This window comes from Aythya ferina (genome assembly GCF_964211825.1).
Source record: "Aythya ferina genome assembly, chromosome: 2".
Lineage (NCBI taxonomy): Eukaryota > Metazoa > Chordata > Aves > Anseriformes > Anatidae > Aythya > Aythya ferina.
Window position 1 is genome coordinate 56,680,078 of NC_140297.1, and position 72,089 is coordinate 56,752,166.

General features: G+C 35.9%; 1 long non-coding RNA gene across 1 annotated transcript; it reads right to left on the reverse strand.

The window, feature by feature from the left end:
* Positions 1-8,668: 8,668 nt before the first annotated feature.
* On the reverse strand, positions 8,669-32,804 carry LOC311432509. The gene is made up of 3 exons (XR_014690099.1): positions 32,765-32,804; positions 30,316-30,369; positions 8,669-8,751 (listed from the first exon to the last, which is right to left on the reverse strand). It is a non-coding gene; the product is annotated as an uncharacterized lncRNA (long non-coding RNA).
* Positions 32,805-72,089: the final 39,285 nt, after the last annotated feature.

Consider the following 72,089-nt stretch of genomic DNA (forward strand, 5'->3'; position numbering starts at 1 on the left):
TCCTCTCCTCTCCTCCCATTTGGTTGGTTGGTTTTGGTTGGTTAGTTGGTGTTTTTGTTGTTGTTGTTGTATTTTTTTTAACTACTTGAATGTGAAAAGAATTATACCCTGAATATACAAGAAAAATCTGACAATGTGATGCCACAAACAGGTAGGCTTCCATAAGCAACACATCTTATGGTCTAAATATGCAGTGAGTGGATAATTAGAGGTGCACCAATGACTGGCAGCTTGAAAAATCCAGTTATTTGTAATAAAAATGATTTTCAGACTCAATATATATAATTATACAGAAATGAAGGTATACTAATAATCAATTCCTTGGCTTGTATACTCTTGCTAGTAAACAGTATCTTTATTTAATCAAGTTTTGAATAAATAAGGAAATGCATTTAACTCCTTAAAATAACTTTAGGAAAGGTATATTCAAATATATCATGCATTAAACAAGAACTAGGTAGGTACATAGACCCTGCTTTATGGCTCCAATTCTGCTGTTGTCTACTAACCACTACACAACAGTTGCTACTGCAAGCCACAAGCAACTCTGGACCAGCTTTTTTCTAATTAATTAGGAAGAAAAGAAAAAAAAAAAAAAAAAGGATATTAAAATTAATAAAGCATACTTTAATGGTATTTGTGTGAGGCATATACAACCTGACAAATTGCCTTATTAGAAAACATTTACAGACTTCTTTTATAGTACTTGCAAGTGCATTTTAATCTCCACAACATATGGCTGTGTATACACACATGTGGTTTTGAGTCTGTTTCTGTTAAGTTCTCATAAGTTAAAGCAAATATCTACAGAGGGAACACAATAACCTACATTTCAATGCTTTGGGAAAAGGCATATTATGAGTATCTAGTAACAGTTAAAGATTTTTTTTTTTTTAAAGAAATTTTAATATACAAGACCAGAAGTCCAACTGAATTAAAAATGCTCTTTGAAGAACACCAGGATTATCACAGAAAATCTCACAAAAAAAAAAATTTCCATGAAAAACAGCATACTTGACAAGTCCTCCTATCTGTAGATTATAAAAGTACATATCATTCCTCCATTATAACTCAAGCAGAATTAAGGATATTAACTTAAAATATAGTTTGTGCTAGAGAAAACACAACCAAAGTAACAAAGCTTATGCAAAATTACAATAATAATAATAATAATAATAATAACAACAACAATAATTTCTTCATGACAGTTGATAGAAACAATCTCCCATTGATGAATTTTGTTCAAAGAAAAAGCATTCAGCCTGTCTAGTCTTAGATTTCTTATCTTCTGGCTTGTTTTAGTTTCTGGTGTTCTCAGAGAATATGGTTGACAACACTGTGAAATACTTCTTCCATCCTAACTATCTGCTACACATTTTTTCATCCCCTGAACAAAAACATATTGTGACCTGTACGTAAGTATTTGTAGAAAGGCTGAAATCTGCATATTTCATGTCATATATTCATGAGAATTTTATGATTTATACTACCACAGGTTTCCTAGCTTTACTGAGTTTCCAAGGTTATTTTTTTTTTCCTGAGGTTATTTTTTTTTCCTGTATCTAAACAGGAAAATTATGTGCATGTAAACTATCTCCCTTGAACTGTCTGGACCATTCCATTTTTATACCCTACATGACTCATGGAAAATAAGCCAAGAGTCTAATAGGGAGCAAGTCCCACATTAAACCTCACAAGAAATGGTGAGGATGCACCATTCCTTTAGCTAAATGCATGAAAAATATTCTTCTGTTTCAGGAATTCAGGAGTGTGTCACAATACCTTTACATTTTTACATGCCTTCTGCAATGAGGTGCATAACTAATCAACTTCATCTACTGGAATTAGAACTCACTGTTTGTGCAGCATAATTGCATAGTCAACAACACACAGTGCAGAAGGCAATCACATGCCACTGTAAACAGGAACTATAAAGAACTTCATCTGACATTTTTGTGTTTACCAATTCCACTTGCTTCTTTCTTCTTCTTTACTCTTATGGGAAATTTTGTCTTAATCTAATTTAAATGGGATTTAAATACCATTGGCTGTGAGTTTGCAGCAACATATGCTTATATTTTCATCCAACTCATTTATTTTTCCTCTGCCTAACAACCCTGCCAAAGTTGTTCTTTTTCAAACAAAAAATTAATGTTTAGAGTAAGATCTTCTGTTAATTCTGACATATGCCAAAAGGCCACAAATTGTGACTAAAAATTACATCAATATCAAAGATTTAATTAGTTCTATATTTATTGTATATTACCAAACAGAAGCGGGGTTAAAATTCAAATAAGAAAACAGATTATACGAACAGGGAAAAAGTGAAATTTTTTGAAATGAAGAGAGGGTCATGTCAACATTATTGGGTTTTGGGATGGATGGATGGATGGATGGATGGATGGATGGATGGATGGATGGATGGATGGATGGATGACTGATAGATAGATAGACAGATAAATATAGATAGATGGATCAATCTTCAGTCAGATCCTCACCTGTTATACAATGAAAAGTGTCATTTCTTTTTTGGTTCTTTTCAAGTCAACTACCACTACAGAATCGGCGCAGATTTATCTGAAAACAAGCCTAGGTTGCTAAGAAGGATAGACTTTCATTAAAATTGAGCTAAGCTATTGAGTTGTACAGAACCAGACCAGCTTCAATACTGATAACCCTTTTGTTTAGTGTATTGATTTCTACTCATGTTGACTTCTTGATGAGATTATATCAGTCCTAAGAATATCTAAAGCTTCCTGAAAAATGGCTCCTGATTGCAAGGGTTTATAATCAATAAGGTCAGCCCTAAAATGCCTAGTAAGTGTTCAGAAGTTTGCTAATGTAACCAAATGTTTTCAAAGTTAACAAGAGAAAGACCAGATCTAAAAGAAAAGGCAAGTAATTAGATTAGCAAGTAACTAGAATATTTAAAATATAAATCTGGATTCGGATGGGCATATATTACAGTGGTTGGGTTCCATTGACAGTTACAGTTTCCTTAACTAAAAAATGTGCTTAAGCTATGTCTACAGAATAAAACTCTATGTTAAACAATTTAGATTAGTTAAATTGCTTGGTTTTAGTCAATGTGAAATCCCTATATGTCAGTTATTTATACTTTGGTTCTTTTGAGTTAAAAAGGAAGAGATTATTGTGATATAGTCTCATTGTCTTAGTCACATGGTCTAAAATTTTGCGTAGACCTGTGTGGTGCCAGGAGTTGGACTTGATGATCCTTATGGGTCCCTTCCAGCTTGGGATATTCTATGATTTTATGATTGTCTATGAAACGTGAGCTCTTTAGTCAACTCATGTTTGATTGAAAGTTTGTTTTAGGCCAAAAAAAAAAAATCCAGACCACTTCAGTACCACTATCAGACCACTTCAGACCACTATCAGTAGAACTTCAAACACTGGTCCTAAAGAAAAGCTATTACACTACCAGCTAGACACATCCAACATATGGCTAATTGCTAGACCCAAGGAATACATTGCATGGCCTGGTTATTGAAAACTTGGAAGAGCTTTAAGTGAAATCATTGGTCATTGGTTGCTGGTAGTAATATTACAATATCACACATACAGTGCTTTATACAAAGATGCTGAAGATACAGTTTAACTTCAGAAATTTTTTTTTCCAACAGACTATTTTTATCTTTCAGTCAATATGTAAAGAAAGATATTTATCTACTCTGATGTGGATGAAGAAATCATGGAATTACTGACTATTAAGGGGTGCCATACCATGCATTCTTGCTTGCTTTTTAATGACAGCATTCCAGGATACCAGGTAATGCAGAGAGACTCTTCAGATGTAGTAGTGAGCAGATTTCATTTTTTATTTCCTGCTGTTGTAACTTTCTATTTAATAACAGAAATGAGTATACATATAGACATGTATGTTAACATGATTGTCCAAACAACTCTTTAGAAGAAGTATGATTTACTTTAGCAATAATTGCAGTAGTAGAGGAACACCTCAAGGGATTAAATGCTATTCTCCTCTAATAAAGGTGTTAAGTGTTAACTGTTTATATGAAATGTTGAAAACATTATTCCACTTCTCAGAGACAGCACTTTACCTTATAAACTAACAAAGGCAATACTGAACTCACTTCAAAAAGGCAATAAGTTGATAGCAATAATAATAATTAAAGAGCTACTTCTTCATAAGATACAAATAATGTAGTGAGTTTTTTCAACTGAGCTTGCTTTCAGAACATGATCTGGATTGTTGGCATACAGCACTACTGTCTTGGAAAATTTTACATTATTTTATTCTCCTATTTAAGTATTTAGCCTGTCCTGCAGTGATTGCTTCCTGTTCAGCTTCTTGAGGAAGATAAAAAAAAAAAAAGAAAAAAGAAAAAAAAAATTCTTAGGGATAACAATATCCATTTCTAGGAGGACTCTTCAGTTTCTGTTTTTGTTTTTGTTTGTTTGTTTGTTTGTTTTTGTTTTTGTTTTTTTTTGTTTTGTTTTGTTTTGTTTTGTTTGTTTTGTTTTTGTGTCTGATTACAATGTCTGTGAATTGCTCCAAAAGTTATTTTACTGTTTTGTGATGGTTCCACTTAACCATTTGCTTCCCATTTGCCCATCATTCAAAGAAACGTGTTTGGGGAAAACAAAAGAAAAGAAAAACAAACAAACAAAACAACAACAAAAAAACTAGACCAGTCTAACTAAAAGCCATTTAACAACATGAACTTATCCTTTGTCATTTAAATAAAGAGCAAATGGAAAAAAAAAATAATAATAATAAATAAATAAATAAATAAATAAGAGGGACTATCAAGAGGTTAAGTTACTGAGATCAAGGTGTAACAGATAGCCCTAGTTCTGCCTTGGCCAAGTCAGTCAGAGTTTGTGCCTCAGAAGGCTTGACAATGAGGAATAATACTTTTCCATCACTGTAATCTCTTAAAAGTCTCTCTCCTCTGTCTGTATAATGCTTACACAATGGAGGCCATTAATAATGCTCTTTGTCATTAATGATGAACACTGGAAAAGTTAAAATCATGAACAACTTTTTAAAAAAATTAGATCTACTATTTTTTAAACTTTTTTTTTTTTTTTTTCTGAAACATAAATCTAATAATGAAATGGTGGTTTATGGACTTCAGGACTCCAAAGCTTTTCCTGTTCTCTATGGGTTACTCATAAGATTTTATTGCCTGTCTATCCAGAACTGAACATCTAAATAAAATAATGTTTTTCCTTGTCCTCTAAAGTGAATTTCCAATTAAAATTCAACAGTGCAATATCATTCAAAATGGCTCTAATACCATTTGAAGTACATTAATTTGACTTGGTTACCTGTTTGTTAATTAAACTGATGAGCCAATTTATTTGCTCATTCCAGGACTGACATTCAATGACATTTCATGTGACATCCGATATTTTTATGCTAATTGAATAACTTTTGATTTGTATATACCAAGTTGATTTGTGTAGTACATAAGTGTCAGGAAAAAAAAACTCATATCTGCAAATAATAAGTAATCTAAGTGATTTACAAGTAGAATTACTAACATTTTGAACACAGGTGGCTGCTTATTTTTAGATTTACTAAGGACTGTAGATGAACTGTCACTCCAAACTGCTATTTTTAATAACATTTTGGAAATTACAAATGCAGAATGTAATGCTGGGTATTTCTGTATTAATGAAGCACTTCTAAAAATAGTACCTCTTTCCATTCGTTGATCATGCAGAACTAGGCCAGTAGAACCAGTCCTTGAGACTGAAAGATAGCTGTTATTTTTTTGTTTCTATGAGTATTTATTTTTTTAAGAGAGAAAGACAGGCTTCAAGAGTTCACTTACATGAAGCAAAAAAAATTAAACCTTTTTGCATGGAGGATGTGTAAATTCCTGTAGTCCTTTGTATTTAAAACATTGCTACTAGCTGGAACAAACACAAATAGCATGATCTGTGTAGCTGATATTTTCTTCAGGATAAAATTTGGAATATCCATTATGATTAGGTAAGGTTTTATGGCATTATTATCCACTGAATAAGACAGATCAATAAGTCTTTTTGAAGAAAGAAACAAACAAACCTATCAAAACCAAAATTCAAAACCAATCTCTTTCTCTGCCCAACTGTCATAAGCATGCTTTTCATGTGTTTTTCAGTTGGAATCATAGAATCATTAGGGTTGGAAAAGACCTCCAATATCATCTAGTCCAACCATCACACTACTACCAACATCACCCATTAAATCACGTCCCTAAGCACCAAGTCCAACCTTTCCTTAAATACCCCTAGGGATGGTGACCCCACCACTTCACTGCGCAACCTGTTCCAATGCCTAACTACTCTTTCTGAGAATAAATATCTATAGTCTATTTTAACACTAAGTGTAAGTGTAAGTAAGACTTTTCTGATCTGAGTCACTCTAGGAATTACCTCTTATCAACTTGTTTGTTTTGTTAAAAACAAACAAACAAACAAACAAAACTTTTAGGCAAAAGTTACCTGTACCTAGATTTTCTTCCACATAAAATCAGCTGAAACTGCGTAGTTGTTAATAGGAACATACTGAAATCAATGTCCCCATTTCCACTCCTCATAAACTGTGCCATAACATTATGGGGTAGGGGGAGAACACTGGAAAAAGATATATATATATACTCTTTACAGATATACTCATATATATGATATATATACTTGTATGCATATATACATATAAAGTATAGCTCTGATGTCCTGGGAAGCTAAAGTAAGCAAATTAGTACATTATATTTATTATATTCTTTATCATGTATTAATCACCTCTTATAGTTCACCAGAGCTCACAACTTTAGTTTGGAGATAGACTTTGAAGAGAGTTAAAGAAACTTAAGCTGTCATTTCATTCCTTAAATAGCTGCACTGAAGAAAGCGTCATGACAGTTGGCTTTTATTCAAATTAGGAATTAAACATTTAAAAACGAAAGACTCCTCTCTAAAGTATTTAACATCCTCTAATCCATACTAATTTTTTGGAACTATCGTAGTATCTCTTAAGTCAGAAATCATTAAGTTCTATGCAAAGAGATCGTAGGGAATCAGATCATGTGATTTTTGACCAAACTGTACTGATTTTGCTGGCAGCTGGAGCTGAAAAACACAGACCAATGAGGCATGCCTGTCATTTTATTCCTTGCATTCTTCACTATGTGTTCCCAGTGTGGTGAACTACTTATTACTGGGGAAAATCATCTGCATCATAAAAGGGATTATAAGGAAGAAAATGGGTAAGTCTTTGGTTTCAAGATGATCAACAGATTAAAAAAAAAAAAAAAAAAAGGAAAAAAAGCTATCTTTCCTTCAACCAAACCAAACCAAAAAAAGAAAAGAAAAGAAAACAAAACAAAAAAAAAAAAAAAGAAAAAGAAAAAAGAGAGAGAGAGAGAAAGAGAGAGGGAGAACATGTACATTAGTGATTCTGGCTCGTTGGCCGAGTAAAAAATAGAGCAATTAATTCATCGCATTTCTGAACCTGCTGAACAGCCATCCAATGCTCCTAGTTTTAATAAGTGTTTGGTATCAAAATGGCAATAATACCAAAAAAATTTATGAGGATAGACTTAAAAAAATAGTTTTTGAATTAGACTTTTGGGGAATGATACAATGTCTCCTACAATTTAGCAAAGGCAAGATTCTGACATTGCATCAGATCTGAGTTGTCTTGGATTTTATGTAGAGTAAAAAGATGGGAAATAAAGCAAGGCATAAAGATGGTATGGAACAAAGCAGGTGAGAAAACCAAGTTTCTTCTTTATTCTGTCAGAATATGGTGTATTGCTAGCTAGTTACAAACCTAATTTCTCTGCAATCACTCCAAAAATTCTGTCTGTACTTCCTTTATTTATCAATACTTCAATGCAGCAGCTTTCAAGCCTGCCCAGATAATATTTTTCCTTCCCATGAAAAAAATACTAAAAAAGGTTGACATAAATCTCAGTACAACATAGACCAAATCATGCAAAGTTTGAGTTTTTTTTTTTTTTTTTTTTTTTTTTCTTGAAGGAAAAAAAGAGATGTTAGAGGTTCATGCAATGCAATTATTTATATATTTTTTATTTTTATTTTTTTCTGGTAAGGTTGTTCAATGTATCTTCAAAAATGTATTTAAACAACATGAGTTAGAATTACAAAAATATATATATACCTAACTATATATAATATATATATATATATAATTACATATTTACATAATTACCTAACTATACCTCGCTTTGATAAATGCAAAAAAAAAAAAAAAGAAAAAAAAAAGAAATAGAAAAATGAAGTAATGGAAGTGAGGGGATAGGGATAGAGTTGTGACTGGTTTGTCTTTCCAGTCACTTAAAAATTATGTAATCTGGTCTCTGTCAGGTGCAGCTTCCCTCATCCTTATTCTGCCTGATCAGTAGTCCTTCTTTCTAGATCTTACCTGGTCCAATAAATCTGGTCTTCACTGCCAGTACTTCAACTTTTCTATGACTTTCATATTTGGCCATAAATGGAAAGAACTCTATTTATTCTCAAAGTTTTCTTCCTGTTGCATTTGTGGAGTGAAATGTGAAATAACAGCAAACAGAAATCAGACAACTTTTTTTATTTTTTTTTAATTTTTTAATTTAATTTAATTTTATTTTATTTTATTTTTTCTTAAACTATTGGTAACACAAAAACTCAAGCACATGAATGAAGTCCTTTTGTGTCTCCTGGTCTGCTGCTGCTTAGAGATGACATGACTTCTTTCCACAAAAGCTTCATGCTCTGGTTATAGTAAAGAATGATAAATGAGTATTCATAGCATGGAACACTGTGGCATCTAATATATAAATAATATTTCCTTTTCCTTGAACTTCAACTGATACAGCTCTTGCTTGTCTCCATATTCTATTTAATTTCTCCATTAGACTTGTCTTTTTTTTTTGTTCTTACCCTTTTCCTTAACATCTTTTCTTGCTCTTTCTCTATGCAACACATATAAACCTTAGCAATAAACTTTCATTAAAACTTTTGCCTTAACTTATAAGAAGTATTTATTCTATTATGGTTAGTATGCTTACTGATCAGAGCACAGGCAAAAAAATATTCTTAGTATTCCCAGTTTGTTTCTTTACATCTTCACAGATTCATACTCAATTCCAGAGTCCTGAACCATCACTATTTCTCTGCTGTACTAATAAATATTATAATATATATATTTATATATATATAAATATTATATAAATATTTTTAAATGCCCAGACAGGTAACACATCATACAATTCCCAGCTCTTTAAAACAAACAAACAAAAACCACATTTCTTCCTTTCAATGTATCTAATCACTTTTCATTACTATAGTCCAACATGAGATTAAAGTAATTCAAGTAAAACTAAGGAAAAAAAAAAATCATTTAGTTTTGCAAAACATTACTGATTACTGGGATCAAAAGGGAATGGGAAAATAAATGCAAGAAGTATGCAGATCTGATATTTTCAGTTGCTGCCACTGTATAGCCAATTCAAGCTGACAGTTCTCGCAGCCCAAACTTACTACCATTTACTTTTTCACTTTCCTTACCCATAGATTTTTGTGCTATTTTAAAATCTTGTTTAGAAGAATAAATCAGAAATCAAGATGTAAATACTGAGAACTTTAGGATACATTTCTATCTTTACTAAGCTCAAGCATCCAGGGCACACAGCTGTGCCTACTTATCTTGATAAATCCCTCTGCACATGACACAGACCAACTTCAGCACTGTGCCCCATTTGAAAACATTAATTTCAGGTCCAACATCATATTTCAGATAGTCTTCTACATGATTAAAGTGCACAAGATCCATTGAAAGGTAATGGGAATTATGGTGCTTAAATCACAAATTATTTTGGAAAAAATAAAAATCCATCATACATAATAACATTATGAACAGCTGCAATTTCTAAGTATAAAATTTCACAGACAGCTGATTCAATCCACTGCTTCTCCAAAAGACAATAGTTTGTCTCTATCAATAACATCAACCAAGACCAATCATACAGTGACCAGGGATTTCCTCAGCATGCACACATAGCTTGGATAGCCCAGTCTTCATTTACTTTACTCTCAATTGTGTTTGGCAGTCTATTTAGGAAAAGATGGGAGGTGCAATAACAAGGAGTATCTCATTCTTTGGCACCAGATACAGTGAGCCACTAGAGACTGGACTAGGGAATCCAAAGTTATTGCTTTTGTTTATCAGTGCAAAATTTAAGGTCACATTCCTACTGATGCCTCTGAAGTAGAAGACTAATAAAACTGTTCTAGTTGATTGTGGATTTAATTTTACAGAAATTGTTGAAAGACCTCTACTCCCCTTCAATTTTCAAAGAATGGTCTTTTCCTTTACTTAAATATATCTGTCAACAACTTTTTTTTCCACTTTACCTAGTCACAGTCACAAGATTGTCTTGCATCTGTTGTAGCTTGCTACAGTGTAGGGGAAAATAAACACCTCCACCATCCTTGAAAAGACTGAAATCTGTAATATGTAACTTCCTGGACTGTCTTGAGAGTTGTATTTATAAACTCTATCACCTACTTGAAGATGAGAGTGTAGTGCAAAAATATTAAGCACAACACTCTCCTTGTAAATTTATCATTAGTGTTCTTGCTATCCAATCTTAAAACAAGAAGTTGAAATCTTTGTACAGAAAGAATTGTGTATAACAGACAAGCTAAATGACTTAAGCCTATTGAAAAATTAACCTTATTGATGTATGTACAAAATAAAACTCTCCCTTGATCACTTTAATAGTTTATATGCAGAAAGCAAGTGATTACAATACTTGGAGCTATTAAAAACTTTTCATGAAGATAATATTCTGACAAGGCCCTGAGCAAACTAATACAACTTCACCTGTATGGTGGATGAAGAGAAGGCAGTGGACATAATATTTTTGTGTTTCAATAAGGCATTTGATACTGTCCCTCTCAGTATCCATCTGGACAAAGTGTGCAACTGAGAGATAAAGTATGCAGTTCTGGTCTCCACAAATATTAAAAAGATGATAAGGTATTTGACGGCATCCAGAGGAGGGCAATAAAGCTGATAAAATGGCTGGAAGGCAGGTCCTATGAGGAGAGGCTGAGGACACTTGGGGTGTCTAGTTTGGATAGAAGGAAGCTGAGAGGGGAACCCATTGCTCTCTACAGTTTCCTGAAGACGGTAATTGGAGACGGCGGTGATGATCTCTTCATCTTGGTAACTGATGACAGGACACATGGCAATAGCACAGAGGTGTGCCAGGGGAGGTTTAGACTAGACATTAGGAAAAATTGCTTTACTGTGAGGTAACCAAACACTAGTACAGGCTTTCGAGAGAAGCGAAAGGCACTTGATGCCACATGCCTTTCAGTGTTCAAGAATGGAGTGTTTTTACCCAGCTGGGCAGCTGAGCTCCATCGCAACTGCTCCTTAAAGGGTAAGTGGGAGAAAATATGATAAGAAGGGCTCAAAGGTTGAAATAAGGACAGGGAGATTACTCAACAATTATTATCACAGGCAAAACAGACTCAGCATAGGGAGATTAATGTAATGTATTACCTAATTTATTACCTACTACTAACAAGCTAGAGCAGTAAGAAAATAAAAACAAAATAAAAACACCTTCCCTACATCCGCCCTCTTCTATGTTCCCCCTGAGCCACACTGAGGAATGGAGTATTCCCCAGGGGTTGCAGTCAGTCCATAACATTTTGTCTCCACTGCTCCTTCTCTGCCCCTGCTCCACATGACATCCATCCCACGGGATGCCATCCTTCCCAAACTGATCCTGTGGTGGCTGTCCACAGGCAGCAGCTCTTCAGAAACTTCTCCTACATGGCTTCATACCCAGGGTCCATCACCCAGGAGCAAACTGCCCCAGCACGGGTACCCCAGGGGCAGCAGCTCCTCCCACACTCCTCTTGTTCCTGCATGGGCTCCTCTCCCCGGGCTGCAGCTCCAGCCCAGGGTGTACTCCTGCGGGGGCTCTCCATGGGCCACAGCCTCCTCCAGGCCACATCCACCTGCTCCACTGGAGGCTCTTCCATGGGGGGGCTGCAGCGTGGAGATCTGCTCCATGTGAGATCCATGGGCTGCAGGGGGACAGCCTGCTCCACCAGGGGCCTCTCCACAGGCTGCAGGGGAACTGCTGCTGCATGCCTGGAGCACCTCTTGCCCTCCTTCTGTACTGACCTTGGTGTCTGCAGGGCTGTTTCTCACTCCTTTGTCTCCCAGCTGCTGTTGCATACGAGTTTTTTTCCTTTCTTAAATCTGCTCTCACAGAGGAAAAACCAGCTTCACTCACTGGCAGTGGTTCCTGCAGCCGGCTGGAGCTGTCCAGGTTCTGGACTCTTCTCACAGAGGCCCCCTCTGCAGCCACACACTACCAATACCTCTAGCCCACATAAACCCAATACAAAGAGGCATTTGGATAAATTATGTATAATATAATCAATAATGTGTTTTAACTTTTGGCTAACCCCGAAGTTGTCAGGCAGTTGAACTAGATGATTTTTGAAGGTTCCTTACAACTGAAGTACTCTATCTTCCCACCCACTTTTTGTATAGGGACAAGAAAGTCAAGTTATGTTTAATGAGAAAAAATACTCCATAATATTTCCAGAGCAATAAATCCCTTAAGAGACTTTGTCTTAAGTACAATTTTAACATTTCTTCTTTGTTCTAAGACTTCATGTTCTGTATGAAGAATTCAAATGGAATGAAAACACTAGTATGTTCTAAGTTCAGTGGCAACCCATTGTGTTTAAGGTAACAAAAACATCCACAGGGTCTTTCTTCTCTCTCTGGGGACAAGTCTTTAAATAGCATACTATATTCTAGCACTCAAGGCCATATTCTGGCATGCTCATAAGAAGTTCTCTTTGTACAAAATTATTAATCATCCATTTCTCTACGCTTTGCAAAAATGTTAATACACATTTATGAACTAGCACAAGTGACAAATAGCATGCTGTCCTCTATTCATTGCTTGTTGGTGGAATTTTTTTTGTTATTGTTTTTGGATTTAAGACAATTAATTGTTTATGAGAAATGTCAGATTGACAATCTTACAGACTGAAGTCTGTTTTCTATTCATAGAATCATAGAACAGCTTGGGTTGGAAGGGACCTCAAAGATCATCTAGTTTCAACCCCTGTGCCATAGGCCACCCACTAAATCAGGTAGCCCAGGGCCTCATCCAGCCTGGCCTTGAACACCTCCAGGGATGGGGCATCCACAACTTCACTGGGCAACTTGTTCCAGTGCCTCACCACTGAGTGAAGAATTTCCTCCTAACGCTAATCTAAATCTCCCCTCTTTTAGCCTAAAGCCATTCCCCCTTGTCCTGTCATTGTCTGCCTGAGCAAAGAGTTGCTCTCCATCTTTTTTATAAGCTCTCTTTAAGTACTGAAAAGTTTTGTCTTCTTCAAGCTGAGAGGCCCCAGCTCTCTCAGTCTTTCTTCATAGGAGAGGTGCTCTGATCAACTTCATAGCCCTCCTCTGGTCCCATTCTAACAGATCAAAATTCTTCCTGTGCTGAGGGCCCCAGACCTGGACACAGTACTCCAAGTACTCCAAGTGAGACCTCACAAGGTAAGAGTAAAGAGGGAGAATCACCTCTCTTGACCTGCTGATGACTCCTCTTTTGATGCAGCCCAGGATGCAGTCCGCCTTCTTGACTGCAAGGGTGCACTGCACTTAGCTCAAGTCAAGCTTTTTGTCCAATAGAACTCCCAAGTCTATTTCTGCAGGGCAGCTCTAAATGTGTTCTTCTTCCAGTCTGCATTCATGTCAGGATTGTCCTGACCCAGGTGCAGCACCTTGCACTTAGACCTGTTGAACCTCATTAAGTTCACATGGGTCTACATGTACTTCTCCAGCCTGTTCAGGTCCCTTTGTATGGCTTCCCTTCCTTCTGTTTCATCAGTTGCACCACTCAGCTTAGTGTCAACTGCAAACTTGCTGAGGGTGCACTCAATACTATCGTCTATGTCAGTGATGAAGACATTAAACAGTACCAGTCTTGAGACAGACCCCTGAGGTACACCACTCATCACAGACCTGTATCTGGACATAGAGCAATTGACTGCCACTCTCTGCCTGCAACCTTCAAGCCAATTCCTTACCCAATTAATGGTTCCCCCTTCAAATCCATCTCTCTCCAATTTGGAGATCAGGATGTCATATGGCGTCAAAGGCCTTAGAGAAATCCAGGTAGATGACATTGGTTGGTCTTTCCTTGTCAACTGTCACCCCATCATAGAAGGCCACCAGATTGGTCGGGCACAATTTGCCCTTGATAAAGCCATTCTGGCTGACTGGGATTACCTCCTTGCATATGCCTTGGAATTGCTTCTAGGAGGATCTGTTCCTTGATCTTGTCAGGCACAGAGATGAGGCTCACCAGTCTGTAGTTCCCCAGGTCATCCTTTTTACCCTTTTTAAAAATGAGAGTGATGTTTTCCTTTTTTCAGACACCAGGGATTTTGCCTGACTGCCAGGACTTTTCAAATGTGCCAAGTGTAAGCACTATAGCCAAGTGTTTGCAGGGCTGTGGCAATACAAATTTAGCTAGTCTTGTCCCCAAGTATGCTTCTGAGGTGCTTGCTTTACTGATCATAATCAGACTTCTTTTATGCCAACCTAAAGGAAATTTTTCTGTGATTGTGCCACACTGATCATAATATTAATCAGCAAACACTGGAATAAGAGTCTAGAAATGAATGAGGATGTCAAAATTTTACCCATTTAGTGACTCAGCTCTTTTGTCAAGCACAATGGCTTCATAAATTTTTTGATGGAGGTCACCATTTGCACCTTCTCTTTTTTTTTTTTTTTTTTCCTCTGGAAGCCATAAACTTTAGCATTTACTTTGCTGTTCATTTAATCACTTCTAACTTGATGAGAAGGCTGACAATACAAGTGATCCTAACCAAAGACTTCAGATGTTAGAGTTTGGGTAAGTAACTAATAATGTGTTAGTTACTACTATAAATTTCCCCACTTTCTACAACTAGTCTGCCTGTTCCCTTTTTCAAGTGCTCTTTTAGTACCTTCCAAAGTACTGCAAACCAGGCTTGCCTCAAATGTGCCAAATCCCAGTGAGATATCTGTATAGCAACTCTATAGGGCTATACCAACTTTTATGTATATCTATATGTAAAATGGAAGTTCTTTCCTCAGCCCTCTCCCTGCTTCTTCTTCCATAGCAATCAGAGTGTGCTGGACTATATACAAGTGATGGTTTCCACATAAATGTTAAACTTATTTTAACATATATGTTCTGGGAGAAACAGATCAGATTAGCAAGCAGGTGCTGACAATGCATATATTCAGACAGAAGTTAATATGACCTTCCCCATTATACACAGGTATTCATACATAGAATCACATTAACCTGTTATCACAAGGTTATCAGCAACTGCCTCATAGCAGAGATTGCATGCTCCATAGGGAACGCACTGGGAATACACTATATCATATTATTCAAGTTTTTTGATGCTTCTAACATCACCATATTAGGCTAACTCAGCACTTCCAAGAAACAATGGGAAACAATGACATAAGATAAAATCTTCCTCAACATATACTTTAGGTTTGTCACAGGACTACAGAAAGCCCTAGACTTTGAGGAAACTGGACCACATTTTCATCTATTTTGTATGTCCTCAATTTTCATTTGAAGATGTGACTTGGTAGGGTAACTTTGCTTATGCTGAATATTACTAGTGAACAGATTCTGCTGTCAGAGTTAGCATAGATCTCTCTCAGGAACAGGCAAGAATAGTTGTTGCCTCTCTCCATTTGAACACGCAGCCTTCTGATTTGGAGTCAGAAAGCTGCATGTTCGAATCATGTCGGGGTCACCAATAGTTAGCTGAACTAACTGAGAAACTTTGCTTCTCTCTGGATAACACATTAATAACTCTAATAGGAAGAAGGAAAATTGAGGAAAATACACATTTCTCCAGTTATTTTTTAGCACCAAATCAATTTACAACAGTGTGTAAATTTTCTGTACTAATCAATAGTGCGTTAAAATCTCAGCAGTTTTTAGTGCTTAAGTAATTCAAAAAATAGACATGTTGTAGAAGGATGAACTTGACAGTTACAGCTATCTAAACAAAAAAAAAATCATGCTTTGTTAGTTCCAAAGTATTGTATTTAAGAACTAACATGAGAAACAAAAGCTTTTGCTTTTTTTAAGAGCAACAAAAAATTAGAGTTCACATTATCCTTCATTACGTTTAATGACTAACCAAGGCATTCACTGCATTGGGCATTTAAATGGATGCACAATAATCATTTCATCGGGAAGTCCAGAAAAACAAAACAAACAATCAAACAAACAAACCACCAACAACTTAGAAATAGAAGACTCAGAGAAATAGCTTAATTATTTATTAGTATTCCAAATATATTCAAATGAGACTTACATCACAATGTCCAACTGCACAGGTCATATAAATTTGCCTCCATAACATTTAAATATAAATGTACACCAAGTCAATCCCTACACTATTTGAAATGTAAGAAAAACTGGTATGAATTCTCAGGGTTAAACAGCAACCATCAAGGACTACTTTTGTTCACTGTATATGTTCACTTACGTTTCCACCATGGCTTAAATACTGAACTGTATAGTACCTATTTCAGCCTGCTTAATAGTATTAATAAACCACAGTACTGTACTTAAACACTGCAAAATAATAGAACCATAGTATCATAAAATGGTTTGACTTGGAAGGGACCTTAAAAACCATCTAGTTCCAACACCGTTGCCATCCACAGACCAGGACACCTTCTAGGTCATTCTAGACCAGGTCATTCAAAGCCCCATCCAACCTGGCACTGAACACTTACAGGGAAGGGACATCCACAGCTTCTCTGGGCAGTGTGTTCCAGTGCCTCACCACCTTCAGAGTAAAGAATTTACTCCATATAACTAATATAAATCTACTCTCTGTTACAGTTAAGGTTGGGGTTAGGGTTTAGTTTTAGGGCTAGGGATGAATACGAATGAATTAATCTTCCTTCTGTATAAATAGTATGACAGTGGTTATCAGAAGACATCTCCTGCTCTGAAGTTTCAAGACTTGTGTGTACAATTTCTCACCTTCAAGATATCTTGAGTTAGATTTACTTCTTGATCTTGTTAGTACTTATGCAGACTTGCTCCCACAGAAAGACACATAATCATTGTTACAGGAAGACACATACTCGTCAGCCTGAGATCCACTACAGATCTTAGATACAGCACTATAGTATGAATTGCCAAATTCCAGTTAAAGCATATTTTATGAATAAAAGCTTCAGAGTACAATAATTGCTCACTGAACAGAGCTTTCAGTCTATAACAATAGAATTTTTGTCTATGAACTTCCTTCTCAGCCCTACGGGTGACATCATATTCTAGACACTTAGAAAGTACTTCTCAAAATATGCTTCCCATAAGTCACCATCTTATGCAATGCAAAATTTGACAAAAGAGGCCCTAGTATTTATTCTTGAGGATAAAGATAGAATGGTAAAATTTTGCTGGGAAAGTCCATTCAAGTGAAACAGTCAAATAATAGCAGGTTCTGCAATCAAAGAGAAGGGAATGTAGAAAAGTCTGTTTGATGTAAGAAATGAAGGCAGTTGTAGTCTCTGTATGCTCTCTTCTAATCATCACTGAATATTATTCTGATGTATGTAGGAGACTGATTATTTTAGTGAAGTAATTAATCAAGTAATGACTACACTTGTGTGTTCAATTATAGTCTTTATGGTTGATTAATCTTTATAATACATGTCATTACTGGCTGTATGTTTTTTCCACCCAGTGCAAAGACCAACGTACAAAATAAGAAGATAGATATAACAAACTTGTATACTTAGAAGGTATGGTAACAGACAATGTTAAGGACACATTTTTCAGTGTCAGAAATATTGGTTTGTTTACTGAAGCTGAAAAATGAAATGAACAATTGCTAAACATACAATTCCTATGCAATAGCATCAGCTTATTTGTTCTATGCTTTGTAATCATAAGAAAGCAGGCTCTAAGAGCCACAATGCCCCTAAGCTTTCTTGAAACCAAAGGGAAGGTAAGAAAGAACAAATTTTTATATTTATTATCTGAGTTTATATTATCCATTTAGTTTCAAGTGTTCTCATTAAGGTGAGTGAGGTAATCTTAAGTCACATCACCTCCAGCAGCAAGTATACTTGGCTGTTATTTATAAACAGAATTGGGCTGAATCTATACTGCTACAGGAAAAAAAAAATGCTTTCTTGAACTGACCAAACATGCCGTCATGTTTGGTCAGTTCATGAGGAAGCAAGGTGCCTTGCTATGAGAACAATACTTTTCCAGAAGAAATGCAAAATCCGAATCTAATATGCTCTCCTGGGAGTGGCATTAGCCCAAATTCTCTATATTTGAAAATATATTTGAATATATTATATTTGAAAAGCAATAACCATTTTTCAGAGAGACTAATTCAGCTTCATGGTCCCATGATTAATATCATACTTAAAAACTACTGTACCAAAAGACAATGACTGTATTAAAAGACTGTATAAAATACTCCAAGGAACCAAAGATCTACTGATGTAACTTCTGATGGGTGTATGTAACTGAACTAAACAATTTCAATCTTTGAGGGTTATATGCTACCTAAACTCCTCAAACATCATCAATTTGCAGCATATATCAAATGCTATCTGTATTACCATTTGGAGATCATCCTAATTATCTCAAAACCTACTAATTTCATGCTTAAAAAATATATGCTTAATTTTCACTCAGTATACATTGTTTAATTATAAAAGGTAACTAAACAGTCATACCTATTCCCAAAGAAGTTAAAAATCAGTTGTCAGAAAGACACACACTGATGCTTCTAAGGAGGAAACTTTGAATTAATTTTTTTTTCATTCATTCATTCATTTATTTATTTTGGGGGGGGGGGAGGGGGCAGTGGGAGGGCATGTATGTTTCATTGTTTGATAGTGATGTCCACATTTTTAAATGCTTTTTTCTTTTTCTTTTTCTTTTTTTTTTTTTTTTTTTGCATTACTATTTGCTTTTCAGTATATATTTCTTTTTCATTCAGTTCACCAACTAAAAGCTAAGAAGGATGAAAGAACACATAGTTTACATTAAACTGATTCGTTAATCTGCTGTTTTCTGAGTGTAAATCCCAGAAAATATCTTCAGAGATATGCAGTGAAGCTTCTTTTCTGAGACAATTCAAAAAATGTAGTGCTTAATGGTGGCAGAAATGAGAATTTTTTACCTAGAATTCTATCAAGGCTGTTTAGGGGTCAATAACACCATCTAAGACACAAATACAGAAAACACGGTAAAACTTGGATATTAAACATGCTCCAGTGACTCAGCATTTTTGATACAAGGATAAGAATGCATATACAAGCTGGTTTTGACTCAAGCATCTTATTTACATAGATTTGGTAAAGATTTTCTTTAATATGCACATTTAAGAGTTGGAAGTTACCACAAGAATTGATTTGGGCTAATTCCATTAGGGATACTTTAGGCAAACAAGTATAAATCCAAAGGAAAACATACCAAATTAACACAATCAAGAAGAGTGAAACAACATCAACATTATCTCCAGAGACAGGCTCCATGTATATCTGCACAAGGATTCATTGCTTTGGGAGCATGAAGTTTTAGCTATCGTGGGACTGATTTCCTCAGTCCTGTAAATCAGTAGACATGCATCTAGCATTACACACCTGTAATAATAAGTCTTTTAATAAGACTGAGGGTGACAAGCCACATGCTTATGAAATATTTACAAATCAAATGTCAAATGAAAATGTACTAGCAACCACTAAACCACAGTTTAGCATTTAATTACATTTTTAATAAGCTACATACTGAAATCTCAGCTGAACTTTCCAATTCAGCTCAGAAGATTTTAGATCAATCTTTATATTGCTTCTGATGGCTATACAAATTATGTGATCATGGAAATAGCTTTAGAAATAAGATGTTCACCTATTTCATATATATCAGTCTTGTCTGGAGGAAATTCTAACTGGCTGCTACCCAAGTTTCTTGCTTTTAGCGGAAGAGCAGTCAGTCAATAGTGCTGCAGTTCTGCACCTTTTCTTTATAAAGCACTTTTGTGTGGAGAAGAAAAGTAGCATGCAAGTATCATGTTATTCACAAGCATGAACAGAGAAAGGAGAAGAGAAGATACTCCTACCACAGAACCAAAGACAGAAAAAAGGGAAAGCTCAGGAAACTGTGATGCTATTGCCTTCTGCCACTGTCTTCTATCTGCTATTAAACAAGAAAGGAGCTAGCAGAGCTAGCAGAACTTTGTGCTGCTTTGGTTACCCCTTCTTTCCACTCATATATAACCCTACCAGTTCATGTAGAGTCTGCTTTCAGTAAATTAACTCAATTTTTAATTTGTCATATTCAAACCAGAATGCAATTCATGTGTATATATATATATAAAAATTATTAACTCAAGCAAGCTAATGACCTAGGGAATACAGGTTGAAATCTGTATAAGTACAACCCATCCAACACCATAACCCATCCATATTGTCTGGCCACAAATTTCACTGCCTTTCCAATATTTGCTTTTTCTCCTTTTAAGTCCCCAGGTCACTAATAGGGTTATATAAGATTTAGCTCTAGCATCTATTTTAAACAGTGGCAGGTAACTGAAAAATTTTCAAATTTTCCAGCAGCAATAAAATAACAAGTAGTTATACAGTAAGGGACAAAAGGCTGCTGCATTTTTTAAGCCAATGCTTGCCATACAACTTAAACCGTATTACCATGTGCCCTCACTTCTCACTATTAATTAGGTAAGAACAAAAAATGAAGAAATAGAAATAAAAATAATTCACAATTAAAATAACAATAAATAATTATTATTTGCAAGTGTTAATATTTATATATTTATTTATTTATAACTTCATTTATTATGATTCACCAGATCGCATTTCTCATATGAATGAAAACTCGTCTGGAGATTTCAAGAACTTGATTGTGATACTTTAAAATTTTACTAATAATATTGCAAAAATTCCAAATAATCTTTGCCATTCTACAGAGCATACTTGTGAGACATGAAGTAGAATAAAAGCAATGTATTATTTCATAGACCTTATGTAATGTGATGCTGTTAGAGAACATAGGTATGGTCAATCAATTCAAATACTCACATTTGTACATAAAAATCTTAACCAGTATTAGCTGTCTTAATATCCTACAACAATATAACCTGTGCTTTGTCTGATTCTAATAAGCAGACATGCCTGGTTTGCAAAACAAGGTAAAAAAAAAAATAATCTAGTTTATCTCACACTTTCTTGGGATAGCTTAGAGATGGCTGAGTGGACTTTCAACCTATGTTTTTATTTGTAGATGTATACTTGGAGCCTGCTCCACTTAGCAATAGACACAAGTAGTTGGGCCAAAAACTTTCTTCTACTTCCAAAGGTGAGTGATATGTTATCTTTCCTTTCCATACAGGAATTAATTCTCTGAAAATGTGCAGAACAGTTGACCAACCTTTGCATGGTCCTTTAGTCTAGTGCTTCACTCAAGTACAGGAATAGATCTACTATATGACACAAAATATGCCTAAAGCTTCCTGAAGCAATAGGGATACCATAGGCAGGGTGGTTTAGCCCTGCCAGGCAGGTAGGTGCCACATAGCTACTCGCTCACTCTCCCCAGGTGGGTTGGGAGAGAGAATTGGAAAGGTAAAAGTGCAAGAATTCATGAGCTGAGATAAAAGCAGTTAACCAGGTAAAGCAAAAGCCACATCTGCAAGCAATGCAAAATAGTGAATTAATTCACTATTTTCCATTATTAGGCAGGTGTTCAACCACTTCCAGGAAAGCAGAGCTCATCACACATAATGGTTTCTTGGGAAGACAAATGCCATAACTCTGAACATCCCTCCCTTCCTCCTTCTATATCCTAGCTTTTATTGCTGAAAAATGATATTGTATGGTGTGCAATATCTCTTTGTTCAGTCTGGGTGAGCTGTCTTGGTTGTGTCTTCTCCCAACTTCTTGTGCACCCCCATCCTCCTCACTGTCAGGACAGCATAAAAGCTAAAAAATAATAATAAATAAATCCTTGTCTCTGTATAAGCACTGCTCTGCAACTACTGAAAGCGACAGTGTGTTAATCACCACTATTTTCATCAAAAATCCAAACATGGCATTGTGAGAGCCTCTACAAAGAAAATTAACTCTTTCAAGCCCAAACTATGACATTATAGTGGCAGCACACCATCTTTTCCTGGGTTCTTCTTCCATCTCACTCCAAAATAATTTTTTTTATTATCTTCCCCAATGGGAAGAGAATTCTGCTCGACCACTCCAATCCACATACTCATAGAAAGGTCTGTTGAGGTTTGCCATCTGAGCACTATAAAGAGGTACTCAAGTATGTAGGTATGAGTACTACATTCTCAAGTATGTAAGAGATTTGAGCAATCTTTTAAGAAATCCAGAGAGCTTCAGACTTCAGGCTAAAGACTTGCAACCTGCTTCTAAGTCAAAGATTATTACTGATCCAGAATGAATGAGCATTTCACACCTCCTGGCAAAGCACTATGATCCCTCTCCTAGAAAGTTATGTTTTAGTGGCTGCCAGCTTCAAGACCGGGGGACTCTATCATCCCAAAATTGTAACTCCTCTTCTAGAACTGCTGTTTTGTCTGCCAAGTCAGCAGAGTAAATATATATATATATATATATGTACATATATATAAGTGGGCATTCATGGCCATTCACCAAAGCAGAATTACAGGCCTTAAAATTGAAGCATGTTCTTATCATAACCTGTAAATTCTAATGGCTAAACTTATCCTGAGATTGTATTGTATTTAGTATTGGAAAAAAAATACTACTTTAAAAGTGTTAGGTTAGAAAACTTACTTCTTGAAAATGACACTGGTGTTGATAAGTGTTCTCCACCTATGACTGCAAGACTGTGTTTTTTCAGCTTACCAGTCAATTTTAATATTGTTCTCAGACTTACAGGGACAGCAAAGCTTATGGGGAAACAACAAAACCAAAACAAGAGGAGAAACCCCTACCAAACAGTATTTGTCTGCTTCATAATTTATAAACAACAACAGCCTGATAATGGAAAACAGTATGATCATGGACTGATTTGTGTTGGCAATTTCAAAAAGACAATAGAGAGAGCCAAAAAGACAGTAGAGTTTGATTTTCATAAAGTAGCCTGACCCTCCAGGGCTAAGAATAGTAGAAAACAAATGAAAAATAATTTGTCATTTTCTTGGTAAACTAAGCATGACAAGGAAAATAGTATGGGATGAATGTAACCTCAAAATGTTACATCTATCTATACACCCATTTGAATGCATCATTTTCTACTATAAAGAAGAAAGTATTTGCTAGTATCTGTCTGGCAGATTAGACATTAAAATGCTGCAATTTTTAAGAACATTTCTTTCATACTCAGAATTTTCTCTGGTATGTAATAGTTTAGATTTAATTACAGGTTATGCCATTGTACACACACACAAAAAAATCTATTTACCAATATTTAAGTTGTTGAGGCTTCCTTTCAGCATAACAATGCAACATTATTTCACATGATCAGAATTTTTTAATGTTTGCTGAATATGTCCAGAAAAATCACAGTTGTTTCACTTCTCAAATACTAACATACTCTGAAAAGGAAACAAGCAAAAACCAAACCAAGAGACAAACAATATGCAGCACTTTTGCTATACTAGCCAGAAATATAGCTGCATTCACTAGCCAGAGGATACTGATTTCTTTGCTGGTGAAGGTGCATTAAAATATGAGCTTAATTATTTTTTCAGTGTGTAGATTAAGTGTACATTTGTATTGCTACTTAGGGTTAACTTGGAGGCCATCCTCAGCCAGCATTCTTTGTTTTTTTCTCCATCTTTACTGCGCACTTCAGAGCCTGTTCCTATGTATGTCATACAATCCTCTATTATTTCCCTAGTGTGACACACTAATGTGCAGATTCCTTGCATGCTGCAAAAGACAGCACTTCCAAAAAAGCCTGTTTGTTCTTTTGTATTTGCTTATACCTATGGGTAGCAGAGAGGAAAGGAGCTACAGAGGAGCAGAATACAAACTGGAGTTTGTATATAATACAAATCTGGAGTAATGGTGGAAAACATTTTATACTGAAGATTATGAAGACCACATTTCAAACAAGTGGACTGTGCAAGTAATGGGAGTTGAGCTCCTGAATTTCACATAAACTTCCAGGCCTGAGGTAGACAGCATGCATCAGCTTGCTTACCTCGGGAGGTGAGCATATAGTCTTTAAATGTAGAGATGTGCATATCCCTGTTCTGGAGGATGAGTTCTTGTCCCCTTCTAAAGTCAATAACAAAGCTGTTTTGACTTCATCAGAATGAATGACATGAATGATGGCATGAAAGACATTTGGCATAGGAGCAATAACTTGCATCTAAGCATGTGGCTGCTCATATTCCTAACTTCTGTGATTTTTACACCTGCTAGTTTCTTAAGTAAGCAGTATCGGCATTTAGTTAGCATCTGAATTTTATTTTGTTTGTTTTTCAATGCTTCTAGGTGTTCTAGCTAGAAAGACCACCCTAAAACCACCATGTCTGAGTATTCCTGTCAGTTTGACCTCAGTACCAGGGAAGCTCATGGAGCAGATCCTCCTGAGAGTCATCACGCAGCACTTGCAGGGCAAGCAGGTGATCAGGCCCAGTCAGCATGGGTTTATGAAAGGCAGATCCTGCTTGACGAACCTGATCTCCTTCTATGACAAAGTGACGCGCTGGGTGGACGAGGGAAAGGCTGTGGATGTGGTCTACCTTGACTTCAGCAAGGCTTTTGACACCGTCTCCCACAGCATTCTCCTCAAGAAACTGGCTGCTCTTGGCTTGGACTGGCGCACGCTTCGTTGGGTTAGAAACTGGCTGGATAGCCGGGCCCAAAGAGTCGTGGTGAATGGAGTCAAGTCCAGTTGGAGGCCAGTCACTAGTGGAATCCCCCAGGGCTCGGTGCTGGGGCCGGTCCTCTTTAATGTCTTCATCAGTGATCTGGATGAGGGCATTGAGTGCAACCTCAGTAAGTTTGCAGATGACACCAAGCTAGGTGCGTGTGTCGATCTGCTTGAGGGTAGGAAAGCTCTGCAGGAGGATCTGGATAGGCTGCACTGATGGGCTGAGGCCAACTGCATGAAGTTCAACAAGAACAAGTGCCGGGTCCTGCATCTGGGGCACAATAACCCCAAGCAGAGCTACAGGCTGGGAGATGAGTGGTTGGAGAGCTGCCAGGCAGAGAAGGACCTGGGAGTGATGGTGGATAGTCAGCTGAATATGAGCCAGCAGTGTGGTCAGGTGGCCAAGAAGGCCAACGGCATCCTGGCTTGTATCAGAAACAGTGTGACCAGCAGGGCTAGGGAGGTGATCGTCCCCCTGTACTCAGCTCTGGTGAGGCCGCACCTTGAGTACTGTGTTCAGTTTTGGGCCCCTCGCTACAAGAAGGACATCGAGGTGCTTGAGCGGGTGCAGAGAAGGGCGACGAAGCTGGTGAGGGGCCTGGAGAACAAGTCCTACGAGGAGCGGCTGAGGGAGCTGGGCTTGTTCAGCCTGGAGGAAAGGAGGCTCAGGGGCGACCTTATCGCTCTCTGTAGGTACCTCAAGGGAGGCTGTAGCGAGGTGGGGGTTGGTCTGTTCTCCCACGTGCCTGGTGACAGGACAAGGGGGAATGGGCTTAAGTTGCGCCAGGGGAGTTTTAGGTTAGATGTTAGGAAGAACTTCTTTACCGAAAGGGTTGTGAGGCATTGGAACAGGCTGCCCAGGGAAGTGGTGGAGTCACCATCCCTGGAAGTCTTCAAAAGACGTTTAGATGTAGAGCTTAGGGATATGGTTTAGTGGGGACTGCTAGCATTAGGTTAGAGGTTGGACTCGATGATCTTGAGGTCTCTTCCAACCTAGAAATTCTGTGATTCTGTGATTCTGTGATTCCAGCACTCTTTAAATATTCCAGCAAATAAAAAGCAAACTCAGTTTTACAAAATATGTTTGCCTTACCTTCCCTCAGACACCATGATGTTTTAAAAACAAAGCCTAGTAAATTGATATGCCACTGATGTGTACACATAGCTGTTAAATCTGTTGAGCGTTACTGTTAACTGTACATAGTAAAGTAAGCACACTGACATTTGATCAATGAAAAATCAATCAGTTGCAAATTCAATGATGACAACAAGAAATATTGTACATTGTCCAAAGATACACCCTGAAAAAGCACAGGATTATTCTTCAAGCCTGTCCACTGTTATCCCTTCTTTCACAGTTCCCTTATTCTTTCCTCTGTCATGCTGCAAAGCTTCATCACCTCACTTTATGTCTCTGTCATAGTGCCCATGATACATGATATAAAGTTCTTATACTACAGCTAAAATTAACGTACTTTGAATACTTACACCATTTATTTACTAAAGTGCATATACAAATGCATAGACATATATATCTTTTCTTCCCACTGACCAGATTAATCTCTTGAATGCATTTTACCAAATATGCATTTTAGCACCTTTTGAACGTAACAAAGAAGCTTCGGAGAATAAAAATAAAACAAAATCTAAGATACTAAAAGCTTCAAAAACATTCTAAAGATTTACTCAGACTAGAATAGGTGGTCATATCATACTGCAGTACATTTATGTAAACTGCTTGCTCCTTCAAATACTTGTCAATTCTATATGAGGTATGAGTATCTCGGTGTCAGTTGTATTCCTTAATATTGCTTTATATTTGCTATTGGAAATACCATGAATAATGCAAATAACAAGGTCATCTCACTGAAAATACCGACTTACTTAAGGTCTGCCATGGCAATCCTCTTCTTTCAGAAAGAAGATTTTGTCATTATTAGTGTCAACCATAGGTCACTTGAATATAAGCCTTCATCAATATCAATTAAACTCTATGACCCTCAGTAAATCACTAGAATCAAAGTTAATTCAAATGTTAACAAATATGATTCCATTCATAATTTAAACACTACTTTTATCTAAAATTATTTTTTCAGACAATAAATGTAACAATCATTCTTATCGGAAAATTTCCTGAAGTATTAATATATTAGACTGAAAATCACTGTATTTATTGCAATTTTCGAATAAACAAAGATTAAACAGGTACCAGTCCAATTAAGCTCTAAATGATTACTTGAATGCATAATAGTAAAATATTTGATAATAATATAATTCTTTATTGAGATAATTAAATGTTTTTTTCAGAATTTAAAATCATTTGGGGTTATATGGGCATTGTAGCTTAAGTCATACACAATTTCAGGATTCTCTGTGTAAGAATTCTGTATTATCTACACATACAACACAGATTTGTGAACAACAAATAATGTCTTGAGTTTTCAAGACCTCAGCATTCCCAGAAACATAACTAACATAAAAATACATTGGCTGTATTAATGGAAATACTTAGCAATGGCATATTTTCTTACATGCAATTACATGTTTTGGTTGGTGCCAAAAAATAACCTATAGCTATAATACTGAAAAACTTAGACTAAAAGTTTTCTTGCATTTAGTAAATTTAATATTACAGTGCCATATGCATATAAGGTATATGAATTCTACGGGAATATATGGGACTTATCTGGGAACTGTGTTTAATTGCATGGGAATAAGCATTTATTGACATTTCAGTAGACAAGTAACAACTTGTGTCTTAATATTTTACTGTTCTTAATAGCTGTTTTGGATTTCCAATTTGCAGAATATCAACAGTGTTGTCGAATAAATATTTTGAAATGTAAGTGCCCAGAGGAGATGCTCAAACCCTACCAGCATCTAGTACTCAAAAAAACATTTCACTGATCTTTAGGGTCCACAAATACTTAGGTCCTTTCAATTTTCCCTTTTGAACTAGACTTCTTATCTTCAGGAACATACGATAATCTTCCCTCTGTTATAATGCAAAATTGAGTTCTGTCCATGTAAAATACCCTGTTTCAATGGGACAATACAAACCTATTTCATCCTACAGCTTATCCTCCCTTTGTTTCCCAGATTTTTATTTTTTTTTTTTACTCAACTTTCTGCAATACTCCATTTTGTATATTTTTATTGGAAAGAGTAGAGATTAGCTGATTTTAGGAAAGATGTGAATTCTAGATTACCTGAAACTTTCTTGGAAATCAGCAGTAGACAGAAAATAAAAGCAGTGGTCCAGAATGCCTTCAGCCTGTAGTGAGGTGGGACTGCTGTAAGCCAAGTGGAACTATTTCCCACAGGTGCTGCTTGAGGAAAGTTCACATGACAGCAAGACATCCTCACTTGTGGTAGATGAATGAACATCTCCAACAGCTATGAAGGGTAGCAGCTGTTGGATCACAAAAACCACTGATGAAGTTTCAGTTCAGCTGGGGCTAGATTTCTAGATCTTGTCTTTTGCAAGCAGGGTTAAAACTGGATTTAGGCAACCAGTGCCAAGACTGGTTCTCAGTGGGGGCTGCAGCATGGCTCAGACCAGACTGCAGACCATGAGGAAGGATCTTGCCTCTCTCTCAGTGATTTTCATTTTCTGATGATCTGAGGACTCAGTCACAGCTTTTATTTACAAGCTGTGTGCTGGAGAATAAAGATACAGACAGCTAGCTGTTCGGCAGCATTTTGCTATTGCTAGAAACCCTGGCTGCTAAGGCTCAGAAGTACTTGTTGACAGCATTCTGATGGGAACAACACTTTGTTCCATGTGAGCAATAAATTTTGCTTGGAAAAGCATGGCAGAGTTACAGAACCCTTCTCTGTATCTCCATTTCAAGAGTGGAGGTATATGAGAGTAAATAAGAAGCAAGCTTAATAGTGCTGCTCTCCTGGACTGCAAGTTTTAGAGTCATAAAGTTGAAATGATGGTATTGTTAGGATGTGTGCTATGCTTTGTCAGGTGTGCAAGAGTTACAGATATTGTAGATTTTCAAGTCATAAGGGTTTGTTTTATCATCTACTCTGATCTGCCATATAACAAAAGTAAGAGACTACCTGATAATTCGAGCCTAAAAGCTAATGTCTGACAATCACATATTCTAGAAGAGTAGTCAGTCTTGAATCATAGACTTCAGAGATGAGAATGTTTGCAAGTCTATATTTGGAAGCCAGTTCGTACAACCAGATAGCCTCCCTGCTATCTGGTTGTACTAAAAGTCAATACCTCAGATATAAGTTTAATGTACCTGTAAGGCTTTTTTAAAGATCTAGAATGATGTTTGTTTTCTTTGCTGAATGGACTTCACATTTTTTATCAGTTTTTAATTTGTTTTGAAACCTTGCTTTCATATAAAATTCTTTCACCTGGTGTGCAAGTCATAGCCAAGCTGTTTAGGTATTCTCAGAGGACTAGGAAAATGATGATATTCTTGAAATGCCCAAGATAAGATGAAAGATATAATCTGAGAAAGAAATTGTTTTCAGCTATACTGACTTCTAAAAAATAATTCTAAAAAAAAAAAAAAAAAAAAAAAAAAAAACAACAACAACAAAAAACACACCACATTATATTTTTCTCAATACTTTCCCTCAAGATAAGATGAGGATGTTATTTCAAACATGAAGAAAATGTTTACTGTTATGCTTTCAGTGTACTCCATCCTCATATAGTGACATTTTCTCCTCACAGCTGTTTGTTTCTAACAAAACTTTACATGACAGTTAAAAAAAATATCATAGATAACAGCTGCAGCTGCAATTTACACTATAATAACTAGACAGATAAAGATACCATACAAAAGGCACATGCTCTTTTTGTAAATCAATCTGGAGTGCAAACCTAATGACCAAAAGCAGAAGAAAATGTGCTACTTTTACTTCAGGAAAGGGCTTAAAGAACTGTAGCTAGAAAAAGGAATTGAATAACTGAAATAAGGAAGCTGTTGAAATGCATGCTGTTTATTAGCAGAGGATTTGACAACAGTGTAGGTCACCATTGTGTCTGTTTACAAACAAAGCTGTGCTTTGGGACTAAACTTTTCCCAGACCTGTAGGTAAGAATTTAATGCTCTATACAGCTATAACAAGTTGTTCGAGCCTTGGCCAGCCCTTAAAAATTTATTGACCGATGATGCAGACCTTTGAGATTGTCACCCTAGGCTTCCTTTATAGTGACTACAAAGAAAGAAGCACTCCTATGGAACACATTAATCAAATGTAGATTTCTACAATAAAACAGATAAATCAGACAGAGAGGTAACCCAAAAGTAACTAAGAGACAGGTTACTTCATTATTAATGTCTAAACCAAATGAGATGAACCTTACCCTGTCTGTCTGTCAAGGGAGAACAGCCCTTTGGTCATGACTCAGGTATTAGAACTTGAAAAGAGAAAATTAACAGTTAATGACAGGTTAATGGAAAGTTATATATGAGGAGGAATAGGTTGAGTTTAATGATACTACATTCCCAAAAACTAATCTGGACTGTAAAGAAAGTGCAAGATCTGGGTTTGGGATCTCTTCCAATGATACAGCCTGAAAATGAAAGTAAGGGTTGGATGAGATCCATGATCCTCAACCAGGAATACTGTGAATCATCTGCCAGCTTGTTGGCCTAAAAGCCATGATTGTTAGCAACAGAAAAACAGTAATAATAAAAAAAAATAGAGATAAACTATGTGAGAGACAGAAGTAAGAAGCGATTTCCTTTTTTCTGCACTCTTCCTACTTTCAAATTTGTAAGTACATTTTGTTTGTTTGTTTTCAGCTTAATTTAATTTACTTTAAGGGATATTTAGGACATGTGGCTGAATCCTAAGGCTACCTGTTCTTTGAACTGCCAGTCACTATTTTTTGAAGCGACTCGTAGCCTGATATTTGTTTTCCAAGATCTCTGAGAAGTTTTAAGTGTGTCTTTAACTAATTATGTAGGTTAGCTTGAGATTGTTTTTTTTGTAACATAATCTTGGAAAACTGAAAGGTCTACTAAAGTGATATTCAAACAGAAAATTAATTTTGACATGATGCTTATTGATACAACTACTCTGAATTAATCAGCATGTTGAAGATATATTCAGACAGATAGCTTTTAGTTTATGGTAAGTCTTAACATGTATAGCAGTTATTTGCCCAAGGTATGTTCCTGCTGGACACTAAGCCTAATAAGTTTCTTGTCATGATACATAGTGAGATACCAGGCAGAAGCTAGTTAAACATTGCCGTGTCCCATGCCACAATACCATAAATTGTGCACGGTCCCTTGGCCAGGTATCTGACATGTCTCTACCATGCAGATTTTGCAGTTTTTGGCAGATGTTTTCTCCAGTAGTGTCTTCAGCCAAAACTTACTATTCTTTGCCAGCAACTGACTCTAAATGACGTTAGAAAGCCAGAAGAAAAGTAGGCACCATGTAAGACTGAAAAGAAAAGTCCTTGCCTTGGAAAATCCATGCTGCACTATTCCTAATCTCAAGAAACAAACCATGGCTAGCTGGAAAGGAATGCATTGTCCTCCTAGAATCATCAGCAGTGATTGCAGAATTACAAGTGAAAACAGATATGCTCCTGGGGATCAGAACTGGGCTAGTTCCAGAGTTAAATAAATAAATAAATAATATGATACATAAAAAATCTGTTTCCAAAGTTTGGAGTGGGAAGACTTACTGTTCCTGTGGTTAGATTTTTATTTTTTTTTCCTTATAAACTGACTGTGAACTTCAAGGGCTGGAGAACTCCAGCAGCAACACAGCATTTGGACAGGTTTGGGTCAAAGAAGCCAGATTTCCATTCACTGAGGACTTTGCTCCACAGCTGAAAGGAACCGAGACATAAAGTTCTACTGACAAACTACTGCTCCAAAAACACTGCAGTTCCACATGGAAACACAATGAAAAATAGTTGGAGTGGCTGAGGGATAAATTGACTCATGGAACAGTGAAAGCAAACACAACTTGGCTGCATGCTAGCATTTACCCACAGGTGACATCCAGTTATCGCTGATACAGCCAGGCTCCTGATGTACCAAACAGACAAACCACTGATGAAACTCAGTACAATGATATCTCTCTTGATGGAAATATTTTATGTCCATAATAAACATAAAACAAAAGGTCCATTTAAGTTTCATTAAAGTGTCAGTCAGTTTGACACCATTCAGTCCTTCAAGACAGACAAATTAGGAGAGGAAAAAATGGAGAGCATTGGAAGTAATTGCTTCTAAATTCTTTGGAGAGGTCTTTTTTGAGCACAGCTAACACAGACTCAAGAATAGCAAGATTTGTTAGCCAAACAATACATTTCCATTAATGCTATAGGAGTATAAAACATAAATGAGAAAAAATATATATATTTAAGAAGACTTGGTTTTAATACTTCTTTACATAGGCAAATATTGTATGATTAGTATTCTTGTCAGGAGGATTTTATTTATTTTAGTGCTTCTGGGTTTCAATAAGAAAGACAATATGCTTTACAAAACACAAAGATTTTCTATATAAGCCTGAAAGTCTAGCAGCTGAGCTGTGTCAGTAAATGCTTTCTTTTTACAAATTCTTTTCTCCATTTTCACCTCCAGAATATATTTGCCTTTACTACAGAATGTGTGATATATATGCAGAATGTTTATCTAATCAAGAGACTGAAAATGAATCAACAGAACACCACAAATCACCACTTCTTTGAAAGAGGAGGATTACACTGTGACAGCCATTTGTCATTTTACTCTTAATACAAGTATGTTTTGGGGATTAACAGTCTTTAGCTTAAATGTACTCACTTGGCTCTTCTAGTTTTAATTTCCTGGATGTTCTCCTGTAATGAGATTATACTACTGCTTATTTTTCAGGCAGATTTTTTGCCTATTATCTAGCAAAACTATTTTATTTCTTGCTTTTCATCCAAGACTTATTACTGTGTTTATTGCCGTTGCAAGAGAATGGCAATTCAGATTCTGAAATTGATAGGTGTGCACACAGGTAATATTGCAGACCTTGCCCTCTGCTCTCTGTCATAGTAAGCTTACTTTTCTTAGGAGATGGGAAGGAAATGGCTGTAAACATGTTTTGTTTTGTTTTGTTTTGTTTTCCTATCTTCTTTAAACTTCAAGGTTAAGATTCTAAAATAAATGTTAGGTTGAAGTATGGATAGAGTGGTTAGAAAAACAGCACTACATTTTTACAGCATTCTTTGAGAGTGGCTTTGAAAAACAGTCATATAATTCTATGGAGATCATGGAAGTTGTACGTTCAGTTAGGCCGTATTTTTGATCTTGCCAAAGGATAGTCCTTTTGAGGCTAAGGCTCCATACTTACCAGTACTAACTATGTGTCATTGACCCCTTAGAAGTGCACATTCAGTCTAGTTCAGATGTGGGCGTGTCATTGCCATCCTGTTGAATTGACCAGTATATGACATAAGGAACTCATTCTGGCATTATGTTTTATGCTGACTTCATGCTAACTGTGACAAAATAGATGACATCTTTTCCAGTATCAAGTAAGAATGAAGCTACTGGCTAATATCTGATTCTGCATAAAATGTATCATTTCAGATAAATCAGTAATCACTGTTTTTGTTCTTTTCCTGCACTGTTGAAACCATAGTTATTTTATGCTGGATCAGCTGTTACCATCCCATGATCTCAGCTTCTTTATCTAGAGCAGGAACCTAAAACTGGATTGACTTCACAGAATCATGGTCTGTGTCAAATTCAGTATGAAAAGGAGGGACTGATTCCTTCTTTCTCCTGCAGGATAGCAACACATTTAAATTTATATACATATATAGATATGGATATATATTTACCAGAGAAGATGTGCAATAACTCCACTGGAACGCAATTTTTATTTGCGTTTTTTATTTATCAGCAGTAATTAATATTGTCAAGGAAATTACCATATTAATATTCAATAAAAATCGAAACATTAGTGTGAGGATATTGTCTTCCTATAGTTCCCAAACTTTAATCCCAGCCTTCTATAGAAATAAATAAATAAATAAATAAATAAATAAATAAATAAATCTGCCCATGCTAACTTACCTGGCTGTATTGCAGAAGTCTATCCACCCTGCAGTGAAAACCTGAGAAGGAAATGGAGACTGCAGAAAGCAGCACAGATGGCATTAGAATTTTTTGATTCATCCTGAATACTTCTTCTGGAACAGAAGTCTCCTATATACTTCTTCAACAGTCAGTCCAGACATGAAAAACCTGTAAAATACTTCTCTCATCTGCACTTCTGGCAAAACACAACAGCAACTGGTGTTTTCTACAACAGGCAGTGATTTTAAAAGGTTTCACATAATAATCTTTAGCAGTTAAACACATAATCTTTGTATGTATATGTCTGTTACGTCAGATATATGATCCACTTCATTTGCATGCAGGTAGCTCTACTTAGGTACCAATTATATTACAGCCAGTATGACTTGATATTACACAAGTTCCTGCTTTTTATCCTAGCCAAACGTAAGTTAACATACAATACTGCTCCATCTATACACTGATTTCTGTTGAAGGATGTAAAATCAAAGTGAAAAGTCTTGGGAAAAAATTCTCATCTTATTTTCTAGGGAAGAAAAATGTGATCAAGTAGGCTAAATGACCTGGTCTCAACCTGTATTCTTTATTCTTAAAGTGCCCCAGCATAAGCTCAGTATAGCTAACAGATGACCTGAAGTTCCAAGGTAAAGATTGCAGTCATAAACTTTCTCCTCTGCTGTGGTAGAACCTTCCTCCATAAAGATAAAGCTCATCTATCCAAGACAAGAAATTTTCTGAGGAGATGGTTCAACACCATGAAACAGCTTCTCCTAAGAAATAAGGATCATAATAAACTCCACCATCTTTCATAAAACCATAAGGAACCATTTTCTTTAGCCTTGCACACACTTCGGCAGTGTTTCCACTGGATCGAATCCTCTGATCAAAATGTCTTTTGAAATAATAAACACATTTTGAAAGACAATAAATGCATTTTAAAATAATGACCACACTTCTCAAGAAATGAAGATAAGATATAAAAATAATGCAGTACATATGACAGCTACAGATCACATTGCTAATGAGCTTTTAAAGTAACACAGATACTTTGGTGATTAGAGTAAAATAGAACTTACCCCAAAACAAACAGCAGCAAGGCAAAGACAGAATACCTTTACCTACATGCAAACATGGAAAGCAAATGTCACTGTTGTTAATGTTTCTTCTGTTTTCAATAACTGTGCCAGCATATCCCTGATTCTGATATTATCTAAAGAACTACTAGTATAATAATCATCCTTTACTTGTAAACCTATGCAACGTAACAGAAGAAACTTAACATAAACCAAACAGTATAATAGGGGAGTATAGTTTACAACCCAATTAAAATTGGTACACAGTCTCCTAATCCACTTACACATTTTTAAATCAGACTCTTGGATCCTGAGTTAAAAAAAAAAAAAAAAAAAAAAAAACTTCCTAGTTCCTGTCTAGGTTTCTAGACTTGGATAGGTTCTATCCAAGTAAAATGGAAGCTTAGGAGCCAAATAAGGACTAGTCTAACTATATCTGAATTTTAAGCACAGTCAGCAAAAGATGTTACATCTCAGCTGATGTTATATCTCTATCCTTCTGATAAATGGCAAAAGGTTATGTCCCTGGTCCCCTTGTCCTCCTGGTCCCCTTCAGTACAAAGTCAAATGGATTTGTTTTACCTGCTGCTAAAATTAATTTTGACCATACTCTTATACGCATGCTTTATTTTACACATTGAGTAGTTCCACTGATTTGAATCAGCACTTCTGAGATAGTAAATGGCCTGAGAAACAAAACTGCCCCCAAATTTTTCACATTTTTCTTCTTTTACCGCATTCTTTAAAGATTTTCTTAAATCAAGTGATGTGACTTCTCAGATCTGGGCTAACTATACTGACATACACAAAAGGGAAGAACTCTTGGGAAGGATATAGTTCCACCATTATGGATATGAATGGGTACGCATTTTGTCAGCTTTTTTATGAGAGGAACATACATACTGCACCATGTGATAATAAAAGGAGGTTACAAGCCTAACAGTCTTCTTCACTAAATCCATGTCTGAGCGGTGTCACTTACAAAGGTTTTTCTCCTTTTTTTTTTTTTTCTTTAGTGAGCATAACCACGTTTTATTAGGGTTTGTATTGGCTTAAGAAAAACAAACAAACAAACAAACAAAAAAAACACATTATGGTTTAAAAAGAAAATAAAGCACACCCAAAACTTACACTTCTAAAAGTCACTCCAAAACATCAAGCTGGTATTGTCTCCTTAAAAATGTATACAAATAAAACATCGATAAGTTTATTGTACACAGAGTTAAAGTACTTCAACTATTAATAGTTGTCCTGGTTTCAGTTAGAACAGAATTAATTTTCTTCGTAGTAGCTGGTGGAATGGCTTGGTGGAATGGAATTGTTTTGGCTTAGGATGAGAAGAGTGCTGATAACACACCAATGTTTTAATTGTTGCAGAGCAGTGCTTATACCAAGCCAAGGACATCTCAGCCTTTTGCTCTGTCCTGCCAACAGGCAGGCTGGGGGTGCAGTAAGAGCTGGGAGGGGACAGACCCAGGACACAAAGAGCTGGGAGGACCCAGACCCAAACTAGCCAAAGGGGTATTCCATACCATCTGACATCATGCTAAACAATATATAGGGGTGGCTAGCCGGGGGGAGGGGGCCGGACTGCTCAGGGTTAGGCTGGGCATCGGTCAGCGGGTGGTGAGCAATTGCATTGTGCATCACTTGTTTGTACACATTATTATTACTTTCCTATTATCACCATTGTATTATTATTATTATTATTGTTATTATTATTTTTGTTATTATTATTTTGTTATTATTATTTTCCTGTCTTATTAAACTGTCTTTATCTCAACTCACGGGCTTCACTTTCCATTTCTCTCCCCCGTCCCAGAGAGGGAGTGGGGAGGGTGAGCGAACGGCTGCATGGTGTTTAGCTGCCGGCCGGGTTAAACCACGACAACAGTTTTCCCAAATTTGACTAAAATATTTTCATCTGTCTTAAGCATAACTTATTTTTGTTGTCCACTCTATAATTTATTAGCTTTCTGTGTCACCACTGATGTCATCTTAAAAAATATTTTTTTCTGATAGAGAAATTTATCCAGTGACAAAAAGTATTGCCTGCTCCAAAGAAAATACAACTATATAGTTATGAATGCACTATTTGGTTGAACTTGCAGTATGGTTTGGTGTTCATAACACAGGATTCTTTGTTGTGTCCCTATCAAAGAGAAGTCATTTGTCTATTCATAGTGAGGTTGTAAGATTAACAACTCAGGTTTCCATTTCTGTCCATTTATCTGACCCCTTGTCATAAAACCTGCCAATTGCCTTTGGTATGCCACACCTTTTAGGTTGGCATACCACTTCTAATCTTTAATGCTTTTTTTACCGTTCAACAGATAATTTTTGGTCCTGTAGACCAGCTACAGGATTGTTTATCATAGGAAAAGTACTTCAGATTGTTTATTTGGAGGAATGCTGTTAGATTTGGATTAATATTATCTGCTTGGAAATTATTCTGTGTCCTTATTAATTTTGTTCTTCTCATCTGTGTAAATCTGTGAATCACTATTTGCTGATGTTATAATTCTATGCCATATTTTCTGAAAATGTTCACAAGCATGTATCTTTTATTTACTGGCAATAGAGACACTTAATGCTGTGTTATCAATGTATAGATTTTTCTTTTTGGTTTCAGATTAGGTACTTATTATGTTCTACTGTTTGTTTTGTTTTGTTTTTCTTCCCTTAAAGTTTATGCTTTTCATGAGGTACTTATTGTCAGTGCAATGTTCATTCATCTTATGTTGACTTGTTCACTTGTTTTTTCAAAATTACTTATTGCTCAGGGATATACCATCTAAAAGAAGTCAGGTGATGAGCATTTTAGAATGTACTGAGATGTACTATTATTTTGTTAGATTTTTTATTGTTCTATTATATAAATAAATAAAATCATATTTACCTTATTTACAGAGCTTGAGATTCCACCAAGTTAATCTAGGTTTCAAGAGTTCTAAAGATAGTTTTAGGATAGTTTTTTATTCCTTTATTTAACTTGAATCTGAATTTTCTTTCTGCCTTTCAGCAAACTGAAAAAATATATCATTTTTGTAGTCCTGTCTCCATTGAGAAAGGCAGTCTAGGTCAATCGCATAATATTATGTTAAGCATTATGTCAAGTAGCTGATTTTCCTTTGAGAAGGCTTTGTCTCTTTGAAAGAGGCAGAGAACACAGCACATAGAACTATAAAGAATCAACTTGGACATAATCAAGGCAAAATGTAAAAATATATCTTCACATACAAATGTATGTCTAACAGACAAATCCTTCAGGACCATCTAATTAGGACACTTATAACTTAAACATATTTTTATAATGACTTAATCAGAGCAAGTTGCTTTCATAGCTCCTTGAGTAGAGTTCTTTAGAAAACTGAAACTATTATTTATTTTTTTTTCTCTCTTTGCAGGACATTGTTTCATTTTCATAGAGATTTTGACATATGTCACTAAAAACATAAAATCAATTGCTAAAGCAGTTACTTTTTTCAATCTTTTCATAGAGATATGTTGTAGATGTCCATATGCTCATTTCCAACCTTTCAAATGTTCTTTTAGATTGCGTTAAAGTCAAATAGTTTTATGTATTTCACTGAGTCAAGAGTTCCGTGGGAGTTGTGTCTGAAACAGGCAGCAGATTGAGAACAAGAAGTTTTTCATTGTGATATTTCCAGTGAATGAAGTTATGAATATTAATACTGATTTTTAAGGACAAAGCTATAAGATAGAAAGGTTACTGAGTGGAAAATTAAGATGTCATAGCAAATGCTGCAGATATACAGGAAAAATGGCCACACCTATATAAATAGCATGTAGTGAAAACGAAGCAATGTGCCACTTCCAAGAAATGACAAGTTTGAACTTGTAATGAATTACTGAAATTTTTCTGTAAACCCTTCAAAAAAAAAAAGTATGTTTACTACTGATTATTCATAGCACAATAATGCCTTGAAAGTCAAACCATGAACACAGTTACCGTTTATACAAACAAACTGAATCAAAGCAAAAATAAAAAAAAAGTCAGCCTCTGCCACAAACTACCCATTATTTAAATAAAAATGATGAAGTTTCTGGCAGCTCCTAAACTAAAACAACACTAATACTCTGCTCAATAAAATGGAAATAATTATTTGCCCAAGTATTGTGGTTTCACCCTGATGTTCGCCTAAATTCCACCACACCGCTCTGTCATTCCCCCTCATCAATGACAGTGATGAAAAAGGGCTCACGAGTTGAGATAAGAACAGGGAGACAACTCATCAATTACTGTGATGGGCAAAACAGACTCAACATAGAGATATTCATATAATTTATTGCATATTACTAATAGATCAGAGTGGTGAGAAACTAAAAGAAAACTAAAACCACCTTTTCCCTATGTTCCCATCCTCCCACTTCTACCTTCTCCCACTGAGCAGCAGAGGGGAATGAGGGTTGTGGAAAATGCATAATACTGTCTCTGCTGTTCCTTCATCCTCTCTCTCTTACACCATTTTAGGGGTCCTTCTCACAGGATGCAGTTCTTCACAAACTGATCATACCTGGGCTTCCCACAAACTGTAGTTCTCCAATATGGGTCTATACCACAGTGTTCATCTTTCAGGTAGAGATTGCTCCAGCACGGGTCCGCCACGGATGGCAGCTCCCCCCAGACCCCCTGTTCCTGCAGGGGCTCTCCATGGGCTGCAGCCTCCTCCAGGCCACATCCAACTGCTCCACCGGGGGCTCCTCCACGGGCTGCAGCATGGAGATCTGCTCCATGGGCTGCAGGGGGACAACCTGCTCCACCAGGGGCCTCTCCACAGGCTGCAGGGAAACTGCTGCTGCCTGCCTGGGGCATCGCCTGCCCTCCTGCTGCACTCACCCTGGGGGCTGCAGGCATGTTTCTCGCACATTTTCTTGTCTGCCTCAGCTGCTGATGTGCAGCATTTTTTTCCTTTCTTAAATATACTCTCACAGTGTATTTAAAAAAATAAGCCACCAGCTTTTCTCATTGACTCAGCCTTCGCCAATGGTGGGTCCCTTTTGGAGCAGGCTGGAGCTGGCTGTTACCCAACATGAGGCAGCTTCTGGACTCCTCATAGAGGCTACCCTTGCAGCCTCCACTTGAAAAAAATGCCATGTAAAGCCAATACACCCCAATAAATCTCATATATAATTTTTTAGATCTTGGTATTAGTCGGAAACTCTAGAAAACTCTGATGCCTAATTTGTATCCCATATGTGAGTAGTTTATGACAACCAAAGGCAGTTCTTAAAAATAAGGAAGAGAAAGATTTCTTACAGAATCAGTGCATGTCATAGTCTCTTGAAAATAAAGTGCATAACAGCAGACATAAAAGAGAATGCTGTAGTAAGACAAGCTGTAATGAGTTCAGTGTGTTAGCATGCAATTTATGAAAGATTTCTCTTCTTTAATACAACATTTTTCATTATCATTAGTCCTTGAGGTGCATGCCAACCTTTTGCTGGTGAATGTAAATGATGGAAAGCCTGTAGGAAAGAAGGAATCACAGCTTTTTTGCTCTTGTTTTGAATTGTTGCACTACATGGTTTTGCAAGCAGAGAAGTCATTTATATAACACTGATATCATAAGCAGAGCTATATAGTTTCCAGTGACATCACAACCTACAATCCACACCATTTTTTAACTGAAAATGAAATTAATGCAAAATCAAATTTCTTGTCTCAACAGCCTCAGTGACATTGTCATAAGTAATTGGACTTAAAATAAATAAATAAATAAAAGATGAAGATCCAATGTCATTACAGATTGCCTTTTAAGGGTTGCAACGAAAATGACTCTTTAGGGGCCTTTTAAATGACAAGGAAGATTAGAAAAATAGGGCTTTTAACTTTAATTTTTTATTTTCTCAGGACCAGACGTTTCAATTAATATGTTCAACAAAAACTAATATTTGCATTAGAAAAGAATAAATGAGACATATGATTTCTAAATCATCAGCAGCTCTGCACTGTTTGTCAATGCTGTACTGGCATCTTTGCAAATGAGATCATTATAAACTAGACTGTGTCCAAACATGGACCTAGTAATCAAACATCCACATCTGCAAATATGTACCTAGTGTGAGAGGATGGTCTTCAAGAAAAGGTTGTCAAGCAGACATTTTCTTGAAGGAATTCATGAAGATCTCCTCAAGCTTCCTAACCCTGAATTTTCCATGCCTATGTTGGAAGGATATTGCATCTGGCAAACAAACATTTTTTGTATGAGCTTACAGCTTTGTTGAAAGCAAAAGAATGATTTTTTTTTTTTTCTGATAAAAAAATAGTAATTTCACAGAACTAGTTATCTGGAAAAATTATACTTCCTATTTGTACAACTATACCGAAGCAGAAAAGCATAACATCTTATATGTGAAACAGATTTAATGTTCTTTATTATTATTATTTACTGTTGGGGGGTACTGAAAACAGTGAGTGTACTTCTATTTTTTTTTTCTTTTATTTTGAGAGAAAGAACAAACTAGCAACTTATTAGAAATTTCACCAGAATTTAGAAAAAAAATAGTTCTAAGCCTGAAAATACTTAGGACCTTATATTAGAATTAGCTGGAATCTGTTCTGAGTCAAAACCAAATGTTTCTGCCAGGTAAAAAAATAAATAAATAAAATAATATTTCAAGCAACTTAAACCCTGAATTTTAGCAACACATTCTGATGCCTAATTTCATGTAATTTTAATTGAGAACTGGAATCTATGTACCCTTGGAATATTGGAATAGGCTGTTACAATGTTCACCATTGCTTCACTAATTCTGTCTATGGTAAAAATAGTATTTTTCTGTGTTTGTTTGTTTGTTTGTTTTGTTTTGCTTTGTTTTGTTTTTTAGCAAATCCACAGAATTTTTCTGTCTCCAAATTGAAAAGCACTGATTGTCTCCTATTGAAAGCACTCACATCTGAAACAAAACAAAAACAAAACAAAAACAAACAACCAAAAATAACAACAACAACAACAAAACAGTTCTAAAGGCATAATCGGTCCTAGTAAAACTAACAATATTTCTTAAAACTTACCTTAAACTGAATTGGATCTATGACTCTATTTTCTATAATGTAAAATGTACTCCCTCAACTTAATCATCTCCAAATAAATAATCATATATGATTTAAGCCTTTTTGTCTGTATTTCTTTCTCCAAGTGCTTTTTGTTGTTGATGTTGTTTTGTTTTGGTTTTACTTTTTTTTTAATTATTATTATTCATTCCATAATTAGCTTTCCAGGCCTTATCCCTCATTTCCCAGTGAAATAGAAAAGTAGAAAAATAAAAAAAAATAAAGATACAATGAACAAAAAACTCAGTTGCCACCTTATTCCCCCTTCTGTGTATGTTAAGTTTTCATAGATCCCTGTCAGAATGACTTTTATCCAGCCCCAAAGTGTGACTGCATTTCTGCTGAAGGCTCTCAGAAAGTCAAGGAAAATCATGAACACTTTCCTGTTTCTGTAATTTTCTATAATTTAAAACATCAGTTGATACTTTCACTGACGTGCTAAAATAAGCATGTTAAGTCAAGTTCTTATTACAGTCAACATTCCCTGAAAAAAGACGGAGATACTAAATTGCCCCAGAGCAGGAATAGCAGAGCTGTCCTGGCTTGTTGGTGGCTGAAGAAATAATTTGGAATCATCAGTTTAGACTAGCCCTTTTCTTACATTTCTTTCATATATATATTTTTTTAGTTATTATTTAATTATTTTGGATGTTGTCAGGGATATATCCTTGGTCAGTGGGACCTTTGGTCTTTCATTATATGGGTTTGAAAGGACTTTCATTATCCTGCAGCAATTCATCCCTATCTGAATGTATGTAACGGCCTGAGCTTCTAAAATAATGGTTCCACTTACTGGTATAATGAAAAACTTGCTGTTACTCTGCTATATCCAGGAAAGACACTAATTTTTAGGAAATTGTGGGGTATTTTGTACAGTGCCCATGGATACGTGTCTTGGCTTTATTAATGTATCTGCCTACTGCTCAGTCTGTGACAAAACAATGGAGGTGTGAGTCAGGAAGCAGCACTCAGAGTTCAGATGAAAGGGGCAGTTTGTATTTAGACACTGGCAGGTTAGCAATAATTACATTTTGATCACAATGACAAGTTTTTCTCTGGAACTGTAGGACTGATTAACTTTTCACTCTAAAATGTTCACAGAGGTTCTGATCTCATGACATCAGCCAGCACTTAATGGAAAAGGGGACAAAGAACATGTCTGTAGCAAAAGAAAATACAGAAACAAAAAAAAATTATGCTAGATACTAAGGTAGGATTACAGACAATGAAACCTGAAATGATTTGACATGCTGACCTGACACAGTGAAAATTAAATGAGAAAAATGAGTGTATACCAAAGAGGAAAATGTTGTTATTGTCAAGCAGCGAACAAAGTGGATTGATAGACCTCTACCACCTTTTCATTATGCTGTTCTAATCAGATTGTTTGATTACACATGATGAAAGGTATCAGAATATTTTCATTTTGTAAACAAGAGAAGCACTTTTATGCATCTAGACACACATATATACATTGTACTTACATGGGTGCAATTTTATATTTTTTCTTCTGTTTCTTTTATAGAAAAAAAAAAAGGTGTTTTTCAACCTCAAATTCCTGAAGCAATAGTTTATTTACTATCTTTCTTCTTGAATCTATCCCCATTTAATAGTGTACTGTTTATAGGAATGTTTACAACATCTTCAGTTCAGATGTGCAATAAGACTTTACTTGCAAGGCTCATGACAATATGTATTCTTTCTTAAAATGAATCCAGGTAAATTCAGATTGCTGGTTTTTAACTAATCCTGAAGCATGCACAGCAGATTTTCCAGTAAATGTATTGAAATGAATCCTTAAGAGAACCTACCATACATATAACCAACTCCAACAAAAAAATACAGAAAACAGATGAAGAGAGAAATCCAACTTTTATTAGCTAACAATATGTACACTGAAGTCACAGATCATTATAAACTGTCTAGTTTATTTGAATGTGGTGATATTACATTGGAAAAGTATTAATGGCTAGAATTAAGTAGATCTCACTGATAATCACAGGACTGTCAAAATGGATGCCTCTGTTGAGCAGATTTTTTTCAGGCTAACGCTCTTAAAAGCTCCTTTATTCAGAGGAAGAGGTGGGCACAGAAGCCGCTGGCCAGTGTGGCAGCCAGCAGAGCTGAGCTTAAGTCAAAAAACCTACCCAGGGAACTAGGTTCTTTACCAGAGGTACAGAGACAGATTTTTGGGCCCAGATAACTTTAGGGAGTCTGGCTGGGTAATTCTGAGGCTGAACACTGTCACATGTTTGTTCCTCTGAACACTGTGGATACAGATTTTGTGCTTGTACTCAGCCAACAATCAGGACTTCATCTCTTTCTCTCATTTGGACTAGACACTTCATTCTGGACTGGTGAAGTTATGTTTATATTAAGTATATTTGTGTGATTTTTTATTTGTTTGAATGCAGAGGCAGGCTGGCCCTGCTGTAAAGCTACATAAATTTTGTCAGAGAGATGTGGTTCACCATCTTTGCTATAAATAAATACATAAAATAAATGAACGCTCCTTCCTACACCTTTATCAAGGTTACTTGATAGTAACCAGCAAGTCCCTAGTGAATGTTGATAACATCCCTGGATCTTAATACTTGTTCCTATGTTTCTATGGATGTGCACAGATTGTGGATACCCAGATACTTGGAGAGGTAAAAAACTGTCCCACGTGATTAGCAGGAATTCAGTCACCGTACCTGGCAGGCACTAACTCCCAGGGTGCTATTACATTCTTTACAATCATCAGCTGCACTTCTGGATGTGAGGTGCAACAATCAAATGCTGATGCCATGAATAGAACTGGATAAAAAGTTAATGAAAAGTAAATCAGGTACACAGCCTTTGTTCTGACTAGCACAAAGACAGTAACTGTCCATCTGCTTACATAGTCTAAGACATGTGTCTAGAAGTTAAAGTCTGTGGAGTAAGTGAGTATACAAGTTGTTTGGAAATATGATAATGGTAAATAAGTACAAATTGTCAAACTGCTTAATATTGTGTTAAACAGAAAGTCATTATCTTTTAATCTCTTGGGGTACCTCCCAAGAAATACTGGTATACTGGAATAGGCTCTTCAGGGAAGTGGTCACAGCACTGAACATTCCAGAGTTCAAGAAGTGTTTAGTCAATGCTCTCAGAAATATGGTTTGATTTTTGGGTGGTCCTGTGTGGAACCAGGAGTTGTATTTGATTATCCTTGTGGGTCCCTTCCAAGTTAGGACATTCCACAATTCTAGGATTGCAGTCTTGCACACAGTTGGCCTACTGTCATTTTTTGAGCTATGTTTACAAACAGCTGTGCCAAAGTTTCCAATTAGTAACGTTCATGTTTGCAGCAAGCATACATAAAACATCTATCACCTACATTAAAGTTTAAAAACATTTACCAGGGATGCAAAGCTCATCAATTTCTTAAAACTACCCAGATAACATCTCTTACAAGTACTTTGATATGCAACAGTTAAAGAAATTAAGCTCTTATGCTAATCAAAATTTCCTTGATTTTCATGTTTGGGTGATCATCCTAATCAATCTACACTATGAAAAAGTAATTGCTCTAATCCTAGTTCTGACAAATGGAAATTGAGCTAATTAATTTGGATTTTGAGCAGGATTTTAATGCAAGTATTCCATGTTTTTCTTATTGTGCTATGACAATTGCATCCATCTCATAGTTCAATCTCAGCAATCATTTGACTTTGGAACCTAGTTCATATTCTGTATTCATGCTCTCTGACCTTCTATTTAAATTTTGTGCACAGTTTTTAATTTAGTACATAATATGCACTTTGATGAGAGAGATAAAATAATAGAAAAGAAGGGAAAAAGGATAGAAAAGGAGAGAAAATGAAAAAAAAATGAAAAGGGGAAAAAAGGAACAACAAAAAAAACAAACAAACAAAAACGAACAAACCACAAACAAACAAACAAACACAGTGCTTTCAGGGGATACCAGGCCAGTTATAAAGAAGACTTCTTAGTATTTGTAAAGTTAACCATATGTGAATCTGTTCATTTCCAACTACCTTGACCATAATAAGGGCATAGTCTAAATGATTATTTCTGAGAAGGGGCAGTGAAGTTGCATAATTTTGACAGATCCAATCTCTTCACAAAACAGAAATAGTTCTAATGAGTCCCATTTTTGTTGTTGTTGTTTTTTAATTTGGTGTATTACATTTTAACTAGTTTTTCAAATGCTCCCCCAGAAAAAAAAAAAAAAAAAAAAAGGATTTTTTTTTTATAATTTTCATATTTTATCATCATGACACAGACATTTAAAATATTTTCTATTTTCCATTTAAAATCTTTAAAGGTCTTTAAACATGAGTTGCTAAAGGAATCCAAAGAATCAGTATTAACAATAAAGCTATCACAGAGAACTCTCAAAATTTAAAATCCAGCATGAAAGAATGGGAAAAAAAATGAATCAGGAGCAAACAGTAAGAAAACAATGGAAAATCATTGAAATAAACATTTTATCATGTGTAAATTCATATTTACTATCCCAGTACCACACATAGAAACACATAAATCTCTGAGATGTTATTGTATAGTTATTTTAATATTAAAATATTTTAGCAAGATTTTCTTGCAATTAATAGTAGGCCTTGCCTTTACTAAACGAAAAGTATGAGACTGGCTCTTAATTAAATTTAATAATATAATTATAATTAAATTTAAAATAATTAATTTGATTTCAGTGGCAAGAAACTTTATGGTTGCTATGCACTCATCTATGTTTTATATTACAGAAATAACAATTTGTGCATTTCTTCACATGAATTTCAATAGATTGCTTGATCAAGGGTGTTTATTCACTGTTTTGTTCTGTTTCTTTTAATTATATGCAGCCACTTCATAAACTAAGTACTTGATATAATTATGTGGTGGTTTAGCACTGGTAGGTAGCTCAGCACCACCACCCAGCTCTATTACTCACCCTCTTCAAAAGAACAGTGGGAGAAAATACAATGGAAAAAAAAAAAAAAAAAAAAAAAAAAAGTGGGTTGAGATTAGGACAGAGAGACTGCTCACCGTCTGCTCCTGCATGGGCTCCGCTCCACAGGCTGCAACTCCGTCGCAGGGCCTTCTCCTGTGAGGGCTCCCCATGGCCTGCAGCCTCCTCTAGGCCACATCCAACTGCTCCACCGGGGGCTCCTCCACGGGCTGCAGCATGGAGATCTGCTCCATGGGCTGCAGGGGGACAGCCTGCTTCACCAGGGGCCTCTCCACAGGCCGCAGGGAAACTGCTGCTGCCTGCCTGGAGCATCGCCTGCCCTTCTGCTGCACTCACCCTGGGGGCTGCAGGCATGTTTCTCACACATTTTCTTGTCTGCCGCAGTTGCTGGTGTGCAGCATTGTTTTCCTTTCTTAAATATACTCCCACAGAGGTGCCACCAGCTTTTCTCATTGACACAGCCTTCACCAATGGTGGGTCTGGAGCCGGCTGTTACTCAGTATGAGGCATCTTCTGGACTCCTTACAAAGGAGCAGCCCCTACTACCAAAAGTCTACCATGTGAACCCAATACAAACTATAAACATGGGAGTGGGTTTTTAGTTTAGGAAATATTCCTACATGCATTTAAACTCATAAACCATTGATATAAGTAATCTCAGTGTAATATGATGTACAGGCTTTGCATACCCAATGAATATAAGATTTCCAATAATATTCATGACTGGTCCAGCTATAATACAGGCTAAAAGTTCTAATTTGTTTGCAGTGATTCTGGATTTTATAAACTCACTAAACATTCAAAACCAAATCCTTGGTTTACCTCATGATTTACACAAGCAAGAAGGATGAGAATTTGAAACTTGTGCTGTATTACATATCATTTTATTTCATGTCTGTTTAAACATTGCCTCTCTCCCCCCTTTGTTAATAGAGTTCTAATGAAATAAATATGATATATATTAAATGTGTGATTTTTTGCAAAGAACTAATTTTCATCATCTATCACAAATGTGACTGGAGGTGATGGATGTGTTTCCAGATTTAAACAAGCAACTAGTAACAAAAGAAGCTACTAAACTAACTAGTGCAATGGGTTGAAGAGTGTCGCAGAAATTGATTTCAAAGACAATAAGCTGCAAGAATGAGTGATAACAATTGTATGTATGTATTTTTGAATATGTGAGAGGGAGTGTGTATATATTGTGAGTCAGAAAGGAAATGGAAAGATAAGAGGAAGTAATAATCTGGGAACGCAGTCTTGGTAATCAGTCTGCTCCTTGCTCTGGCCTGTGTTAGTGGAAACAGCCACACCAGACAGCTTCATCAGGGGTCCAACCTAAATGTTTCTGTGCTAATACATGTAGCATAGGGAATAAACAAGAGGAGTTTGAGGTGTACGCATGCCTTTAGGGCTATGACCTCAATGGCGACATGAAGATGTGGTGGGATGACTCCAGAAGTTTGAGAGGTAGACCTGTGCAAGCCTCATGAGGTTCAGAAAAGCCCAATGTTAGGTCCTGCATCTGAGTTAGGGAAATCCCAAACAGAAATACAATCCCAAACACAAGCACAAATACAGGCTTGGTGGAGAATGGATTGAGAGCAGCTCTGAGGAGAAGGACCTGGGACTGTTGGTTGATGAGAAGCTCAACATGAGCCAGCAATGTGTATTGCAGCCTAGAATGACAACTGTATCCTGGGCTGCATCAAAAGAACTGTGGCCAGCAGGTTGAGGGAGGTGATTCTCCTCCTCTATTCTGCTTTCTTGAGACCCCACCTAGAGTACTGCATTCGTCTGTATGGCCCTCAGCACAAGATGGACATGGTTATTTTAGAATGAGTCCAGAGGAGGACCACAAAGATAATAAAAGGGCTGGAGCACCTCTCCTACAAATAAAGGCTGAGGGATTTGGGGTTGTTCAGCCTGGAGAAGCAAAGTTCCATGGTGACTTTATAGCAGTCTTTCAGTATCTAACGGGGGCCTACAAGAAAGCAGAAGAGGGCTCCTTTATCAGGGAGTGTAGTGATAGGACAAGGAGTTCTAAACTAAAAGAGAGTAGGTTTAGATTATATATTAGGAAGAAATTCTTTATTATGAGGGTGTTGGGGCACTGTAACAGGTTTTCCAGAGAAGCTGTGGATGCCCCATCCCTTAAGTGTTTATGGCCAGATTGGATGGGGCTTTGGGCAACCTGGTCTAGTAGGAGGTGCCCTGCTCATGGCAGGGGGACTGGAAGTACATAATCTTTAAGGTTCCTTCCAACTTAAAACATCCTATGTTTCTATGATTCTGTGAAATCATCAGACAGCACTGTACCAAAATAAGAAAAAATAAATAAAAAAAATAGGAAAAAAAAAAAAAAAAGTGTGCACCTAGGAAGATATATTCTCACAAGGTTTCAAGGATCATTTAACACATACGTCAAGCATACTGCATTGTGTGCTAGACTAGTATTGCTGACTACTGCATTACTGATATTCTGCACAAATGTGCCATATTGTGATAGGCTCCCTGTCTATGTATCTTAAAGCTAGACACATCTGGTTACCCTTTTCTGTGACAGAGGAACTCACAGTATATGGCCAGCTCCCAGCATGACATAAGGGGTCTATATCTATTATATCTTGCATCTATAAATATCCTTCATATGTATATACATGTCATTCTTCATACAAGACAACAAGCTTAATGAAAAAGATGTAGGGCTTTTATTTTGTTATTGTACTTGCTTATAAAAAGAAATAACAAAAAATAATGGTTCCTTGAGTCTGTCCACAATATATGGTGAGTACCATGACTACAAAATTGGAGGGATATGTAATACTATTAACCTTAAGTTAAGAAAATAACCAAGCCTCCAAAGTCAGGAAATGTTTCTAAAATTTTAAGAATAAATATGATCTCTTTTTTTAATTTGTGAGGCCTATCTGCCATGCTCTGTTTTACAACAATCTGTATTCAGATCTGGATCGGGTTTATGTTCAGTTGCTAATGCCTTCTTAATGCCTCCCTCCTCTAAGTTCTCCTTCCACAGTCACTTCTCTCTCCTATAACCTTTTGTGACAGATTTATCGTTAAAGAAATTAAATTTTGGTTTTCTGGAGAGTGAAGAATAAGCAGTATATCCTTTATTTAAAGCTCAGACAGGGCAGTATGCAGAGACGACAAGGGAACATGCGCACTCTGAGACCATTTGAGAAACATGAATAATCACGAGAACTATGCAGACCGTCACACTGTACATGTTGGCTACACTTCACCATGGCACTTGTGAGGTGTGAGATGCATCTTCCATCACACCTTCGCTAAACCACACATATTTAAATATAACCATAATCTATTCCTGTGGCTTGTGAAGCACTCACTTCCCTGCCAGCCACCACTGCTGCTCCCAGGGACTTTTGACATTGGTTTAATGAGATGAGAATTTCACTTGGGGATGTGGTTTTCTTCTGAGATCTCTTGTAATAATCAGACTATACAGAAGCAGTGAGATCAACCAGCATTTAAATAAATATTGATCAAACTATTTACTCATTGCTACCATTATGGAATGTACCAGGTGAGTTTATTAATTAGAAAAGGTGCATAGGGAATTTCATCCTGTGTATAAAATGTAAAAAAGTTATCCATCACACATAGTAGGGAGGAGTACTCATTTCTGCTATGGAATTCTGTTTTTTCCTGTAAAATCCATGTATGAGCTGGTAAGATACAAGGTACCTGATCCTTTTTTGTTGTTGTTTGTTTATTTGTTTTGGTTTTGGTTTTCTTTAAACCATAGAAATCAAAGGATAATATAGTATGTAACAATATTGTAGGATATACCATTCAAGCAAGACTGTAATAGTGAAGTGATTTTGCAGTGTATACTTGATGTGATTTAGGATACTCTGTATAGATCTTAGAGAAGTTTCATGGTAGATTTATTAATTTTTTCATCCTACTGTCAGTGAAACACCAAACAGTAAATTTAATCTAATTTTTCCCTGGTAAATTTAATCTACTCTTTACCATTTTCATTCTTTTCTCAAGCCAACATTAACATACATATAGACCTATGTATGCATCTACCACAATTGCCTCTTGTTTGTGAACAGAAGGATACTACACCTTTCACCTATTTGCAGCAAATAAAATGGAAGAAAAAGAAATTAAATTGACTATGAATTAGCACATTTATCTTACTAAATCTTTCTTCAAAAGTATAATTTCTTCCAAGAATGGGAAGATGAGCACTCCATTTTGCTTATGCTCTCTATAAAAGTTTCTGACAACATTGAATATTATCAGTACTATGTACTATAATGACATTTTCTCAACAGGAACAATTTATTTTATGAAGCTATCCTTTCTTTAATTAATAATAATAATAATTGATTTTAAAGCATATCTTCTAAGTAAAGGACAAAATTTCATATCCAGTCCACCTCTGTATTAAAGTAAAATTCTTTCCTATACCATGGTTTGTTTGATATTTTTTTTTAGGAAAAAAAAATAGCCATTTAATTAACCTTACAGTTATATATCCATCCTTATTAATATATAACAACATTGCATTGTACAGTAAACCATTATTGCCAGCTGCAACAATTGGCATAAAGTTTAGCTAATAGGTCAAACCACATTGTGTAGGTCCTTGTGCAAGATACTGTGAGGAGGAGTATGGCCAAGGACAGTTCTTGCTTATTGCTATCCCTTGTAGACAACTGCATCTTGCTTGGCTGAAGATCAAGTCCATAAAATTCTCTCAGTTTTGCTCTTTTCTTTGTATGAGGTCACTTATGTTTTCATATTAACTTTCCCAGACATGGAACCCAATCACATGGGGTGATCACCCTAAAAGTAACTCTGTTGGGCTTCCTGTAGCAACTATGAGCCCGAGACAAGAGTAAGCATTATCTATTATTACAAAAGCATTTTCTCTTTTTGTAGGAGCAAGCCACAACTTCTCAGCCATGGGCTCAACCACAGTGCCTGGAAGTTCCCATCATCCTGGCAGGGCTCCTGGGACTTCCCCTCCAGTTTTCAGGACTGACTGCATCTGGAGTGGTGATAAACTGTATTGTATCTATTGGCTGTTGTGTGGATTCTTATCAGCCATGAACTCCATACCTTTGATCCCACACAGGCATGTTTGTTCTCTAGGAATATTAATATAAACTGTGATGCAGTCTGATTTCACACAGTTCAGTGTGGATTAATCAGTACTACATTGACAAGAGTATGACTTGTCAAAAATAGGAGGTTTTAACTTAGAGAATACTCAAATCAAGATGGTCTGTGGTTAGTACACAACGCAAAAGTGGTCAAAGTCATATACAGTCTTTACATTAACATTAAATGTTATTAATTTATTGTATAGATATCTTAATACATCTTGAAATCTTAAGAAAAAATTGTATATGTCTAAAAGTCCACATTTCCTTTTGTGCTATATGTAATATGTGGTGTTTGGCATCTTTATGCTTCATGTTGCTTCATTACTCTCAAACTAATCATAACATATTTTGATTTCCTCATTTTTGACATTAATCATACAAATGACCTCTGAAAGGGGTTGTGAAGTTCTCTTCTGACACAGCTGCTTAGATCATCATCTAATTTATAACGCCATGGACAACGTTATATGCTATAGCCTTTTTTTTTTTTTTTTTTTTTTTAATCTCAAGTCATAACCTTTTCCTAGCAGTTTTTTTCAGGAATACAGAGCTGTCTTTGATACCAGTCTTTCCAGCTCTATCACACAGTTTATGACTTCTGTATGTATCAAGTTGAAGGGATGCTCAACATTCTTAATATGCAGCACAGCCATTTCTAGATAGGAAATAACTTTCCTTCAGAAGAAAGAAGATATATGTCAGAACCAAATCTGAAATGTTAGACTCCAGAAACTGAATTGCTGCTACATTCATACATTTTGTGTTTTGTTGTATGCTGTGCTAAATTGTAATGCTCTCATCATAAAGTAAATGTAACTATTTGCAAATAAATAAACCATTATTTTTGCTATTCTCTACTTTGAAATCCAGACCATACGAGGCAATATTTTGTTTTAAAAGTTATCATTATTTAATGTTTTATATCATGAAAGCATAATAGAAAAAAATGGTATTCAACCAGTTGGCATGGCTGATATCACTATGTACATATTGTTTTAAACATAGGAAGGTTATAAAACACCGTGGGAGATTTGCATTGAAAGTGCATTAGTCAATTTTCTTTTGGAAATGAAAACAAACTAAATCAAATTAAAGCTACTCTCAACAAACAGTACACTTAATGGAACAGTTCAATTTAAATAATCTACTTTGAAGGGTATTTATGATTCCTCTCAGAACTCACTTCTTACTTACCATAACCATCAATAGCCTTCTAATCACCATTTGTGGCTTAGTGATCACTATCAAGTTCTCTTTTATTATTCAAATGACACTGTGAATTTTTGAAATGGTCATTACTGAGTTTGAAAATTAACAGTAAGAGTTAAAATATCCAGAAAGCAATATACCTTGCTTAAAATGTATGTGGCCTTATTAGAGAGAGAAGAAAGTAAAAAACTGTATTTATTTATTTGTTTTATTAGTGCCCTTATTTTCTTCCAGATGCTTTTCTTTACCTCTTCACCAGATGGGAGTCAGGCTGTGCTACTTCTGTTTTTTCCATCAGTTCCTACAAGAATGACATGTTAGGCAAAAATATTCCAAAACTGTGACTGTCTGAGGACTGCAGAGAAAACATGGCTGTTCTTGCATTGCTGATCTTTGTGCCAAATTAGAATCCAGCTCAACATTCAGAATATTATTCAATGAGTAGAACAAACAGGAGCTAGGGAAGTATTAAATCTCTTATCTAAATAAAGAGGTGATTTTGAACATAGAAGGATAAAAGAGACAGATAAGATAATCTTTTTCATATTTTCTTCTCCAAAATTATGATTTCAAAGAATAAATTTCAGGTACCACTTATTTAAAAGCCTGAAACATTTTCAGCCCTAATAGCTAATTAAATAATTAACTGAATTAAAGTTATAAAAATTAACTGAACCTACATCTGAGGCCTAAAATCTAATGCCTAAAATTCAGTTTAAAAGACTGTGGAACTGAGTGAACCATTTAGGCCAGCTGAATGCTCCAATATGATCCTACATTCTTATTCTTGGAAGTTGAATTAAAATTTCTTTTGCAGATTGGAGGTAGGAGAGAACCAAGTGTTGTAATTCCTAAGATAAGTGTTTTAATTCCTTTTGATAACAAAGTTGCATCAGTTTGTTATGATTATTTAGTTTGACCCCTCCCACACATATCCCAACACGAGAAATAATTTGGGGTAGAACCATTTCTTCTGATTATCTTGAAGTTGAAGCCTCAACATTTTCCATCTCATCTTCAAAAAGCTCCACAGAGTATTTTAGTCCATTTCTAGAAATAAACAAGTTAAGAAAATAAATATTCTTTTGTAATTTAACGATCATTATTGAACTCTTTAGCTTTTTAATTCGTTTTTAAATTAATCTTCAAACAAGAAAAATACAAAGAAGGAATATCAATATTAAAAAAAGCAATCCTCACCTTGAGGTAGACATTCCAATATGCTACTGAATTGCTAAAGACTATCATTGAATTAGAGAATCCACTTGGAATCTGCTCAGTTTTCAATTATGCAATAAGGACTGTAAACTCAAAAAGTACAAACAAATCTGATAATTTTTATATTTTGAGAACACTGAAAATTTTATTTTCATGTCTTCTGTATTTTTCATGAGTATATAAGAATCATTAAGTTTTACCTATATAATTAGTGACTACTGAACAATAATAAAAAGAGCATAATCTCAATTAAAATTTTATTATTATTTTGTTACTTTTATACATTTAGAAAAGTTATCAAATGTGGACAGTTTTTCACAAAAAATCATTGTTTCAAAATTCTTTCTGGGGAACAGATTGCTAAGACTTTTGCAAATAAAAAACAGATTCCAATTTAAAAAATCCCCATAATTTATGGAGATATCTTAAATATCTTTAAGATTTCTTAATAACAATCTTTCTTAAAATAAAAATCTTAAAATAATATTTTACACTGCAGCTTGATATATGTCAATTTTGTGTTTTCCTTGTAGTGTTTCAAATTACGTGTTTAATAAACAGATAATTTATTTGGGGAGAATTATAGTGGCTTAACTATACTTAACTAGTTGAGTGTCTGCCCCTCATCTGAGACACAAAAGTAACTTTACACGTCTGCCTTTCAAATGAACTGGATTAGAAGCACAAATTATTTCAGCTTTTCATAGAACAACTTCCAGAAAATAAGAAGTAGCTGGGGAAGCCACATCTTAAGCCACAAATACATCTATAATAATTGATTTTTTAAAATTACCCCAAATCAACCTGTTATCTGATATATATACTATGAAACACCCAGACCCCCACAGTATTACCTTATTCTCAGCTCAGAAAACATGCTTTTCGTGTCTCCTAGATTAATGTTGGGGTTTTTTGTTCCACTGATGCGTATAAATAATAACACAGGAAAACAGCCATGCTGTATCATTTTAATACCTATAGAATTACAAAGTACATATCAGCAAAAATTGGAAGAGTTAGGCTTTTTTTTTTTTTTTTTCTTTAAATTTTAGGCACAGATTTGTAGGCTGGCTGCTATTTTCTCAATTCTTTTGAATTTTTCCAGTGCATGAAGACCCCAGTTTTAATAGGTCATTGTTTTCCAACACAAAGTCACAGAATCACAGAATTGTCTAGGTTGGAAGAGACCTCAAGATCATCCAACCTCTGACCTAACACTAACAAGTCCTCCACTAAACCACATCGCTAAGTTCAACATCTAAACGTCTTTTAAAGACCTCCAGGGATGGTGGTCTTTATTTTCTTCTTAAATTGAACAATTTGATTAGTTGTACACTTACAAGCAATCAGTAAAAGCCTCTATTTTGTAATGCATCAAGTTCAGCCTGCCTTCCCAGCTACTGAGGTCTTGAAAATGTACTTTTTCAAATTAATGCCATTTCACAGGTGTTAAGTTGAAATACTGATTCCATATTCTTTTGCCATAGTAAGTATCTGTGGTGGGTTGATTTTTGTTGGCTGCCAGACACGCACCCACTCAGGCACTTTTACTCCTGCACCTGGAGCAATTCCTGCCCTGGCTGCTTGCAGGGATGCTTCTCACACTTCTTTTCTCACTGCTGGGCAGCGTTTGGCCTCTGCTGAGCTCCGCTCTCCCTGAGGAGCCCACCCGTGGCTGAGGAGCTCAGCCAGGCCCTGTGGTGGGGCTGCTGGAGCCGGCATGGGGCAGCCTCAGCCTCGCCTCACAGAGTGCCCTGGCAGCCCCCTGACACTGCCTGGGTGCCTGCACCCAGTACAACATTATTTTGATAAGAAATGTTTCAAAAAGGTGGGTTAGAATTATGTACACACATACATACATATATTTTGATTGAAAATACATATTTATTGGAAATACATTATTAGTTCAATAGGTTGGGAAATATGGATTGTATAATTATTGAGTCTTAGGAAATCAGAGTCATTTAAACAGCTTAAATGTTGAAAACATTAATCGGATTATACATAGGCTTTATTAGAGAAGCCTCGAATGCAAAAATCACCTCTCTCATGCTAGTAGATAAGCACCTGAGCTTTCTCTCTAGAGTCTAAGGACAACAACAACAACAACAACAACAACAACAACAACAACAACAAATCTTTAAGGAAGTTAGTTTTGAGATTGTCTTCCTTACCAGACAGTGACATGGAGAGGTTGGTTAGCTGTCTTCTGTGTAGCTTACAGCTGTCTTACTGTGTAGCTTAGATACTAGGCAGAAGCCTGCTCAGTATCTTTCTTTATGTTCAGTCCCCAGTATCATTAGAGGACAAGCAGCCTCATATTTCTTTAACCTTACTCAGTAACACATTTTTGTTTCTTCATGAAACTTATATTATTCTCAATGTATTTTGATCACACAGCAATTGGAATGTCTAATATATTTATCTGAGATCACTTGACCTATAATAAAATCAGTTATTTACAGGAATTTTGTTGTTACTTGATGCTCCACACTAACAGGACTAAGAAAGAACAACACTACGAAATTCAGTACATTTCATGATATCATCAGCAAACCCTGCACACATCTGAAATTTTAGTCTAATTATTTTACAGAAACACTATGAAGCAGGTATATGTGTATGTAGCAGATACACTAAGCGTGCTAAAGTAGCTGAAGTTTGATTTGTCTCAAGAGAGCGTATGTAACAGCTTAAACCTGGCTTTAAGACGCATACAAATGTTATTTCTTTGACTCAGGTAGCATAGGGATATGTGTGACTTGTACTGGGTACTGAATGTTATTTCATCCTTTTGGGAGCTGTGTGCAAGTACTATATAGTCAGAAAACTGCTGAAATGAGGGTTTGATACTCTGGCATCAGGGAGAAATATAGTACTACTGATCAGTAATATCTCAGTAGCAAAATAGAGAAATCCATGTAATTGATTCAGTGTTTGTAAGGAGAGGCAATATCTTTCATTAGACCATCTCAGAGAGGTGGAAGAAAAAAAATAAAATAGACAAATTCTAATTGACCTGCTTCATCAAAGCTCAAATAATGGAATTTATATGAGAAAAGAATCAATCCCTTACTTTGTATTACATGTGGAAGAACAGAACCTGTCTGCACAACTCTATCCTGTACTGACCTAAGCAGAGGCATTAGAGGACATAGAAATGTTCTTTGTATTAATTGTTGAATCTGGTTTGTATGGTCTAAAGACACAATGAAAGTAAGGCTGCTTACATGCTATTTTCAGTTGTTTTTCAGTACAACAGATTTAATGACATAAGACTGAATTTACTGACACTCTCCTACCCATATGCTCTGTTAATAGAAGATAATTCAAATTGCACTTGAAAAATAGTACATACCAGATTTATTGTTCCCTATGGAAACTTAATCCTTCTGCTTTGTATATCTATTCTGTCCACTGAATGAAGTTGAAGTCCCATGCATAAAATAGGAAATGAACATACTGCCAAGGACTCTTACAATTCGGATATGCTTCCTGGTAACAGGGTGATCATCATATGCCTGTAAGAATCACCAGCAAGGACACCACTATATAATTAGCGTACATACCATAAATTTTGCTTTAAAAAAATTGATTTAGTACATTTGTGTATGAAATAGGTTGTAAAGATATAACCACTCTTCAGCTGCATATTTAATTTAATAATTGTGTTGAAATTTTTTATACTTACACACATGCACGTTTCTGTACAGGGCATGCTCACACCCATGAAGGCCTCCAGTGTGGTTGTGACCACTGTAAGAATAAGACAATTTCTGGTGCTGGTTGAAGTGTCTGATAGACCCTCTTTTACTAACAGATACTCCTCAGACTCAGATTTCTGCATAAGCTAGGATAACCACTGTCATATCACTCCCCTACTACTTCCTTCCTTCGCCCAAGTGACAGTTTTATTTGTTTGTTTGTTTGTTGTTGTTGTGTGTTTTCATTATTTATTAATTTTTAACTTAAAAGGTCAGCATAAGCCCCCTGTCAGATTATGCCACCTCTGGCTGATCTTTTTGTTCTTTTCTCTATATTTAATGCCAGATAGTGATTACTGCTTGGGTCACTATCACCTTCTGAAATCCCATCTCAAATTAGTTACATAGATGAAAAACTAGTAACAGTTCAACTGTACCAACAGTGTCTTCCTTCACCGTATATACCTGAATGGCCAGAGAAGGGCAGATGAAGTCCACAGCTTTGGGCACACAGATAGTTCTGTGACAATTATCTATACGTTTACCTTGTTTTCCCAGTGCATACAACGATCAGTTAGAGCTGGGCAGAAGTAGTGAAGGTTTGCTTACCCAAATGGTACTCTTGAGTAGGCTTAACCCTGACCAGTGGGTGCTACCACCAGAAGAAAAGGTGGCTTTGCTCATTTTATTTCCATTTTTACAGGTCATCAAAAGCTCCAAATGCATTGCTAAAAAGAAAAATGGAAAAAAAAAAAAAAATCAGTCATGCCATTTAGAGGTGTTTAATACACCTGAAAAAAAAAATAATAATAATAATAAAAAAAAAAAAAACATATATATATATTAGTATAAATATACTTCAATCTTTGGACTTTTAGCTAAGGTGAGATTCAATCAAATGGACAATACAAAAAGAGTACAAAAAGGGTGGCTGTTACTACCCTGTCTGATTGTTTTAAACCACTTAGAAAAGGGCAAACTATAGCCATAAGTGATGACCAAAGAATAAGGAATCCATGAGCTGAAGTAAGAGTGCTGATTGCTACCAATTGTAGTTCCGAGTAGTAGTTCAAAGCCAAAGAAGGAACAACAATATAATGCTCCTCACCAGAAAATAAATAAATAAATTAATTAATTAATAATCCACTACTTGCTAGATTTTTAGCAAACAAACAACAATATATGATTAAAGGGAAAAAGAGATTTTTGGAACTGCCTATGAGTTTAAATAAAATGCCTTTTAATATTTATAAATATGATTTTAAAGCATGAATGCTGATCTGCTGAAGCTTGCTGAATTCTACAAACTTAGTTGTCAAATTTTTCTCAGTTTGAAATACAAAAATTATAATTGCCTATTCTGAACCTAGAATAGCAAATCTAGATGGAACTAAGTCATTAACCTGAAGGATATGGCTGATTTTTCTAAACATCTATTAAAAAACATTATGAGCACTTGTTTATCTCCACTTCTGTAAGCTCTCAGCATTTATTCTATTTTCTTTTCTGCATCTAATTACTCTGCATGATGATGTGTTTATACTACTGGCAATTTCCTCTTTTAAAGAGGAATTATGTATACAGTATCCATATAGAGCTGATCAAAACTGAAGAGGATAATGTACATATTATTATAACTAAAACTTTCTAAAAGAGAAGAAGAAAAAAAAAAAAAAAAAAAAAAACACTTCATAAAATATTTAGAAACACGCCAGCTTTCAAGGAATAATGATCACATCTTTTATTAGCTGGAAGTTTGTTTTGAATATTCATTAAAAACGGTGATGATACCCTGACTGTCTTGTGGGAATAATCCATTAGCATCAGAGATTCCTCCTGATTTTGTCAGCTGAGTTTATGTTGCCATTTTAGTTCTAGAGACAGCTTTGCAAATTCTGTGATGGTGAGACACAAGTGAGATTTCCAGTATTCTCAGGTTGCATCCAGACCCTACATACAGTAAGGGGAAACTTCTTTTGGTTTGTTTGTTGTAGTTAAGGTATCAAATGAAATTATGTATAAAAGTGAAGGCAACAAGAAGGAAAGAGTTAACTATATTCTTCTTAAGATCAGATATGAAAATCATAGAATCATAGAATATTCTGAGTTGGAAGGGACCCATAAGGATCATCAAGTCCAACTCCTGGCACCGCACAGGTCTACCCAAAGTTTTAGACCATGTGACTAAGTGCACAGTCCAATCGCTTCTTAAACTCCAACAGGCTTGGTGCAGTGACTACTTCACTGTGGAGCCTGTTCCAGTGCATGACCACCCTCTCAGTGAAGAACCTCTTCCTGATGTTCAGACTAAACTTCCCCTGCCCCAGCTTAACACCATTCCCATGGGTCCTATCACTGGAGATTATGGAGAATAGGTCAGCGCCTGTCTCTCCATTCCCCCTCAAGAGGAAGTTGTAGACTGCAATGAGGTCTCCCCTCAGCCTTCTCCAGGCTGAACAGGCCCAGTGCCCTCAGCCGCACCTCATACGTCTTTCCATCTAGGCCCTTCACCATCTTCGTCGCCCTCCTCTGGATACTCTCCAACGATTTTACATCTGTTTTGTACTGTGGTGCCCAGAACTGCACAGAGTACTCAAGGTGAGGCTGCACCAGCGCAGAGTAGAGTGGGACAATCACTTCCCTCAATCAACTAGCAGTGCCATGCTTGATGCACCCCAGGATACAGTTGGCCCTCCTGGCTGCCAGGGCACACTACTGGCTCATATTCAACCCTCTGTCAACCACAACCCCCATATCCCTCTCTGTGGGGCTGCTCTCCATCATCTCGTCGCCCAGTCTGTACATATTGCCAGGGTTACCCCATCCCCGGTGCAGGACCTGGCACTTGCCTTTGTTAAACTTCATGCAGTTGGTGATCACCGAGCTCTCCAATCTGTCCAGATCTCTCTGCAAGGCCTTTCCACCCTCATCCGAGTCCACAACTCCTCCAAGTTTGGTGTTGTCGGCAAATTTGCTCAAAACATCTTCTAGTCCTGCATCCAAATCATTAATAAAGACATTGAAGAGGGCTGGCCCTAAAATGGAGCCTTGAGGGACCCCACTAGTGAGCATCTGCCAGCCAGATGTGGCCCCATTTACCACAACCCTTTGAGCGTTGCCTGTCAGCCAACTGCTCACCCATCATATGCTGTTTTTGTTTAGCTGTATGCTGGACATTTTGTCCAGTAGGATCCTATGGGAAACCATGTCAAAAGCCTTGCTGAAGTCCAAAGAGATCACATCAGCTGTATTCCCTTGGTCGACTAGGTGGGTGATCTTATCATAAAAGGAAATCAAATTTGTTAGGCAGGACCTACACTTCATGAGACCTCATGAAAAGAAAGGATGGTTCAGAACATTGTAATTTATCTTAGCCAATTCTCCTGTGCTTTGTTTCATTAGTTATCTGAAGCACTTTGTTGTTTACAAATCATGTTGTTGATATTCATGTTCTGTGAAAAGAACTGTCCTATCCAACTGCTTTATATTCTGCTTTATTCCAGGATTTGGCTACAAACTTGCACTAGATTCTATTTGCTTATAACCATGTTTGGTTCTCTATTTCTTCTTTGTTCCTCTCACTAAAAGTATGTGCACTCTTAATGGTGAGGAAATGTGTTTCCCTTCAATACTGATAATGTAGTTCTCCTTTGAAATTAATGCCATATTATAATGTAGTACAAAGTTGCTTATTATAATGCTACTCTGCATAAGCTCTTTAAATTTAATTTCAATTTAATATTTTGTCAAATACAATGGTCTTTTATCATCTCAAGGATAGGCCTGGTATCCTTCTACCCAAAAAGTAAAAAATGCATTTTGAGATTGCTCTTAGGCCAGTTCAACAAGTGTCTGACATGATATGACACTACAATGCAAAGAATGGAAAGATCAGATCTGAAAATCATGACTGATGCTAGCAAAAGTCAATTGCATAACTCAAATCAGTCAGTCATGCAGATGGGAATAGAAGAGGGTGAAGTAGAAACTTTACTGAGGTGTGAAAAGACTCCATCCTTTGGGATAATTCTGTTTCTTCTCTCACTGCCCCAGTATAACATCCAGGACTGTAACTGTTCATACAGATGTACTTTATTGTGGGTTTCACTCAATACAGCAAACAAGAAAACTATACTATCATATGTTTATGCTGTTCTATTTCTGTCACGTAACAAACGTGTTTTCAAGCACAAAGACTGTTTTCAAGCACAAAGACTGGTTCCTGTTAAACCCACCAATCAATAGCTTGGTCTTTAAAATAGGGTTATTTTAAATACATTATTCCTTTAAAAATTACTAAAGTATAAAAACATTCTTAAAATAACTGCAGTTCTAAACTTTATTGTTTGGCATGTCCACACTTTTTTTCTTCCTCCCTATTGATTTGCCAGGCAATGGAAAATAATAATAGGTGATTCAACTATATTATAAGGCTGTTTATTAACACAAATCCAAACCAAAATGCTTATGCACAAATCCAAGCCTCCATATTGAGCTTACATTCTTTACAACAGCATTTAGGTCTATATTCTGTATAATTGCTCCAGGATTTTTTGTTGTATAACATGTACTTGAGTTTTGACTGAATCTATTCAGTATAAATTTTGTCAATGTATAGGAATGGTAAAGGTATGTGTAAATGCTCTTATATTGAATCTTTGCTGAGAGCTTTGGTCTCAATTAGAGCTACTTAGTGAATGTGCTGAATTTGTTTTCTTCTTCACAGAAATATTCCATATGTTAAAGTATGAGGAGATTACTGTAATATGTGTTACTCAGTGTAACAGTTAGCTGTTGTAGTTTCCACTTGAATGAGAAGAACTTGTTCATTTTCAGTATTTTTATGATATTTAGCCAGCTTAAAAAGAACTGAGACCCCTAGCACCTGAGGATGAAGAAGCTATCAATATTATCTAGCTGTGATAAAATTAAAGGAGATACTGGTTTACATTCCTGATATTCATTTCTTCATTTTTATATCTAAGAACACACATTAATAATTATTAATATTTATTTGAATAATATTTAAATGAGTGAAGGGAAGTCCCAATCCCAATTTAACACTTCATGAGAATTGCATTGTCTTGTACAGTATGTATATGTGTATGTGTATGTGTATGTGTATGTGTATGTGTATGTGTATGTGTATGTGTATGTGTTTGTAGTGTACGGTATTAAATGTATATGTGTATGTGTATGTAGTGTACGGTATTAAATTTCTTCAAACCTCCGAGTAGACTAACCGTCTTTTCTCTGAGGCACATTTTAGGCAAATTAAAAGAAAATGTTGGCCATAATGCTCTATTAATGGATATAAAAAATTGACTTATTTCTTTCATTTAATACTTTTAAATGTCTACTTCCATAAACTTATTTGGAGGACATATGGCTACTTAAGTTCTGCCAAGGCCATTCTATCATACAATGTTCAACTTGGATGAAGTCAAAGAAATTATCTGTGCAGCTAATGATATATGTGGAAACTGAAGCACCTACTTAGTAACATTTACAATAACACCGACTAAAAAGGTCAGATTGGTACTCATGCAAAAGCTGGTGTTTATTGCAGTGTCTCAGCACTTGACAGCAGATAAATATACTTATACAGCTGTTGCATTTCTCTTTCATTCTGTCCATGTGTCTGACCCCTCCATGGACCTCTGTGCCTATGAACAATAATGGTCCTCAGTGTCATTACTGTCACTGAAGGACATTAACTTACATAAAAGAACCTAAATGTATATTAGTTATATAGTGGGAAGTGATGTTCTGCTAGCTATCATGTCAAGGGCTGTGAAAACAGCCTCAACAGCATCTTAAAAGTATCAGTGTGACAGCTAAGAAACATAAGGACAGATCTTCAGAAATATCATGCCTGAAAACAATTACAAAAGCACACTCAAAAAGATTTTTCGAAAGCATTGTTGGTGATGTACCATCATGATTTCTTAGTATCTGTGTCCTCAGAAAGCTGTGTGTACTGGGTCTGGCTGGAATGTTAACTTTCCCTGCAGCAGCCCATACAGTGCTGTGCTCTGCACTTGTAGCTGGAACAGCAGTGGTATCACACCAGTGTTGTGTCTACTGCTGAGCAGTGCTGGCACAGCATCAGGACTCTCTCTAACCCTCCTAGGGGGTAGGCAAAAAGTGGGAAGAGAAACATCACCAGGGCAGCTGATCTAAACCAACCAAAGGGATATTCCATACCATATGATGTCACACTCAGCAATAAAAGGTGGAAACAGGAAGAAGAGGGGAGGGGTGGGCTCTCGTGAAAACATCGGTCCTCCTCCCAAACACCGGCTACGTGCGTTGAGGCCCTGCTTCAGGGACATGGTCAAGCATCACTCATTTGTAGGAAGTAGAGAGTAATTTATTTCCTCTGCAATTCCACATAGCCTTCATTTGTTTTGTTTGTTTGTTTTCCTCCCTTTTTTTTTCTTTTCCCCTCACTTTTCCTCTTTCCTTTTTTTTTTTTTCCCCCCTTTAGTTAAGTTGTTTAGTTCATAATAATCTTTCTTTAATTATTATTATTATAATTTCCCTTTAATTAAATTATCCTTATCTCAACCTGTGAGTTGTTCTTTGCTTTACTTCTTCCCCTCCTCATCTAAGGAGGGGGAGTGAGAGAGCGGTTGTGGTGTTTAGCTGCCCAGCACGGTAAAACACCATACTGTGTTTAAGTTCTATGTGGTTTATTTAGAGCTTTCAAGCACTGTCTCTATCAAGAACTAGTAACGAGCTTTATTCTCCAACTCTGTTAACAACTTTGTACAGTGAAGAGGTCTAGAATTATGTGTCATGGAACTTTATGTATTTAAAGCTAATGAAAACTCAAAAGTGATGAAACTGTCCTTCAATTATTCATCTGCCAGGAAAAGGCAGATGAGCACTGTGTGAACACCTTTGTTCACAACTAGAACAGGTGATGAATCTTTGTAGGTCCACCCACTAAGAAGATGCATCATGAAGCCATTCTTATATAACAGCAACATAAACTTTGACAGGCAAGTGTCTATTAGCAAGGGAGATCTGTTACCTGGCTAGATCAGTTAGAATAGTTCGGGTTTCAGAAAATCTTTAAGGTAGTCATTGACATCACTAGCAATTTCAGTAAGAAAATTCCATAAAGGAAATCTTTACTCCTGCTAAGATTTATGCTTCAAGGAAAGCAGTGATTAATAATGATACTTGTCAGGATGTTGGACCTCTCCTCTGTAACTAAGTAAAGTATTCCAAGTTAAGTTGGCTTCAGAATCTGTTGCACAACTGAACAGAAGAAATACCTTGGAACAAAATCTGAAGCCTGCAGTATAAGAAATGTACTCTAACACAGTAAAAACAAAATTCTAGTCCTCTGTCTGCCAGCCACTTTTTCTCATGCTCCCTCACCTATTCACAGTATCTTGGTGGGCCAGCACTATGGCTGTCGAACTCCACTGTTTACCAGATCTGGTCAAGATTCATGATTAAAATAAATTAAAAAAAAAAAAAAAAATCTGAAAGAAGAAAAAAAGGGGGTTCATTTTGGTTTGGTTTTACATTTATTATCTAGCTATCCAAATTACAGCTTAGATAAAAATGTGTAGACAGTGCTAAGCAAATGGAGAAGAGTGAAGAGTGGGTGGAGCGTGTACTATTAAGATAAGGATCCGGTGCAATCATTTGTTTTTGTTTTGCAATATATTTATTTAAATTCCCTAAATGTTTTCTCAAGTTTTTTATGTATGTAGTCTAGATTTATTTTCATTTCTTCTTTGTCTTGAAGCTAGTCTAACATTAAGGAATAGGAATCTTGGTGCAGAAGGCAAACATCAGGGTCATTTTTTTGTCAGGGGAGTGTTAAATCTACCAGATCATAATGATTTATATTTGCAGCACCAAAAACACAGTATATGGTCCCCAAGAGTTTTTGTCTGCTCCTCCATGAAATCTGATTAGAGAAAGAATCTTCCAATTATTTACATTTATTGGAACCTCTTCATTATGTAGGTGAGAGCCTCAGATTTGGAATTGTGACAATTAATCCCATAAGATTTTCCTGTTCTTCAATTTACCACATTCCCAAATAGGGTAAAAAAATTGGATAGCAGAGAGACTATTATTGCTCATTATATTATACTTCCAGAAGGCTGTTGGCCTTTGTGCTAGAATACCTGATTAGACAAGGGGAAATCCTCTTCTCCCCAGCATTTCTGCAAAATTTTAAAACAAGTCAAAGTGGCCTAAAGCAGCTTCAGGAGTTTCTGAGCTTGAAGCTTATGAACTTCCAAAGCCTTGTGAATAAACAATGCATGGAAAAGGGCCCAGGGAGAGAAAAGCTGCAAGTTGTAGTAGGTGAGAATTCGATACTTCTTTGGCTGTATTTACGTTTTGAATAAACAAAAATCTTTTTCTTTCCTTGAGGAGCTAGGTCATTATTATTACTATTATTATTATTATTATTATTATTATTAGTTTTTCTTTCTTTAAATCACAGTATTTTAATCCTAGTCAAAGACTATGTGTAAGCAATGAAAAATGTTTTGTTAGAGAAAAGTTAGAACACACTATTTGGGATTGATAGCTTATTTACTGCCTGGTGATTAACTGGTATAATTTTTGCATCAACATTTTAATTTACACCTCTCAAAGCTGTTGATTTAAAAAGATGTTGACTTTAGCATTCCTCAGCATAGCATAGCTCTTTTCAAATAATAAATCTGTTCTCTGTGACAGCATGATAGGGTCTTTGGCTTTTACATGAGTGAGCTTGTAAATGAAACTCCAATAGAAATACAAACACAAAGACCATTCCCAGTGTAGTATTTCTACAGCACTAACAGTAACCATATCATCTGTGTGGTATTGTCTAGTCTTTTATCTAGTCTTGGATAAAAGAGCTAAACCTTTTCAATTTAAGGGGATGATTTTGCTAGATATCACAAGTTCAGTCCTTCCTGGTGCTATGCTGCCAATATGAATAAGATGTGTTGCAAGCTATTGCTGTTTGTGTGTGTGAATTGATGAAAGAATAACAGCATTGTGCTTACTGCCTTCATGCATACCATGACCAAGAGCAAAATAAATAATTTTTTTCAGGTGCTAGAAGCCAAAAGAAGAAGTCGTCTTATTTTGTTCAGGATTTGAATGACACTAGTATAAAACATGATATAAAAACAATGGTCTGATTACAAATGTTTGTAGTATAGACATAGAGGTAGCACAGAAGTAACGTTGACTGTAGAAATATTTATTTGGTTAATAGTCACATGTTAACTGAATACTGGCTGTGGAGGAACAATTTGGAAAAAAAATTTTGCTTTACTGTAAGGTCCTGTATGTATGGCAGAAACAACCTTTTGTTTTGTTTAAAATTTATTACAGTCTGTAAAAGCACATGTAATATATGTTATCAATATCTAACCAAATAAATTAATTTGACTGAAAAATATACAGTATTTCTTTGAAAGAAGAAGAGTACAAGACTGTGAGGGATTTGAAGATTAAGTGGAATTGCTTAATAAATAATTACTAGGCTTCTATTTTATAATATTTGTATTTTGCTACCAGTTAAAATCTCTGCAAGCATTTACCTCTATTACCTACATCTGGATTTTTAACTATGCATAGAATGAGGTTATAAACCTGACATGGGCATTATGTTTTATTTCACTAAAATGCTTATGATTAGCAACAATAATTTTTAAAGACATCAATTTTCAATGTTAATTTACTTTGCACAGGAGATGATTTATACGTCTGAAGCATATAAGAACCTTTATAAACATTTAGTCTGACTGTTGGATAACAAGAATAAGCATGGAAGGCAAATGTGGAGATCTTTGGTGAATTTTCATGATACATACTCACAATATGTAATAAGAATCCAAAATAATTGTGATTAACAAGAGAAAATGTTACAGGTAATATTTCTAAAAGTTATGGCAATGCATATTGAATCCTACAGAAAATGAATTGTTATCATCAAATGTGATCAAATACGTGACCTATACTTTGCACTAAACTGGTCATTAACCTTAACGTTGTGGAACCACCACTGTTTAGAACGATAGATTGTTTAAATGGTACCTGTAGACTTATGAAAGGTCTGTATGATACAAATAGCTGCCAGATCTCAGGCAAATTATACAAAAAATAAATAAATAAATAATATATATATATATAAAGTCAGAAAAGACTTTTGATGTGGTAAGATGTGGGAAGCAAAGATGTGGGAAAAAAGATGTGGGAAGAAAGATGTGGGAAGCAAAATTTCAGGAGTGGGTGATTAAAATAGAAAAAAAAAATTTAAAAAAAAAAATGAAAGCCTTAGTCAAACAAATCTTTGAAACAAATCTTTGGTTTCACGAGGAGTTTTTCTTGAACATAAAGTGAGTCAGAATAATCAGGTTTTCCAGATTTAAATTCTTGTTATTTTTAACCACAAAAATATAGATAACAACCTCATTCTATCCAGCATTTTAATCCTCAAGTGTGAATAGAGTGGCCCACAACAAAGTGAGTAAAATCTGATTGAAATATCAGGATTTGGCATGTTGACAGAAAATATATTATTTATCTCTTACAGTGCTGAAATTGATACAAATATCTAGGCAAGTTTTCCCTGTCTTGAATGTAGGATTCTATATATGTAATATTGCAAGATAAGAACATTCTGCCTCAAAGTGGGCAATTTTTTATACTTCCAAATGAGCTATTTGCAGCAGAAAGCAGTATGTAAATCATCCTTACTTTGCTGTACAAAAATCCTTTTATTTTTAAATCAAAACATTCTTGGGAAAATTCTTGAAATGCAGAAAAAAATATCAATTATGTTTCAGTTGCATTCTCAAGAGTATTTTACTGAACAACATACTATATGTTAGGAAAAATTGATGAGGCAACAACATTAACTTACTGTCCAGAGATCAGAAGCAGGAAAACACTGCTTTTGTTCAATCAAAAAGGGAGCTTACTTTCTCTCTAAATTGATTTCAGAAGTATTTAAATTAGAGTTAAGAAATGCTAACAGTATTTCAGCTGTTCCAAACCTTAGAATATTCTATTTAGATAAGGTGGCTGAGAAAATTAAAACATAAAGGCTAAATTCATTCCAAATTCATATAACAGTCCCAGAGTCACTGAAAGTGCATTAGTATTAAATTTAATGCTTACAGATCAAAAGGAAAATAATTTGTGCACTAATTAATCAAAAGTGCATTTTCATATTCTCGTATAGAACATCATGACTGACATACCATAAAGACAAAGGTATGGATTTACAAAGAATGATCTTGGAAGCATTTCAGCCACTGAAAGGTATTTCCTCATCTCTTGATGAAGATGCTATTATAATATCTACTACAGGAAAATATGCTTTTTGTTTGTTTGTTTTTGTTTTTGTTTTGTTTTTTCAAAAAGAACATTTTCCTACATAATTTCAAGTAGAAATGCTTAAATGTATTTCAAGAATGCCCCCAATGCCCTAGGGAGAATCTGGGGGGGGGGGGGGGGGGGAGGAGGAGGAACTGTAGATGCTGCTTGCCATCTCTGTAGATGCTGCTTGCCATCTGCTTGTAACAACCTCCCCTGAATTTTAAAAATTGAAGACAAATACTTACCAACAATGTTCAGTTACCATAGGGAAGTTTTGAAGATGAAGAAGTATGAATAGGACAAAATAACTCCAAATTCTAAGCCTTTTGATGGCCTTTTGTGTTCCTGTGTGGTCTGTGGGACCCATTCCCCAGCTGAGCAAAACCCAAAGTGTATTCAGTACCTATTTAGATAATAATCAACAGAACACAAAACTTGGGGTATAAGGTAAACTTGTGTATTTACCCAGTTTCCTCAGTATGTTTGGGAGTTTTGACTAGTTTTTTATGCTGCCTAGTTTTTCAGTTCCCAAGCTAGCTGGTTTAAAGCCCACTCATTTAAAATTAGTGGTTGTTACCCTTTTACATCCCTCAGGGTAGTACTTGGATAGGCTGTGCTGGAAATGCTACTGGAGGCATATTTTTCCAGGATTTTTATCATGATTCCTTTTGCCTTTCTATGAACATTTCCTAAAGTTATGGTCCCCAAATCAGGGAAGTAAGTTTACGTGTGCCCTAAATGTAAGCATATACGTCATATTAAGATATTCAAATTTCTGTTGCAATATCCACATGCACCACTGATCTTGTCCTTGCATTGGTTCTCCTGCAGCACAAGTAATTGGGTTTCAGGGACCAAATCCAAAGGCTGTTAAAATCCTGTTGTCTGCAGCGGTCACAAAATCTATACCAAAGTACTTTAATTCTTTAAGTGGTTTGTTTGGGTGGTGGAAATTAAACTTAATTTCTACTTTCTTTCAATTTGTCTTTATTTAAGCTTTTCCCCCCTATAAAAACTGTCCAAACATTTTAAATGGAAGCAGATGTGTTTTTATTAGAACAATAAAGTATGCTGTTAACCAATTAGTAAGAGTGGAAAAACAGAGCAATATTATAAATCTTATTTTGGCAGAGGAAAGTGTTCTCTGAAGGTAGAAAAAAGATGGGAGATGAGAGTTGCGACTTGAGTTGGAACTGTTTCCTAGGAAGCAGAACAATTGCAGATATGACTTTGGAATCAAAAACTCTTTAGATATATCATCACAAAATAGAGAATGTATTGTCTCTGCAGTCAAAAAGGGAGAAAGTTCTCCCTGCTTTTATCAAGTTAAGCTATGTCATGGTGTTATAGCGAAATCAGAAGTGAACAGGTAAGCCTGGTTAGCTAAGACAAGCAATATGAAACAATTCATGTTTAGAAGTAACAAGTGAAAAAGCATATAACTCTTAGGCTAGGAGAGAAAAAAATATAAATCCTCAGGTACAGTAAATTTGTTTTGAAGTCAATGGAACTATGTCTCTGAAGATCTGGCCACAGAGTCAAATTCTTCTCATTTTACTCAATTACAGATGGTGAAAAACTATTGAGAAATATGGTTTCACAAAGACAAAAAACTGGTGTAAAGACAGATTAATTCCTACAAACCTATTCCTGGAGGCAATGTGAAACTCAAGTATTTGTATTCACATGAGTAGCGTCAATGGCTGCAATAGGATTAGAAGAGAATCAAGCCAAGTATGAACAAAACTATTTTCAAGATCAGAACATAAAAGTTAGTGTTCCCAAGTGTTCTAAAGTCATTTTTAAAATGAATGTGTTACAGATGACGACCATACAAATGGCTGACAGTAAGTCCTTATTCTCATTACCATTATCCTTATTAATGTGGGTAAGGAATGGATGGTTGCACAAGGAAGCAGGCAAAATGATATATTAATGTTCAGAGTTGAAATCCATTCACCTTGTTCTTCTCAGAGTTACACAGATACCATTGCTGTTTTTAGTGTAGTAAACAGAGTTCTGTTGATGATGTGTTTATGGGTTATGTGAAATGAAATATAGGCAATAGAGTAGGATATTAAAAAATATATATAAAAAAAATCACAGATGTCAAGGGATTGATGCATTAGTTGAAGATCAGAGCCTTTGAGTGGGCTTGATTGGTGGAAACAAAAGGAAAATCCAGAGTTTACACCACTATAATAAACAGTCATGATATCAGAGAATACCAGATGTTAAAGATTTGATGATAGCTCTTACACAGTCAGTAGTAGTTAGAACTCTGACTACCAGTA